Source organism: Ornithorhynchus anatinus, chromosome 16, assembly GCF_004115215.2.
Source record: "Ornithorhynchus anatinus isolate Pmale09 chromosome 16, mOrnAna1.pri.v4, whole genome shotgun sequence".
Lineage (NCBI taxonomy): Eukaryota > Metazoa > Chordata > Mammalia > Monotremata > Ornithorhynchidae > Ornithorhynchus > Ornithorhynchus anatinus.
The window spans coordinates 3,281,886-3,352,123 of NC_041743.1; the positions used below are offsets into that span (position 1 = coordinate 3,281,886).

Here is a 70,238-nt window from a genome sequence, read left to right on the forward strand (position 1 = left end):
AGCGGACGCGGGACCCCGAGGGAGCCGACTTTACTTTGGTCCCACTGAACGTGGGTGAAGCGGGAGGCGAACGGATAGAGAGGCAGCACGGCCTAGCGGAAAGAGCCCGGGCCCGGGCCTCGGAAGACCTGGATTCTAATCGCGGCGCTGCCAGTTGCTTGCCGGGTGACCGCGGGCAAGTCACTTCCCTGCCCCGTGCCTCGGTTTCCTCAACAGCAAACTGGGGATTCCACGCCTGTCTCCCTCTCCTTACTCGAACCGCTAGCCCCGAGCGGGACGGGGGTCGTGTCCAACCTGATGAACTGAGAGATACCCCAAAGCCTAGAACAGTGTTTGACACATAGTAAGTGCTTAACAAATACAAATATAACGATAATTATCAATAATAACAATAGTAACAACAGGGAGAGCCCTCGGGTGCCTTGGGATTCGGGATGACCAGTTTGAGAAATGAGGATTGTACCTCAGTTGATTAAAAATTGGGAGTTCAACCCAGATTTTTTCCAGTCCCCTAATGATTTAAAGGCAAACGAAATGAAAACTATAATTCACAGCCCCGCGGCCCTCACCCGCCATGCATAGGGAAACCAAGTTCAAGAGGCAGCTCCACGAGGAATCTCCCGGCAGAGTAGAGCCGGCAGGTTTGACAAACGGACGGAGAGGCTGTCGGGGGAGCTTCGCGGTCAGAAAATAAATGCCGTAACTACCTCTCCTTCCCATCCTCTCCCTCCTCACCTTCAAGAAATAATAAAACGAAGTCCGTAACAGTAAGTCATTGCTCCCGAGCCAGCCGAAGGGGAGGGGCGGAAGGAGAGAGATTCAGGGAAGACTGTAGATCCGAATCCCCAAGATCCTGCCGGAAAACAGTCGGCGAGAACGCGCTTCCACCGAAATGACTTTGGCCGCCAGCTTCCTCTGCCCCTCGTCTCTCCTCGGGCTGATTCCGAGTGGAGGGGAGGCGTGGCGGGTTCCTCGCTTGACGCTCACGTCGCTTTATCGTGACACAGAGCCTCGGCAAGGAAGGGCGTCCCCGAGCGCCCTTGGGCCCGACACTTGGCTGCCCGTTCCGCCTCTCGGTCGTTCTAGGGAAGTGCCACACCCTGCGTGCCACGCTCTGCCTCTCTGACTCCAGTTGGTGACGCCACTGTCTTTCCTCAGAGGTTGGGAGGCGGCCAGAAGGCTAATTTCGGAGTCAGGAATGATCTGGAAAAGCTCCTGGGTGACGACGGTAGACTGGAAAATCGCTACAGGCAGGGATCGGGTCTCCTAATTGATAATAGTGATAATGACGATAATGATAATGACTTTTGTTAAGTGCTCGACTTCTGTTAGGTGCCAGGCACTGTTCTAAGCGCTGGGGTAGGTACAAGGGAATCAGGTTGGACACAGCCCTTGTCTCACATGGGGCTCCCGGTCTCAATCCCCGTTTTCCAGATGGGGTCACTGAGGCCCAGAGAAGCGAAGGGACTTGCCCACGGTCACACGGGAGACAAACGGCGGAGCGGGGATTAGAACGATATCCTCCGACTCCCCAGCCCGCGCTCTCGCCCCTAGGCCATGATTCCGTGCTGCGCTCTCGCGAGCGCTTAGTACGGTGCTCGGTACGTAGTAAGCGCTTAATAAATACCACTGACTGATTGACTGATGGGTTGATTTGCCCCTGGCAGTGGGAGTGGGTGATCTTGGCGGAGAAGGGAGAATGGAGGCTGTATCGATGAAGCAACGTACCCTGGCGGGAGAAGAGCCCGGGCCCGGGGCTCAGAGGACGTGGGTTCTAATCCCGGCTCTGCCGCTTACCCGCCGCGTGACCTTGGGTAAGTCACTTACCTGCCCCGGGCTGAGTTTCCTCAGCAGTTACAAATAGGGATCCCCTCCCCGTTTTCTCTCCCGCTCAGACCGCGGGCCCCGTGTGGGGCAGGGACTGTGTCTGGCCAGGTGATGCCACGCCCGCTCCGGCGCTCAGTACAGCGCTCGGCACGCGGCATCTCTCAAGCCCCCCTCCCCGCTCCCCACACCCTCTACGCACTTCAACGCTGACCTTAACTTGCTCCTGGGAGGGGGACGCCCCCCTCCCCGTACTTATCGAGCGCCGACTCTGTGCAGAGCACTGTACTGAGCGCCCGGGGAGAGCCCAGTACGACGATAAACAGACACATTCCCTGTCCACAGCTTCCCGGTTTTCGCCGTAACGGGAAATTAGCCGAAGGTGAGCGAAAACGGGGGAAACGAAAGAGATCTGTCAGGGAGAGCGCAGCGTTTAAGAGCACGTCAGTACTTTCGTTACTTCGGTTAATGTCTTTCTCCTTCTCTGATGTAAGGTCTTGGCGGTCGGGACACGTGTCTCCCAGCTGGGTTGTACTGGACCCTTCCCAAGCGCTCGGCCCAGGGCCCCGCCCGCAGTCAGCGCTCGATAGATCCCGTCGATCGATCGATCGATCGAGAGCAAAGCCGCACGGCATTCGAGACCGGGCCGTTTCGCAGAGATTTCACCGCGAGGACCATTTAGGGCGCTTTTAGCTTTTTTTTCCAACCGGACCGCTCTCGCGGCGAAGGTGGAAAAATGCCCGCTTTTGAATGTATCCTATCAGTGAGTCAGGTTGATACGCTTGCGGCCAGGCCGGGTTTTTTGTATTCTTTGGTCTGGTCCGGCCTCTGCCTGGCGCAGCCCGGATTACTGAAGAGTGGGAACGAGTACCCCGAAAGCTGCCTTCTAAAGGGAGGCTCGGCCCCTCTACTTTTATTCAGCGAAAATACCGACCAGCGTTGTACTTGAGAGGTGAGGTCGGAGACCGTCGCGGAGCCGTTTGGGTTTTTCTTTTAGAAATCAGTTTTATTTAGGAACTTGGGAGAGCGTCGACTTGGCCGCCCCGAAGCATCTCTCTGAGCGGTCGGGCCCGACTCGGAACTCGCCTCCTACTTTGGTTCCGTCGCGGGACAGACGCCAAAGGGAGGCGGCTACCCTCCGTCCTTCTCGCCCCCCAGTCGGATGTCTTCGCTCAGGCGGCCCCGGATCCAGGTCGGCTGGCGGCGGCGTGACGTCGCGGCCCGGGCCCGGGCCTGGGAGTCGGAGGGTCATGGGTTCTGATCGGTCTGCCGTGTGACCTTGGGTACTTAATAATGTTGGTATTTGTTAAGCGCTTACTATGTGCCGAGCACTGTTCTAAGCGCTGGGGTAGACATAGGGGAATCAGGTTGTCCCACGTGGGGCTCACGGTCTTAATCCCCATTTTACAGATGAGGGAACTGAGGCACAGAGAAGTGAAGTGACTTGCCCACGGTCACACAGCCGACAAGTGGCAGAGCTGGGATTCGAACTCATGAGTCCTGATTCCAGGGCCCGTGCTCTTTCCACTGAGCCACGCTACTTCACTTCTCTGGGCCTCAGTCGCCTCATCTGGAAAACGGGAATCGAGGCGGCGAACCCCACGTGGGACAGGGACGTGTATCCAGCCCAGTGCCCAGTACGGTGCCTGGCACGTAGCAAGCGCTTAACAAAAACCGTATTATTAGTATTATTATGCCTCTCCCGGTTTCTTTTTCTTGCTCCGTGGCAGGCATTAAACTCGCTTGCGTTTTCGGTCATTTAAGCCGGGAGCAAGCGGAAAAATGCCTTTGTACCGACCCCGCAAGATAGGCACATTTATTGGTCGTAAACCTTTTCTGTTTAGGCCGGGAATTGTAACGGAGCAGCAGCCGAATGAGTAACGGCAGCGACTGCGAAGCTTGGCCGCCCGTTGTGGAAAAAAAGCTGATTATTTTTTCTCGAGGCCTCCCGGCTGATTTTAGCCAAATTCCAGCTATCCTAGGAGTCAGGAGGGCCTGGGTTCTAGTCCCAGCTCTGCCACACGTCCGCTGTGTGTGACCTTGGGCAAGTCACCTCCCTTCTGGGCCTCGGCTACCTCATTAACCCCACGTGGGACGGGGACAGTGTCCGGTCTCATTAACTTGCATCATCCCTGGGGCTCGGAACGGTGCTCGGCAGATATTAAGCACTTAACCAGTATTATTAGTATTAGTATCAGGGCTATTAGTCAAATCGGGAAAGACCTCACCGGGTCATTGTTGGCCGCACTTTCAAATACCAGGGGGTTCCAGAAGGATTTGGTGAGCCCCAGGTGGGACAGGGACTGTGTCCAACTAATAATAATAATAATAATGTTGGTATCTGGTAAGCGCTTACTATGCGCAGAGCACTGTTCTGAGCGCTGGGGTAGACAGAGGGGAATCAGGTTGTCCCACATGGGGCTCACAGTCTTAATCCCCATTTTACAGATGAGGTAACTGAGGCCCAGAGAAGTTAAGTGACTTGCCCGCAGTCACACAGCACTAGATTTGCTTGTGTTCATTCATTCATTCACTTGTATTTATTGAGGGCTTACTGTGTGCAGAGCACTGTACTAAACGCTTGGGAAGTACAATTCACCAACAAATTGTATTTTTATTGTTAATAATTATATTATTAATAAAAATCAGATAATCATATACCATATGAATAACATACTATCCATTCAGTCGTATATTGAGTGCTTTTTGTGTGCAGGGCACTGTACTAAGCGCTTGGAAAGTATTATTATTTGGATCGATCCATCATCGGCCCCTAGACCCTGCCCCCCTAGGCTGTCCGCTCATTATGATCAGGGAACATATCTGCTAATTGCATTGGTCCATTCATTCACCCGGTCGTATTTATTGAGCGCTTACCGTGTGCAGAGCACACTGTGTCGTCCTCTCCCCAGCGCTTAGCACGGCGCTCTGCCTACAGTCAGCGTTGAATAAATACCGTTGATTGGTAGCTCTGACGGCGGAGGGTGTTAGCAGATCCCCGCCTAACGATCAGTGTAATAATTGTGGTATTTAAGCGCTTACTACGTGCCAGGCAGCGTACTAAGCGCTGGGGTGTCCCGCGGGGCAACCTTCGACCAATCAATCAACCGTATGCGCGCGCGTGTTTGTACGCGGCGTGTTTAATGGTTTGCGGGCTAGCTAGAGGACTAGATTCTCCCGCGTCTGCAGGGTGACGGCAGGTAAGTTATTTTATTGCTCTTCGCCTTAGCTTCCCACCCCGCCCCGGCCCCTAAAATGATAAGATGTTAACGTGGCCCCCGCCGATCGAAACCACCTTTTTTGAAGCGCGCGGTCTCGGAACCCCAGAGACACGCCCGGCCACCGTTTCGCTTTTTCATTTGCCACCGATTCATCCCGACCGTAGGCGGGCCCCGAAGGGGACCGTCCGGTGGGTTTATTTGGCTGAATTTCTCATCGGGCCTCCTTAGCGGGCCCCAGACCGAGCGTGTGCGCCGGTACGTTGACTCGCTCCCAGGCCACCGCTGCCACTGGGACGATCGGCCAGGCCCCGTCCCCCTCCCTCCACCCACGCCGCGTTGCCCATCCTTTAAATATTATGACTCTCACGATGCCCCGGCCGCAGCTGCCCTTGTTTTGTTTTTTGTTTTTTAACGGTATTTGTCGAGCGCTCACTGTGCACCAGGAATCGTACTAAGCACTGGGGTAGATACCAGGCTGGCAGTTTGGACACAGTCCCTGTCCCGCATGGGGCTCCCTGAGGCCCAGAGAAGTGAAGCGCCTTGCCCGAGGTCACACAGCGGGCAACTCTGTGAGAACCCAGGTCCTTCCGACTCCCAGGCCCGGGCCCTGGGCCTCGCTACTTCTCTTGATCTAGGAGAAGAACTTGGGGAAGCTTCCGGGCTCTCCCCACTTCAGAAACTTACCGAAGGCCCATCTCCTCCAAGAGGCCTTTCCCGACTGAGTCCTCTTTTCCTCTTCTCCCACCCACTTCTACGTCGCCCCGACCGGCTCCCTTTTTTCATCCCCCTTCCCCAGCCCCACAGCACTTATGCCCATGCCTGTCATTATTTATTTCTATTCCTGTCCGCCCCCCCCCCCCCCCCATACCGTGAGCTCGTTGCGGGCAGGGAGTGCGTCTGTTTATTGTCCCGTTGGACTCTTCCAAGCGCTTAGTAGAGTGCTGCGCGCACCGGAAGCACTCTAGATACAACTGACCGACTTTTCCTTTTCCCACATTGTCCCGCCCACGGCTTCTTCCTCCCGCTTCCGGCCTTCAGAGTACGCGATGAGGGAGGGCAAGTTGGGGGAAAGAGCCCGGGCTCAGGAGTCAGAAGGACCTGGGTTCAAATCCCGCCCCCACATACACCAGTTGCCGGTTGCTGTGTGACCTTGGGAAAGGCACTTCACTTCTCTGGGCCTCAGTCTCCTCATCTCAGTCAGTCAATCGAAGGAATTTATTGAGGGCTTACTATGGGCAGAGCACTGTACTACACGCTTGGGAGCGCGCGCTACGCCAGAGTCAGCGGACACGTTCCCCGCCCAGAGCGAGCTTACAGTCTGTGCCTCAGATGCCTCATCTGTAAAATGAGGATGAAGACTGTGAGCCCCACGTGGGACAACCTGCTCACCTTGTATCTGCCCCAGCGCTTAGAACAGTGCTTGGCCCATAATCAGTGCTTAGCAAATACCATAATTATTATTACTGTTATTAGTGGGAAAAGAAAGGCATTCGTTTCTCTCCGTTCTTATGCCGCCCGGATCTGTCATCGCCACTGGCCGTCTGGCGGACAGATTATTCGTTTTCAATCCCGCTCGAATCGACTTGTCGAGTGCAGGTTTCAGAGTTCAAAGAGAAAAGATCTGGGGCGCAATAGAGTTGTAACTAATCTGATAAGCGTCTAAATGATTTAAGAGTGTCCCACCTCATCGAGTTTACGCCGCAACGAAAGGCGTGCCCAGTTGCGAGTTCCCTACCACTTCGTCATCCAGGCACGGCCGCGCGGGAAAACGAAATAACAACCGTGAGGGCTCCTGGATGCCCCCCTAACTGGATTGACAGGGTGACCGTTTGAAAGAGCGATTTGAGTAATGTAGCAGGCACTTGCTTTTTCAAGCCCGGGACCTTCTCCAAATGGAAACTCTCGAATTATAGGTGACAGTTTGGATTTCCACCCACTCTTCACAACCCAAAATACAAAGGGGCGGGGGAGGACGACAAAACCTTAGATATACCTTCATTTCCGACCTGCCAGGAAACTGGACGACAGGAAGGGAGCTACGGACAATGCACTCCAGGACCTCTGGTGGACTGTCATTACCAACAAGGCCCCATCGCGCTCAGTTAAAACCAGCTCTTGTAGGAGAGGGATTTCTTGTCGAAACCCTTCACCGATCACTGATTTTTCTTACCGGCCTTCACAGGCCGCTCAAGGGCTGCCGTCTTTCCATTCTCCTCTTCCAAAAGTAGTTTCTCCGTAGCGTGAGCCGGTGTTGGCAGGGATCGTCTCTCGGCGTTGCCGAATTGTACTTTCCGAGCGCTCGGTACAGTGCTCCGCCCACAGTAAGCGCTCAGTGACTGAATGAACGAACGGTGTGGGTAATGCTAGAGTACTTTCTACCATATTTTCATCACCCCGTGGTTAAACTCCCACTCTTTCCGCCCTTTTCATTCGTTCGTTCAGTGGAATCTCTCGAGCGCTTACTTTGTGCAGAGCACTGTCCTAAGCTCTTGGGAGAGGACGATACATCCATCCGTGAGGAGCAGCACGGTATAGTGGGTAGAGCCCGGGCCCGGGAGTCGGAAAGGTCCTGGGTTCTTATCCCGGCCCCACCACTGACTGCTGTGTGACCTCGGGCAAGTCACTCCACTTCTCTGGGCCTCACTTCCCTCATCTGGAAAATGGGGATTGAGACTGTGAGCCCCAGGTGGGACGGGGACTGTGTCCAACCCGCTTCCCTTGTTCCCACCCCAGCGCTTCGAACAGTGCCTGGCTCATAGTAAGCCCTTAACACATAGCACAGTTACTATTATTATTATGCTGTCATCTAGAAAAGGAAACTGCAGCGTCTCCCTCTTTCCCCAGTCCCTTCTTTCGGGGATCCCTTCAGAGGTGTTTATTGAGTGTCTACCCTGTGCAGAGCCCTGGGGAAGCGCCCGTTTCCTCTTCCCCTCCGTCCTCGTCGGAGAAGAACTATGGAAACCGTGGACCCCATCTTCCACCTGGTAACTCAGTGTCAATCAGTGGTATTTATTAATAATAATAATGTTGGTATTTGTTAAGCGCTTACTATGTGCCGAGCACTGTTCTAAGCGCTGGGGTAGATACAGGGTAATCAGATCGTCCCATGTGAGGCTCACAGTTAATCCTCATTTTACAGATGAGGTAACTGAGGCACAGAGAAGTTAAGTGACTTGCCCACAGTCACACAGCTGACAAGTGGCAGAGCCGGGATTCGAACTCGTGACCTCTGACTCCCAAGCCCGTGCTCTTTCCACTGAGCCACGCTGCTTCTCACGCTGCTGCTCTCACGCCGCGCTCATTTATTGAGCGCCGACTGCGTGCAGAGCACTGTAGTAAGCGCTTGGGAGAGCCCGGTACAACACTAGAGTGTTTGGCACAGAGTGAGCGTTTAACGAAGGCCACGGTTATTATTCCAGAGCCCCACTGTGGGCAGGGAATGTGTCCGCTTATTGTTTCACTGAAGCGCTTAGCACAGTGACGTGCACCCAGTAAGCGCTTAGTAAATACAGCTGACTGGCTCAGTGAAATAGTCTCAGTTCCCTCCGTCTTTTCTGATCTTCAGACTTTTAGCCCTTTCTTTTCTCGACCCACTCCCAACTTCTCAGGCGGAGATTTGAAAAATCCGGCAGGTTCAGTTCAGCCCTCTACCCACCTGAGTGAGAAAAACTGACTCCTGATGGGAGGTCGGGTTTGATGGCCTTTCAGATAAAAAAAAAAATGAAAACAGAATCCCAGTCGCACTGTACATTAAGGGCCAAGAAGCTTTTTTTTTTCCCTTTTTCTAAAAATGGAAGATCCCCGCTCAGAGTTTTGATACCGGGTCCAAGCGGCCGAGGGAAAAGAATATCCATTCAGAGGATGCGGCTATCGCCGGAGCAGTGACCTCAGAGTACTAACGTGTTTGAATCCAGTCCACGTGGGTGGGTGGATAGAAATAATTATTAGTTATGGATGGCTTTGGTCGCTTTGGGCTAGAGGCTTCTCTCTCTCCTAAACGGATTGCATTTTAAAATCCCCTTTTGTTTTCGGGATATTCATTTTATTCCGGGTTAAGCAAAACCAAATGACAAGCCATTGAATTGATGGAGTGGCAAGACTCCACTTGATTAACCTTTTAACCTTAGGATTTGCACCTGGATTTCCCTTTCCATCAAGAATCAACCACTCGCTGGAAGTTTATTGAGCTAGAAATTGAGATATGGGCACTTCCCCAAATTAAAACTGTACCTCGAGCATTTTTATGCTCTGGGTCAAGCACCTTCTTTTGTAATTTAAGGAAGGGCAGGGAAAGACCAGTGAAATAAACAGGTGGAAAAAGGCGATAGCTTTTCTTGCCCCCCCTTTTTTTTTGTACCATCTCGCTAGATTTAATGACAGTTCTAATTTTAAGACAGCTCATCAGTTGCTTCTAGGAACCGTTTACCCCCCAATAAGGAGAAACGCACCCCAGTTGACCTGGGCTTTATTAATTCGACACACCTTAAAATGTAATTACCTTGTATTTCCAGTGTGTCGATTTTGCCAACCCTCGGCCGAACAGATTTAGTCATTTATTTTTCATAACGAATTGCAGAACGCTCTCGATTTAGTTGGCTCCAATTCACCAGTTCCAACAGCCTGTGGCACATTTCACTTTCCCAGTGGTTGTATCCCATTAAATCTCTCTCTGTCTCTGGTCACTTTAATGTCACTACCTCAGCTGTTTCTTTGAAGCCCTGCCCATTAGCTTGAAATGCAGGCCGGCAGGTGATGGGGAAGAGAATTTGGGCCTTTATGGAGAAGTAAAACAAAATTAAGGCAAAGGCAGCAAATAAATTGCATTCCGTGGTGTGGGGAATTAAGGGGTTGTAGATAAGGGGTGGGGGTGGTAATGCTGCCGAGCCCCAGAGCCCTACCGTAATTTTTCTTTTTAATTCTCCCAAGTGGTGATGCGCTAGTAAAATTTATGACTCAAATTCATAACTCGTTTCCACATGCATAGTCCAATCTCTCCCATGCAAATAATTATTCTCTTTCAAATGAATCGGTGCGTTTTCTGGCTTGCTGGGATGGGAGGGAGGAAGGCAACAGTTCTTTCGAATGGTAGCGGTCTGAGGAGAGTGATGTGCTCTGTGTGGGGGGGGGGGGGCTTAATCCCCATTTTACAGATGAGGTGACCGAGGCCCAGAGGAGCGAAGCGAGCTGCCCAAGGTCACACGGCAGGTGTGTGACGGAGCTGGGATCGGGACCCGAGTCCTCTGTCCGCCAAGCCACGCTGCTTTCTTGCGTTGTCAGCCGGCACCGTCAGTGGTATTTGAGAGCTTACTGTGTGCAGAGCACTGTACTAAGCGATTGGGAGAGTTTGGAAGACGCATTCCCCGCCCACGGTGAGCTTATTACCTAGAGGGGTACACAGGCATCAAGAGGAATGAATAATTGATAATAGATGATCTGTAGCTACGTACATAATAATGATGATGGTACTCGTTAAGCGCTTACCGTGTGTCAAGCACCGTCCTAAGCGCCGGGGTAGATACGAGCTGTTATTAAAAATTATTCACCGTTTTCTTTTATCGTTAAAAAATGCAGCTCTCCCCCTGCCAGCCAGAAGCTCCGTCCAACTCTCGGGTCCGGGGTGGTCAGAGACCACCAGCCGCCACTTGGCCGTATTTTGCCCTATCTGTCAAAGCGGGGTAGGGCTTTGCGGGGAGGGCGGTGATATGTGTTTTGTTTTGTTGTTTTTTTTTAACCAAGGCACCGTAATTGGCATTTCCCTCACCGAGGGTTTAAACTTTCCTAGCCAATCCGCGGGCCGACGGAGCCTCCCTCCAGTTGCCAGCTGTGCCCGTTGCCATGGGGACGCAGTAGGGACCGTGGGCCGACGGGGGTTCTGAGGACCACACCTGGCTTATTTGCATTCAATTTAAGTTGGGGAAATTCTAAAGAAGAAAAGGAGAGGGTAGATTAGGCAGCGGGCAGCTAGAAAGGGCCCGTCATTTTGGAAACGGTCTCACGGGCCGAGGGAGACGGGGTGGGTGGGCGGGTTTCTGCGAGTGATGAGGGCTCCACCCCAGGTGTTTGGCGGTGGGGGCTGGTGACGCTCAGCCCCGAGATGCCGCGGTGGCCGCTCGGGCCGGCCACCGGCCCTCGTCGCCGCTTGGATAACCGTCGTTACCGTCTCCTGCCTTTCTAAAGGCTTAAAGAAGCCTCAGGGAGGTTTAAAGAGGCCCTTTTTTCCGAGGGCTTAAAGAAGGGGGCATCCGAATAGGATTTTTCTTCTTTGAAAAGGGATGGCAGTGAAATGTTTCCTAGGGTGTAACATTAAAATCCTTTGAAAGGGTTTTGAACTCAGCAGAGGAAGGGTGGCGCGCTCTTCTGTTTATGGTGTGGCTTCTAACTTTTTTTTTTATGGTACTTGTTAAGCGCTTACTGTGGCCCAAGCACTGTTCTAAGCGCCGGGGTACGTAGAAGACGATCAAGTTGGACACAGTCCCTGGCCCACATGGGGCTCACGCTCTTATTCCCCATTTCACTGACGAGATAACCGAGGCCCAGAGAAGCGAAGTGACATGCCCCAGGTCACACAGTAGACAGGTGGCGGAGCCGGTGTTAGAACTCAAGTCCTTCTGACTCCCGGACTCGGGCTCTAGCCACTAAGCCAGGCTGCTTCCTAACCTTGACCCACCTCCCCTTTTTCCCCCTTAGGGACCGAAGCCGTGGCTCAGCACGGCCCACCGGTAGAACCCGGGCCTGGGAGTCAGAAGGTCACGGGTTCTAGTTCCGACTCCACCCCTTGTCTGCTGGGTGACCTCAGGCAAGTCACTTCACCTCTCTGGGCCTCAGCTCTGTAAATTGGGGATTCCGACTGTGAGCCCCATGCGGGACAGGGACTGGGTCCGACCCGATCGGCTTGGATCTGCCCCGGCGCTTAGACCAGTGTCTGGCACATGGTAAGCGCCAAACAAACACCACGGTGATTATCATTATTTTTTCACGGACCCTTCTCCCTTTGGGGCAGAGAGACGTGGGATGCTGAAGTGGAGAAAAGAGAAGTCGGGGCCGGGGGAACAGTTATAGCTTAGTCTGATAGCCCCATCTGATAGCCCCCTCTCCCTTCCCCTCCCCTCAGCACTGTGCTCATTTGTATATATTTTTATTACCCTATTCATTTTGTTAATGAGGTGTCCATCCCCTTGATTCTATTTATCGTGATTATGTTGTCTTGTTTTTTTCCGTCTGTCTCCCCCGATTAGACTGGATGCCCGTCACTGGGCTGGGATCGTCTCTATCTGTTGCCGAATTGTATATTCCAAGCGCTTAGTCCAGTGCTCTGCACATAGTAAGCGCTCAATAAATACTATTGAATGAATGAATTTAGGTTGGGGACCGTGTTGTCTGATCTGATTATCTTGTATTTGGCTCCCAGTAAAAGCTTACAGATGCAACTGTTACTATGATGATGATTATGATGAAAACTATGAAGTCACTTTGCATCAGAAAGCGAACGGGGGAGGGGAACACAGATTTCTTTTAAATATCATGTACCCAAGTACCATTTCAAGTTCACTCAGCTGAGATTTTACATTTTTTCCCCCACGTGAGTCTGCATATGGATCACTTAACCTCCCAGTAACTCAGCGTTATATGTCGCCTGACTCATCTCTTCAGCAAAATGCACTCGCAGTTTAGCGCGAGTGGTTAATTTGACTTATTAGTGCTTAGAACAGTGCCTGGCACATATTAAGCGCTTAACAAATACCGTAATCATTCATTCTGAGTGTCATGCAATAAGGCGTTTGATTAGATTCTGCGTTACTGTGGTAGAGACCTAGAGCCCCACCATGTACAACTGCAATTATTTAATCAGTCGGTCATTGGTATTGAGCTTTCACTGTGTGTAGAGCACTGTGCTAAGCCCTTGGGCTTAATAGAACAGAGGTGGTAGACCAGTTAATAATGTCGGTATTTGTTAAACGCTTACTATGTGCCGAGCACTGTTCTGAGCGCTGGGGTGGACACAGGGGAATCAGGTTGTAAATTGGGGATTTCACAGTCTTAATCCCCATTTTGCAGATGAGGGAACTGAGGCACCGAGAAGTGAAGTGACTCGCCCACAGTCACACAGCTGACAAGTGGCCTAGCTGGGATTCGAACCCATGACCTCTGACTCCAAAGCCCGTGCTCTTTCCACTGAGCCACGCTGAGTTCCCTGCCCACAACGAGCTTTCAGTCTAAGACACATAAATAAGTTAGTAAAGTAGCTCCTGCTGTCTAGGTAGGGTTGCGTGTGCACAGAAATTTGCCGTTCTAAGAAAGTTTGGTAGAAATTCCAGTGAATGGGGGTGGTTTTCATTCCTCAAGCAGCGTGGTCTAGCGGGTAGAGTCCAGGCCTGGGCGTCAGAAGTACCTGGGCTCTGATCCCGGCTCCGCCACCTGTCTGCCGTGCGACCTCGGGCGACTCGCTTGACGTCTCCGGGCCTCAGATACCTCATCTGTAAAATGGGGTTTAAACCCGGAGCCCCATGTGGGCCAGGGACTGTGTCCGACCCGCTGGCGTGTATCGACCCCGGCGCTCGGTACGGTGTCCGGCATATAGGAACGTGCTTGACAGAGAAAATAAGAAAATAAACCGAACGGCTCAACCCAACTTCTCCCCCGATTCCGTGACGAATCGATATTTTTTTGCAGCACCGATTCTCAACCCCTTGAGGGCAGGGGCGGCGTCTCTTACTTGTGATTTCTCCAAGCACCTGCCTCCTACAGCGTCCAGTACGTAGGCCAGCAGTCCGTACCGTTGGCGACGACGGTGACGACGACGGCGATCCCGGGGAGCGGGGCTGGCTCGCGATACAGAACCAGGCCAAGGGCAGAGGCGACCGCTTGGTGCGGTTATTAATCACGGAGCCGGGTAGCCCCGACCGTACGCGTTGGTGAAGGTCGCGCCTGTCAAACTGAAATGCCTCGTGGTAGAACCTTCCCACCGCATGTAGGAAATGACATTTTACAGCTCTGGGAAAGCGCCATCGTGGATTTTTGAGCCTTGTACTTCGGCAAACCTCTGTCGCTTTTGAGGTGTGCTCTTTCTCCTCGGAAAAAGGAGACCCGGGGGGGCCAAGAAGTCCCCAAACGGACCGAATTCAGATGTCTTTTCCCCGAGAGGTGCGCTTTTTCACCGTAGCGTCAGGCTCGTTGCGGGCAGGGAACTCATCTGGCAGATCCGTCGTATCGGACCCTCCCGAGTACTTAGTACGGTGCTCGGCACCCAGTAGGCGCTCGATACATGCCACTGATGAGGCTGACGATGATAATGGAAAGCGAGGTCCCCAGAGCGGCCATAGTTTATTTTAGCGCCCGTCTCTCCCCGTGGACTAGAAGCTCCTGGCGGGCAGGGAATGTGTCTACCGCATCGTTTGCATCGTCCTCTGCCAAGCGCTCGGCCCGGGGCTCCGCCCGCAGGAAGTGCTCAGTACATCCCGTCGACCGATTCGATTGCTTATTCCGTGCCGAGGACTGGATTAAGGACGTGGGTAGAGAGAAGGTCATCGGGTCGCCTCCATGCCGCGCCTTCCCACGCGAGCCGCCTCGTGTCTGCCCGTTAAAAGTGGGCACCGCACCTCCCTCCCCTTGCAATCGATCGTCAGGACAGGACCTCTAGCCTGCAAGCTCGTTGTGGGCAGGGAATGTCTGTTTATCGTCCCGTGGGACTCTCCCCAAGGGCTTACTACGGCGCTCTGCACACAGAAAGCGCTCAATAAATATAGTCGCCTGACTGACTGACCTGAGTAATCCATCCCTGTGCTCCCAAAGGGCGAGGAGCTAATGAATTCCCGCTCTCTCGTAATCCATCAACGATATTCGTTGAGGGCTTATTGGGTGCAGAGCACTCTGCTAGGCGTTTGGGAGGGTACTGCCGAGAAGCAGCGGAAAGAACGCGGGGCCCGGGAGTCGGAGGACCCGGGTTCTAATTCCGGCACCGTCGGGACCGGCGGGACCTTGGGCAAGTCACTTCCCTGGACCTCGGTTTCCTCAGCTGTCAAATGGGGATTGAGGAACTGTTCTCCCTCTTAGACCGGGAGCCCCAGGCGGGACAGGGACTATGTCCGACCTAATTTAACTTGTCCCTACCCAGAGTTCCCGGACACATTCCCCGACCCCAGGGAGAGAAGCAGCGCGGTGTAGCGGAGGGAGCCCCGGCCCGGGCATCAGAGCTCCCAGCTCCGCCACCGGCCTGCTGCGTGACCTTGGGTGAGTCGCTTCACGTCTCCGGGCCTCAGTTCCCTCAGCTGTAAAGTGGGGGTTAGAACTGTGAGCCCCATGTGCGGTTGTCATCAGAGGGGCCGGCGACTCTTTCCCGATGATTTTTTTTTTTTTTCCCAAAAAGGGCCCGCCCCGTTCTCCCTTCGCCCGCGTCGCCCCCCTGGTTATAAATGGGCTCCTCTCGTGGCGCTACCGTTCGGCGCGCTCCCTTCAGACGGGCGAAGACGACCATCCCGACAGCCCCGTGCTTTCCGGTCTCCCTCGCTAATTGTTTCTGGGGGATTATTTGGATGGGGTAGAGAGCCCTTTGCAAATCCCCTTCCTCCGCCAAGTCGCCGTCGCCAGCAGGAATGAGATTAAAGGCGCTTAAGCCCGTCGAGTCGCCCCTAATCTGTCCGGGTCACTTGGGCGGCATCCGAACCGAACTCCGTCTCTCCCCCGTCCCTAGTCCGGGCGGAGGAGCCGGGCCGCCTCATTCCGTCCCCCTAATCGTTCCGCCGGCACTGGGGAGATCATTTTATTTGCCGATCAATATGCAAAGGAGCCGATAAATATTTATGCCTCGGTTTAAATTATGCAGGGAGCGCTTTCGGGGCGCCCGGCGAATGAATTGTTCCCGGGACTTCAAAGCGCTGGCTGCCCCGCTAACGAGGGGAGATTTGCATAAGGCCCTAATCAGGCGCATACTGATTAAGCTTCATTATGGAAACTGCCAGCTGCAATCTTTGTTTCTATTTTATTACCAAAAGGGGAACTTTTCACGCTTTAGTTGCCTTGACGATGTCAGCCCCAGCCAGTCGGAGAGACTAAAACTCCACCGAGCAACTGAAGTTTCTTTTATTCAGTTGAAGATTGCTATGGTGTAACCGAAGTTGAATTTCGCTTCTCTCCCCGACCCCCGCTTTCCCCCCCCCTTCCCCCTCCCCCCGACCCCTCCCACCCCCATCCCTTTCTGGCTCTGTTGTAGAGCGGTAGTGTAGATTTGTGAGAAATAGTCCCGTCCCCCCCCAACCCCCCGACTCCCCAAAGCCCCGTCGTCTTTCTTCCTTCCCTCGGATGATCCGAACCGGGAGCGGATCCCACCGCCATGCTCGCCTGCAGCGACTACATCCTAGGTGGGTACCGGCTCCGGCCTCTCTCCTCCGAGCGTTAAATATGGAAACGGGGGTGGGCGCGGACGAAGAGGGGGCTACCGGCGGACGGGAGGCGGAAGACGCCCGCGCGGCTGACGTCCCGCGTCGCCTCCCTCCCGACACCCTCCCTCCACCCCCGTGTCCCCCCCCGGTGCCCCAGATCTTCTGGTTCAGAGAACCGCCCCCCCCTTCCCTCCCCCCGCCCTCGTTCAATATGGATGATCGATCTTAAATGAGAACCGACGGGTGGGGCGGGTGGGTAATATTTTTTGCTTTGGAAATCGGCACGCCGGCCTCTTCTCTCGGCGAAGCTGAAAACTTTGACGTGGGCTTTTTGTGTTGGGGTTTTTTTGCGGGGTGCCGAGAGCCCCACATCCACCCTGAAACGGGGCGTCAGCTCAGACCGCGTTGACGTATGAGTAGGAACGTGTGCGTCCAGTTCTGTATAGGTCCGTGTAGATGTAGTATACACGTACATATTGTAAGAGCGGGCGTGTGTTAGACCCCCGCGCACCTGTGAAATGGTCCCCCGTGTCCGACCCAGAATCCAGGAGTCTTGAGGGTATGAAGCGAGGTGGAGCCCTCAGGGAGAACTGTTGCCGTCGCCGCCAACTCTGAGGCCGGAGTCGCCGGTAGCCACTTGCCGGTCGGTGCCAAGATCTGCCTCCGTGATAGGCGTCGGGTTAAATCACTCCCCACCCCCCTCTTGAAAAGGGCTCCTCGGATCCTTAGGTGTCTCTCTTCTCCGGCCCAGGTTTGGTTCCGGTGGGGCGTTTGGGTTCTAGACGCGACCGTTGGAGCGTCCGTCCTCGCTAAGGCCGTTTTCGGCTTTTGCGGGAGGCCGTTGGCTTTCAGGCTCAGGAACTCGAGGCAGCTTTGCCAATCCCCACTTGGGCACTGGCAGAGATGGAGAGGAAATCTGTCTTCGGAAGGGCCAGATCCCAGCCGGGGCATCTGTTAAGCAAGCGCTCGCTGTGCGTCAGGCACTGTACTGAGCCCTGGGGTGAATCGGATTGGACACGGGCCTGTGGGGTTCACAGTCTCATTCCCCATTTTCCGGAGGAGGTGACTGAGGCCCAGAGAAGCCAAGTGACTTACCCGAGGTCACCCAGCTGTCAAAGCTGGGATTAGAACCCCGAGACCTTCGGACTTCAGGCCCGGGGCCTGTCCACTATCCTTATGTTTTCCTTGGCTTCTATTGGCCCTAATCGAATAATTTCTGGTCCATGCTTTTAGGCGGTAGCCGTTTATCAGTCCGTCCCTAGCCAACGGCCCTTGCCAGTGAACCTGCAGTTCCCCCGAAAACGTTAGTGAGGGAAGTTTGTAACGGTATTTCCGAAGCACTTAACCGCCTGCAGAACACTGTACTAAGCACTGGGAGGGATTACACCGATGGGAATTAGAGCTGCGGCCTCGAACTGCAGCGCGGTCCGGTGGTTAGAACCCGGGCCTGGCCGTCGGGAGGACCTGGATCCTAAGCCCGGCTCCGCCGCTTGCCCGCCGTGTGAGACCTTGGGCAGTTCACGTCACTTCTCTGGGCCTCAGGTCCCTCATCTGTAAAATGGGGATTCAGACTGTGAGCCCCACGTGGGACGAGGACTGTATCCACCCTGATCAGCTTGAGCCTACCCCAGTGCTTAGCACAGTGACTGGCGCGTAGTAAAGGCTTAACAAACACCATTAAAAAAAAAATTAATAATGTTGGTATTTGTTAAGCGCCCACTATGTGCCGAGCACTGCTCTAAGCGCTGGGGTAGATACGGGGTCATCAGATTGTCCCACGTGAGGCTCACAGTTAATCCCCATTTTACAGATAAGGTAACTGAGGCACAGAGAAGTTAAGTGACTTGCCTAGGGTCACACAGCTGACAGGTGGTAGAGCTGGGATACGAACCCATGACCTCTGGCTCCCAAGCCCGGGCTCTTTCCACTGAGCCACACTGCTTCTAATTAGATAGCGGGTCCCTGTCCGGGGGAAAGGGAGCTCACAATCCGGGTCAGGGGTGTCACCTCGGGGGATTAGACCCTGTAAGGCCCTGACACCCACCCCTCTAACGTGTCTTGCGGTAAGCGAATAATAATAATAGTACCCATTAAGCGCTTGCTATGTGCCAAGCACTGTTCTGGGAGCTGGGGTAGATGAAAGTTAATCAGGTCGGACACAGTCTCTGTCCCCCACTCTTATCCCCATTTTCCAGATGAGGTGAATGAGGCCCGAAGAAGTGAAGCGACTCGCCCAAGGTCCCACAGCAGACGGGTGGCAGAGCCGGGATAAGAACCCAGGCCCTTCCGATTCCGGGGCCCCGGCTGTTATCCGCTAAGCCGCGCCGCGTACGTGTTTGCTCCCCTGGGCGTTTTACCCGCTTCCCCTTTTGGTTTTTTTTTCCCCGCCCGGGCCGTGGGCCGAGCTGGGCCCACCTCTCGTTTACCCCAAGGGTCTCTCAGCCAGGATGGTTGGGATGGGAGATGGGGGGGGGGGGGGCAGAGTCTCCCTCCCTCACCCCCACCCACCCCCCCAGGAGCCGGTTCCAGCAGCACACCTGCTGCTTTCAATCCCGAGAGCCGAGAGCGGGCTTCGGCGGCCAGGCTTACAGATGGTACCTACGGAGGGGTGTTGGCCCCGGGGCTATGAATAAGATCAGGAAATCTCTCAGGGAGGGGTAAGAGAGGCCGGCCCAGGAAAAGAAAACAAAAAGAGAAAAAACACACAGAACCGCCACCAGAACTGCTCAGAGTCGTCCCTGCATCTGTCCCAGGCCGGAGCCCCGGGACGCCCGGCTAGTAGAAAGCCCCGTCAGGCTGGAGTTGTAGAAGATGGCCGGCGCACGGGAAGTGGTCGAGCGAATCACAGGTTCTAGCGTGCGAAGGGAGAAGAGTCTGGAACCCTCTGGGAGGTGTTCCCGTCCCGGTTAATCGTGATAATCGGGGCGTTCTTTGAGTGCTCACTGTGGGCCAGGTGCTGTACAGAGCGCCAGGGTAGGTACAGACTTCAGTCCCTGTCCCACGTAGGGCTCACAGTCTTCATCCCCATTAGGCAGATGAGGGAACTGAGGCCCAGAGAAATAAAGTAAGAGACTTGCTCAGGGCCGGGCAGCAGTCGAGCGGCAGAACCGGGATGAGAACCCAGGTCCCGTGACTCGCAGACCAAATAGAGATGACGACGACAAGGATGACGATGATAAGGGTGGCATTCGTTAAGCGCTTACTATGTGCCGAGCCGTAGTGGATAGAGGCAAATTGGGTTGGACACAGCTCCCGTCCCACATGGAGCTCACTGGCTTAATGCCCATTTTTCAGACAGTCAGTGGGTGTTCTAGAGTGGTCTAGCGGAAAGGGTCCGGAAGTCAGGAATTCTGGCGCTCAGTCCTCAACTTTTGGCCCGTAACCTCTCTTTGCTCCAAACTCTTCACCTGTAAAACGAGGAGAGTACTAGCCACATTTATATTTAAATGTCGGTCCCCCAGCCCTAGACCGTAAGCTCACCGTGGGCAGGGATCGTGCCCGCCGACTCTGGTACATCGGACTCCCCCAAACGCTTTGCGCAGTGCTCCGCGTACGGTAGAAGTGTTCAGTAAATGTCACGTTTGATGAACTCCCTTCCTCACGGGTAGCGTTTTAGCGTGGGGATAAAACGAGACAAGCGATGTGGCAGAACTTTGGAGAATAAAAGCGCTCTACAGATTCAAGATGAGTACTCTTGTGGTCCCCTGGTTCGTCTAACAAGGTTATTATAATAATAGTTATTAATATGGTACTTGTTAAGCGCTTACTGTGTGCTAAGCACTGTTCTAAGCGCTGGGGTGGATACAAGTCAATCGGGTGGGAAACAGTCCCTGTCCCTCATGGGGCTCACACTCTTAATCCCCATTTTCCAGGTGAGGCAACCGAGGCCCAAAGAAATTGAGTGACTGGCCCACCCCAGCAGATGCGTGGAGGAGCCTGAGATTAGAACTCAGGTCCTTCTGACTTCCAGGCCCGCGCTGTAGCCACTAAGCCACGCTGCTTTTACTCGTACGGATCGAGGCTGGGGGGCCGGATCGCCGCGCGCCTTACTGTAGAGATCGTTTGCCACCCGAGTGAAGATGGCTGCCTTTCAGAATTTGGCCTCGGCCTAATTTGAGGCCAGCCAGAGGTGTAGGGTGAGGGGGGAAAGAAAACCAGCGGAGGCGTCAGGAGGCGGGATGGCCCGACTCACGCCTCTCGATTTTATGGAGGTGCTTCTGCTCTGACTGCAAAATGGGGTGCGCTGGGGGCGGGACCCCAAGATTTGGGGACGGCGGGCGGCGCTGAGATCCAGGCCCGATTTTGATCATTCAGGCCATTCGGGGTCCAGATGTCAGTTGCCCCCTCCAGAGTCCGGCAGCTCCTCCCGTCTCTCCTCGTGGTTAAATCACCGCCCGGGGTGGCCAAGACTCAGCTCGACGTTGGCTCTAGCGTTGCGCGTTTCTGAAGCTGGGTTTTCAGGCGAGTTTCCTTCCGCTAAAGGGAATTTTAAGAAGGGGAATAAATCACTGTGAGCTCAAAGCCCCTCTAGAGACCGCGAGCTCGTTGCGGGCAGGGATTGTCTCTCTTTGTTGCCGTGTCGTACTTTCCCAAGCGCTTAGTTCAGTCCTCTGCACACGGTAAGTGCTCAATAAATACGACCAAATGAATGAATAAATTGTGATATTAGCTAAGCGCTTACTTTTTACTTACTTTTATTAAGCGCTAGGGTAGAGACAAGGTGATTGGGTTGGACGCAGTCCCTGTCCCACACCGGGCTACCAGTCTTAATCGCCATTTTTGACGGATGAGGTAACTGAGGTACAGAGAAGTGAAGTGACTTGCCCAAGGTCACCCAGCAGACAGGTGGCAGAGGCGGGATTAGAACCCAGGCCCTTCCGACTCCCAGTGCCGTGCTCTACCCACTAGGCCACGCTGCGCCGGTCCTTTACCTCCGTTGGTACGACAGTCCCCCTCTCCTTTTCTAACGGGGCTCCTCGACAGCGTTTAAGTTTTTATAAAGCGCTTCCAAAGACCCCCAAATGCCGCAGAAGGACGGTTTCTTCTTTGAGAGACAGTGATAATAATAATAATGTTGGTATTTGTTAAGCGCTTACTATGTGCCGAGCACTGTTCTAAGCGCTGGGGTAGGCACAGGGGAATCAGGTTGTCCCACGTGGGGCTCACAGTCTTCACCCCCATTTTACAGATGAGGGAACTGAGGCCCAGAGAAGTTAAGTGACTCGCCCACAGTCCCACAGCTGACAAGTGGCCGAGCCGGGATTCGAACCCATGAGCCCTGACTCCCAAGCCCGGGCTCTTTCCACTGAGCCACGCTCAGTGGGAGAGATGACGTGCCGAGCAGTTTGGTCCTTCCCTTTGACAGCCTGATTGGGTGTATTTCTTCCAAATTCTCACCGTGCCTCGCGTGCCTGTGTGCGTGTTTCTTGGTGATTCCCTGAAGAAAAGTGGTTTTTGCACCCGTCACCTCGGGCTTCATTTTCGAAGGGACCTAGCAGGAAAGAGCCCGAGCCTGGGAATCGGAGGGACCCGGGTTCTAATCCCGGCTCTGCCCCTTGCCCGCTGTGGGACCGCGGGCGAGTCGCTTCGTTTCTCTGGGCCTCGGTTTCCTCGTCCGGAAACGGAGGTGAGTACCGGGAGCCCCTGCGGGACGGCAACCGTGTCCAACCAGACTATCTCGTAGCTACCCCAGCGCCTAGTCCGCGCCTAGCACAAAGTAAGCACTCAGCAGATTCCACAGTTAACGTTATTGTTACCGATAAAGGCCTCTTCCCAAGCTTCTGCCCTTATCCGTCTCGCTTCTGTTCTGTCGCAGACTCGAGAATGAACAATCCGTCAGAAAGCAGTAAACCGTCGATGGAGAGCGGGGACAGCGGCACAGGTAGGAAACGAGAAGGAAGGAAGGAAGGAGGTCCTCAGAGTGGGAGCCTTCCAATCCAGACCCGCTGTGGAGAGGAGAACGCGTGTTGGGTAAATTGAGGCAGCAGGGTCGGGACGTGCCGCGCCTAGATTTTCGACACCGTGAAGCGCGGCGTCAGAAGCCTAGTGGAGCAGCGTGGCTTAGTGGAAAGAGCCCGGCCTTGAGAGTCAGTGGACGTGGGTTCTGATGCCGCCTCCGCCACTTGTCCGCTGTGTGACCTTGGGCAAGTCACTTCACTTCTAGGCCTCAGTTCCCTCATCTGGAAAATGGTGATGGAGACCGCGAGCCCCACGTGGGACAACCTGGTTACCCTGTATCTACCCCAGAGCTTCGAACGGGGCTTGGCACGTAGGATACGCTTCAATAGCATCATCGTTGTTGTTATTCTAATCTCGGCTCCGTGGGTGACCTCGAGCAAATCACGTCACCTCTCTGGGCCCCGGTTTCCTCATCTGGAAAATGGGGATCCGGTAGCTGCTCTCCCTCCTGTTTAGCCTGTGGGCGCCTCATGGGGCCCGGTGATCTTGTATCTACCCCAGCGCTCAGTAAAATAAATGATAATAAAGATGGTATCTGTTAAGCACTTACTGTGTGCCAAGCACCGTTCTGAGCGCTGGGGGGAGATACAAGGTAATCAGGTTTTCCCACGTGGGACTCACGGACTTCATCCCCATTTTACAGATGAGGTAACTGAGGCACAGAGAAGGGAAGTGACAAAGTCGCAGAACTGATATCCGGCAGAGCTGAGATTAGAACCCGTGACCCCTTAGGGCATTTGAGTAGCTTTAAGCGGAGCGACTGAGTTATTGCAGGAAACTGGGGGCTTCGAGTCAGTTCCTCAATCCCGTCTGTTGAGGGCTTGCTGTGGGCAGAGCTCTGTACCGAACACCGGGGGAATCTACTGGAGTTAGACACGAACCTCTCCCTCAGGGACCTCACCTCTGGATTCTCGTTTGAGCCCTGTTACTATCTAACCAGGAGACAGACCACCGCCCCACACCTGCTTGGATCTTCCAACTCCCCCTGGGTCGTTCTTGCCCTGCGCTCCTCTTGTCAGTCAATCGATCGATCGCATTTGTGGAGCCCGGACTGTGTGCAAAGCACCGTATCGTCCTGATCGGTGGTATTTGTGGAGCTGAAAGCTCACCTCCTCCAGGAGGCCTTCCCCGACTCAGCTCCCCCTTCGCCCATCGCCCCGCCTGGCTCCCTTTGCCCTACCCCCCCCCGCCCCATAGCACTAATGTATATATGTGAATATCTATAAGTCTATTTATATTAATGCCTGTTTACTTATTTTGATTTATATATAGTTCTATCAATTTATATTGATGCTACTGATGCCTATTTTCTCGTACCGATGTCTGTCTCCCCCCGTTCTAGACTCTGAGCCTGTCGTGAGCAGGGATAATAATGTTGGTATTTGTTAAGCGCTTACTACGTGCAGAGCACTGTTCTAAGCGCTGGGGTAGATGCAGGGTCATCAGGTCGCCCCACGTGAGGCTCACGGTCCAACCCCATTTTACAGATGAGGTCACTGAGGCACGGAGAAGTTAAGTGACCTGCCCGCGGTCACACAGCTGCCAAGCGGCAGAGCCGGGAGTCGAACCCATGACCTCTGACTCCGAAGCCCGGGCTCTTCCCACTGGGCCACGCTGCTTCTCCGCGCTGCAAAGCAGGGGATTGTTTCGCTGTGGCTGAATTGTCCTTTCCAAGCGCTTAATACAGTGCTCTGCGCACAGTGAGCGCTCGATGAATACGATTGAACGAACGGAGCGCTTGCTACGTGTCGGCTAATTCTGTTGTAGTGTCGTCTCCCAAGCGCTTAGTACAGCGCCCTGCACAGAGTAAGCCCTCAATAAATACCACCGGTTGGCTGTTGGCGGAACCCCGTACTGAGCGCCTGTGGGAGAATCGGTAGACACGTTCCCTGCCGTCATCCAGCTTACAGTCTGGCGGGGACGCAGACGTTGATGTTAAATACTCTGTGATATAGAATTTAAAAATTAGGTAGGAAAGTGCTGCGGGGTCGCGGGTGGGGCGGGTATCGGGTGCCCAGAGATCCAAGTACATTCGGGTGTATATGTATAATATCTGTAATTCTATTTATTTATAATTAATGCCTGTTTACTTGTTCCGATGTGTATCTATCTATAATTCTATTTATTTATATTGATGCCACTGATGGCTGTTTACTTGTTTTGATGTCTGTCTCCCCGCCTTCTAGAGTGTGAGCCCGGTGTGGGCGGGGATTGTCTAGAAGGCAGAGGCAGCGGGGCAAAAGAGGGCTGAATCGGGGACGGCCTCTTGGAGAAGATATGACCTCAATAATGCTTTTGAGGGTGGAGAAAATCTGTGGAAAAATCTGGTGGCGTGGCGTCTCCGGAAGCGGGGGGGGGCTTCCGAACGGGAGAAAAGGGGCGGCGGCAAGATAGGACGCAGCGAGGAAACGCTTCGGAGAGGGCTGTGCAATAGTCCCCGTCTCTTGTCTTCTCTTCGGCCACGTGGCTCTTCTCTCTCTCTCTCTCTCTCAGTGGTCCTGTCAGCTCGACGTAAGTGGGGAACGTGTCTCTCACCTCTGCTGTACTGGACCCTCGCAAACGCTTAGTACAGTGTCCCGCACACAGTAAGCCCTCAACAGATACGACCGTTCGATGGACCGGCCGCCCTAAGTGGTCTGTCTCCTCGTCTGAACATTAATCGTCGCGCCCGCCAGGCGGATGAACGTTCGCAAAGGACTAGCGTAAAGCCCCTGGGGAGGAAGGAGCGCTCTACCACTAGTAATAATAACGTGGTATTTGTTAAGCGCCTACTATGAGCCAGGCTCCGTTCTAAGCGCTGGGGTAGATATAAGGTGATTGGGTGGGGCGCAGTCCCCGCCCCACATAGGGCTCACAGTCTAAATCCTCTTTTACAAGATGAGGCCCAGGGAAGTGAAGTGACTTATCCAAGGTCGCACAGCAGACAGGTGGCGGAGCCGGGATTAGAACCCATGACCTTCCGACACTACGGACGTTCCCTGCCCACGGTGAGCCGACGGTCTAGAGGGGGAGACGGGCGTTAAATAGGAGATGTGGATATGGACATGAGCGCGGAGGGAGGGGTGAATAAAGGAGGAAAATCCTAGCGAGAGGGCGATGCAAGAGGGAAGAGGAAATGAGGGCTTAGTCGGGGAAGGCCTCTCGGAGGAGATAATAATAATGATGTTGGTATTTGTTAAGCGCTTACTATGCGCAGAGCACTGTCCTAAGCGCCGGGGGAGGTCCAGGGTAATCAGGTTGTCCCACGTGAGGCTCACGGTTAATCCCCATTTTCCAGATGAGGGAACTGAGGCCCAGAGAAGCGAAGTGACTCGCCCACAGTCCCCCAGCTGACGAGTGGCAGAGCCGGGAGTCGAACCCATGACCTCTGACTCCGAAGCCCGGGCTCTTTCCACTGAGCAACGCGGAGGTGCTTCAGTAAGGGTTTGAAGAGGGGGAGAGTGGTGGTCCGTCAGATATGAGGAGGGAGGGCGTTCCGGGCCGGAGGCGGGGCGTGGGCGAGAGGTCGGCGGCGAGATAGATGTGATGGAGGGCCAGTGAGTAGGTTGGCGATAGAGGAACCCAGTCTTTTCCCGTGGTTTTCCCCTAGCTGGCAGGGATGGAACCGAAGAGCAGAAAGCGCTAACCAGGCTCTTTTACCGGCTGTTTATCACGTTTAATTATTTACTTTTAGTGCTTCCCCCGAGGCACCTTGGCTCACCTCATTGTGAGAATAATAATAATAATAATAATACCGACAATAATAAGTAAATCTGAACCTGCCTTTTAAGACTCTTGTAAGATTTAATTAGGCCTGTGAAAGAGTTTGAAATCTTTGACAAAAGACTAGGGAATTTCAGGATATTACCATTTGTTAGATGTAACGGTTCATTTATTTATACGGTACGGCCGTCCCCTCCCAGGCCCCGGCCGACCCCACGGACCGGCTCGCCGGGTTCCTTATTGGTCCTCCTTTCTCGGTCCGTAGCGCGTTCGCCGATGGCTCGCAGATCCACCGCCGGTTTCTTTTTTCCCTCCGCTTCGTTGGTTTGGTTCCCCCCAGCCCAGTCAGAGGTCTACCAGAATAGACACCGTATGGAAAGACTAAAGGAATTTAGGACTGCTTGGTAACGGCCCTTAGATAGATCACAGGTGCACGAAAGATGAGGGGGGAAAGGTTATACCCTCGTGACCGCCCGGTATCATTCATTCATTCCTATTTATTGAGCACCCACCGTGTGCTGAGCACCGTACAGAATAACCCTACACAGACACATCCCCCGCCCACAACGAGCGCAGCGTCGCAGGTGTCTAAAGTCCAACGTCCGCCAAGAGGGCGGGAAAAGAGGCCCCTTCGGATTCCTCCTGATGCCGGGGAAGTCGACGTGAATCAGTCAGTGGCATTTATTGAGCGCTTAGCGGGTGCGGAACACTGCATTAAGCCCACGGTAGATGCATGATAGACAGGAGGCCGACGAGGCCCCCTAAAAGAACGGCTCGCATCTCCCCTCTGAGCTCAGCCCTCGCGCACAAAGGTTGGGAAGCTTAGCCAACGGGCCTGGCTCCTCTTCCCCGTGGCCCGGTTCGTTCAGGCTCCGTCATCTCAATAATAATAACCGCTGTGGCGTCTGTAATAATAATGCTAATAATTGTGGTATTTATTAAGCGCCGACTACGTGCCAGGCACTGTACCTAAGCGCTGGGGTGGAGACAACCCAGTCCCTGTCCCCCATGGGACTCCCGCTCTTAATCCTCATTTTACGGATGAGGTAACCGAGGCAAGAGAGGAGTTGCGACTTGCCCAAGGCCACGCAACAGACGAGTGACGGAGTCGGGATTTGAACCCCTGACCCCCCAAGCGCTCTGCGCACAGTAAGCGCTCAGGAAATGCAGCTGATTGACTGATTTCCCTTCTCCAAAAGTGGGCTGAGGGTAGAGCCGACGGAACGACGAGCTCCAGCAGGGAAGCCCCAGGTGCCAGGCCTTGGTTGTTTCAGGGGTGACACCGCCTCCCTGCAAGCCGCCTCTCCCCTCCCCAGTTGCCTTTTCTCCTCTGATCACGGACCGGGGGGCCGCTCTACCGCGTCGCTTCCCATGGATCCACTCATGATAATAATAATGATGGTATTTGTTAAGCGCTTACTATGTGCCGAGCACTGTTCTGAGCGCCCGGGTAGATACAGGGTAATCGGGTTGTCCCACGTGGGGCTCACACTTTTAATCCCCATTTTACGGATGAGGGAACTGAGGCACAGGGAAGTTAAGGGGCTTGCCCGTGGTCACCCAGCAGACAAGTGGCGGAGCCGGGATTAGAACCCACGTCCTCTGACTCCCAAGCCCGGGCTCTTGCCACTGAGCTACGCTGCTTCTCTGCGGCCTTCCTACCGGAAAAAAAAGCATGGCTCCTCCATGTTCAAGCGAGGCGCTTGGTGATTATTCATGGGCATTAATCAGCTTCATGAATATTGATGGCTCCGGGCCACCGCCGTCCTTCATTAGTATTAAAGAGAGCTGTGAATATTAATGAGATTCACACCCCTTAGTGCCATCTCGGAAATCTTTTTTTTTTTAATGGATGTTCCCATAATAATAATAATAATGATAATATTCATTCAGACATTCGGTTCAATTATTGAGTGCTTACCGTGTGCAGAGCATTGTACTAAGCGCTTGGAAAGTACAATTCAGCAATTAAGAGAGACACGCTGGGTTCTAATCCTGCCCTGCCGCTTGTCTGCCGGGTGACCTTGGGCAAGTCACTTTACTTCTCTGGGCCTCGGGTCCCTCGTCTGTAAAGCGGGGATCAAGACCGTGAGCCCCACGTGGGACGGATCCCGTGTCCAATCCGATCAGCTTGTATCCACCCCAGCGCTTAGTACGATGCTTGGCACATAGTAAGCACTTAAGAAATGCCATTAAAACAAAAATGGCAGCCCGGCAACTAGATGCTTCTTTGGAGGAGATGGGGAAAATATAGCACTCGGTGATTTTAGCAGAAACCAATTTCATTTCAAGTGAAAATCATGTCAGAACTAAATTACATGCCCCCTCCAGAGAATTTCCACCTAAAAAGCCAACGGAACCAAAAGCGAAATTCACGTTATGCTGATTTCCTTCCCGGTTTAAAAATAAAGTTTATTATTTTTTTTTTTAAAAAAAAGAATATATGCGAGTGCATCAATTCCATGAGAAACAATTAGTGGAAATGGGGATCTGAAAAGAAATAGGGTAAGAAATCGCTCTTTAGACTGCTTACTATATAAGGTAAAAAAAAAAAAATCGCTCTGTAGACTACTTACACGCTAGTTTGATGGTTCTCAAGTTTTTACCGCGCAAAAGATTCCCTTAGGATGTGATTGTATTTGGGGACCCCCTTTGGGCATCTCACAAAATCTCAAGCCCCCCTTTCGGTTTTTATATTGGAGCGCCTTGAAGCTTGTTTCAGGGGAAGGCGGACGTTGCTTTGTTTTATTGTATATGGTAGGGGCTTACTATGCGTCCAGCACTGTGCTAAGAGCTAATCAGGTCGGCCCAGTCCCTGTCCCACATCACTTCACTGGCCCGCCTTTTCCTCGTCTGTAAAATGGGGATTCGATAGCCGTACCTCTTCCTCCTTGAATATGAGCCCCAGGTGAGAGCCGATGACCTTGTCTGCTTGTTGTTGTATCCTAGTCTCCCGAGCGCTTACTGCACTGCTCTGCACACAGTAGGCGCTCAGTAAATATGATCGAATGAATGAAGGCGTGCGTGTGTGTCTGTGTCTATCTTTGCCATGGGTATTTTCCTCTCTAATTAGTGGCTGCCCCACTGACGGCTCGGATGCCTGAATCAGCCTCTGCACCTAGGTTAACCGATGGTGGAAACAGCGTGTGGCCTTTAGAGATGGCCTCCCATAGGCACCACGGCAATTGTCGAATCTTGAACTTGGGTTTGCCAGAGAGAAAACCAAGACTCTAGTGAGGGCGATGCCCTGATCCCTAGGCCCGTTCAACTCATCGCCGTCGACAGGAAATAGAGAAGCTTAGTGATAGGGCAGCCCGAGAGTCAGGAAGATAGGAGCAACCTTTTCATCCAGTGTGTGTGGGTTGCCTTTCGGTGCCCGGAACACGTGCTTTGGATTTCCAAATGTCACCCGATCGCAGCAGGGGAGCCTCAGGACCCCCGCCATTTTGAGCGGATCTCACCGGGGGACATCCCAGTCGATCAGTCGTATTTATCGAGCGCCTACCCCGTGCAGAGCACTGTACTAAGCACTTGGGAGAGCACAGTCTGTTAACAGAGTCGGTAGACACACTCCCTGCCCACAGCGAGCTCACAGTCTGGCGGGGGGTGGGGAGACGGACATCAATATAAATAAATAAATTGCGGATACGGACAGAAGTGCCGTGGGGGCGACGGAGGATTGAAGGAAGGGAGTAATTCAGGGCAGCGAAGAAGGGAGTGGGAAAAGAGGAATGAGGACTAGGGAAGGCTTTTGGAGATGTGCCTTCCATGAGGCTTTGAAGGAGGAGAGAGTAATTGTCCGTCGGATACGAAGAGGGAAGGCGTTCCAGGCCAGAGGCAGGATCGGGGCGGGAGATCGGTGGCGAGATTGACGAGATCGAGGTACAGTGAGAAAATTGGCATGAGAGGAGCGAAGTGTGCGGGCCGGCTGGTAGTAGGAGAAGAGCGAGGCGAGGTAGGAGAGAGCAAGGAGATTGAGAGCTCTAAAGCCGACGGCCAGGAGTTTCTGTTTGATCCGGAGTTGGATGCGCAACCACGGCAGGGTCTTGAGGAGGGTGGAAACACGGACAGAAGGTTTTTGTAGAAGAGTGATCCGGCAGCAGAGTGGGGAGAGAAGGGAGGCTGCGGGGTCAGCAAGGAGGCTGATTGGACTAACGTGATAGCAGTTTGAAGGGAGGGGAAAGGGCGGATTTTAGCCGTCGTTATGGTCGAACCACAGGATTTAGGAACGGAGTGAATACGTGGGTTGAATGAGAGAGACGAGTCAAGGATGACGCCAAGGTAACGGACCCGTGAGACGGAAAGGATGGTGGTGCTGTCTACGGTGAGGGGAAAATCACGGGGAGGCCAGGGTTTGGGTGGGAAGATAGGGAGTTCTGTTCTGGACATGTGTCGGCGGGACATCCAAGTAGAGACATCTTGAAGACAGGAGGAAATGCGAGAACGCAGAGCGCGAGAGCTCAGGGACTGGATTTATAGTTTCCCCAAGAAATAGATGAAAAGCCGTCCGGCCTAGTGGATAGAGCACGGGACTCGGGGTGCACAAGGACCTGCGTTCTAATTCAGGCTCCGCCACTTGTCTGCTCTGTGACCTTCACTTCTCTAAGCCTCAGTTCCCTCAACTGTAAAATGGGGATTAAAACTGTGAATCCCACGTGGGACACGGGCCGTGTCCAACCCCATTAGCTTCTGTCCGTCCCAGTGCTGCGTTCAGGGCTTGGCACGGAGTAAGTACTTAACAAATACCATTAAAAAAAACAAACCAATTCTCGATACCGAGAGAAAGCATTCCCCAGAGTTAAGAAGCAGAAGTCTTTGACACGGGGCAAATATCAGGGTCTTCTAGGCAACAGCTGGCGGGGCCAGAGATGATTTATGGTGCCATCTCTTCTAAATTCACTGCAGGAAGTAGCAAATCTTTCCCAAGTACTACCTTCAGAAGTCCTTAGCAACCAAAGAAAGAGCAGGTCTATGGAATATGTGCGTGTCTCAAGAATTCCTCCTAGCGGGCAGACGGGTCAGGTAATGGGGAAGTCCATTATTGGGAAATCGTTCTTAAAAAAATCAATTTTCAAATTGCTTGGCCCAACACCAAGCAGTTCTTCCAGGATAAGTGAGAGGATCTTGCACCAGCCGACGTGTCTTTGAACGGGCTCACCGCTCTTTGAAGGGTTCGGTTGGTTAGTGGTATTTATTGAGCGCTCACCGGGTGCTGCACTCTGTACTAAGCGCTTGGGAGAATACAATGCAAGAATCAACAGACACGCCCCCTGCCCACAACGAGCTTACACGGGTGGATACCAGGCTTAGAGTTGGAAAACCCCCAGAAGAAAAACGGGCGGAAGCTGGAGAGAGGGGGAGAGAGAGAGTGACAGACACAGCCTCCCTCATCTTATCGAATCAGTTGTGTGGATTGAGCATCTTACCGAGTGCAGGACACTGTATTAAACGCTTGGGAAAGGACAGTGAAGCAGTGTTAGTAGACACGTTCCCTTACCATCTAGGGGAGCTTGGAGAAGGTGGGAGCAAACCCGATCGACTAGGATCCACCCCAGCGCTTAGAACAGAGCTTAACAGTTGTGTGCCAGGCGATTTACTAAGTGGTGGGGTGGATACAGACAAATTGGGTTGGACAGAGTCCGTGTCCCACATGGGCCTCACGGTCTTAATCCCCATTTTGCAGGTGAGGGAACTGAGGCCCGGAGAAGTGAAGCGACCGGCCCATGGTCACACGGCAGGCAAGTGGCGGAGCCGGGATGTGAACCCTGGCCCTTCTGGCTCCCAGGCCCACTAGGCCACGCTGCTTCTCACGCTGCTTGACCCGGAGTAAATGCCTAATAAACACAATGATGATGATAATAGGAATAGTAGCAATAATAATAATAAACTCCAGATCTCGAGAATCCCGGCTTTGCTGGATCCCGAAGATCCTAGCGGCCGGGGCTGGGCCTCTCGCCACTCTAATAATAATAAGAAGAATTGTGATATTTGTTAGGAGCTTACTATGTGCCCAGCACTGTACTAAGAACCCAGGTAGATACGAGATAATCAGGGTGGACACGTCCCCTGTCCCACACACTCTTAATTCCCATTTTCCAGATGACGTAAAAGTGAAGTGACTCGCCGAAGGTCGCACAGCAGGCAGGCGGCAGAGCCGGGACTAGAACCCAGGTCCTTCTGACTCCCAGGCCCCGGGCTCTAGCCACTAGGCCGCCCTGCTTCTCCGCGACATCCCCAGCCCTGTCGCTTAGACGGCGAGGAGCGGCCGGACCGACCGACGGTTGGCTGATCAGAAACCCCTGCCACAGATGAAGGGATGTCCGATATTCCAAGCCCCCTGGAGCGTTCCTAAGGGAAACGCCAATCTTTCCCGAATTGGTATTTCTGCCAAGAAACGGGGCGTACGGAAGAAGCGGCAGCAGCGTAGCTCAGAGCTCACCCCCGCGATTCAGGAAGCCCCACGCCTTAGGGCTCACTGCGTCCGACGCCCCTGGCGAATTGCTCGAACGTCCTCTCCCAAGTGCTTTGTACAGTGCTTTGCACAGAGTGAGCGCTCAATAAATACGAGGGGTGGCACGGGCCACCTCTTCCGACCTCCCGGCTCGCCGAGTCCGGATGGGCCCGCTTCACTTCGCCCGAGGAACACGCCTCGTTCCCCCGTCTAGCCCAACTGGATGACGTCCTAAACTCGGATCACGAATACGGCTGCCGTACCTTCCGAGAATCGTCCTACCGCTCCTTTGAGGTTAAATAACGCCGCGAGCTCGGAATCCGACACGCCGATGATCCGATCCTTCCTTTTTTTTTTTGTCAGTCCCCAGAAGCGTGAATGAAAACGAGCTTCACCCGCTCAGGTGCTAAGAAGGTCTCAGTCTCATTTAAGAGCAAAACTACTAACGCCTCACCGTAAATAGCGTCTTCCAAAACACTTACACCGTCTCGTTTTCCCCTCGCAGTGGTGCTGTGAGGTAAATAGGGGCAGAATTATTATCCCTAGACCGAATTCAGGTGGCAGTAGATCATTGGAATGGTTAAAATGGCTTCTGGCGGGGTTCACGCGATCTCTAAAAAGTACCGCCGAACCACATTTGTCGGAGATTTGTTGTCAAGGGGATGGAGGGGTCTCCAAATGAGGTTAGACGGAAAAGAGTAGAAGTGCTCGGTGTGGAAAGATGGAGGCCGCCAAAATTCTCCTGTAGGCTGCGGACAGGACGGACGCCAAGGTTTTTTCCTTTTTTTTAATGGTATTTAAGCACTTATTCTGTGCCGGGCACCGTATTGAGCGCTGGGGTAGATACGAGATTGGACTCAATCCACATCCCACATGGGGCTCACAGTCTTAATCCCCATTTTCCAAATGAGATGACCGAGGGACAGAAAAATGAAGTGACTTGTCCGTGGTCACGAGGAGACAAGCGGCGGAGCCTTCTGACTCCCAGGCTCGGACTCTATCCACTAAGCCACACTGCTTCTCTGGGTGACGCGTATCAATTTAGAAATGGAAGCCATATGGTCCATCGGATGAAGCCCAGGTCTGAGAGTCAGAGGGCCTGGGTTCTGATCCTGCCCCTTGCAGATGTGTTCTCTTAGACAAGTCGCTTCACTTCTCAGGGCCACGTTTTCCGTAACTGCAAAATGCAAAATCCTCAGTCTCCTACTTAGAATGCGAGCCCCATGCTGGACAGGGACTGTGTCTGGCCTAATGGACTCGTACCCATCCCGGCGTTTAGAACAGTGTTGCGGGTGCGGAATGTGTCCGTTTCCCGTTGTATTGTCCTCTCCCAAGCGCTTAGTACAGTGCTCTGCACACAGTAAGTGCTCAATAAATGCGATTGAATGAGTGAGCACATAGTGTTTCCAGGTACCATAAACCAACCGACCAAACAAGTGCTTAAAAATGAGCCGTAAGTGGGACAGGGACTGTATTTGGCCTGGTTAACTTGTATCTACCCCAGCGTTTAGAACAGTGCTGGACACCTAGTAAGCACTTCACAAATACCGGAAAAAAAAGGAAAAAAAGAAAGAAATGTAGATACCCTGTCTTCCGAAGGCAAGTAACCTGGAAATCACCAGGGCTCCACTCCAAGATGAGAACCTTTGAAAAAGCCTTCAAGGTAGCCCTGGGGCCCATCCAGCTATAGCTGGTAATATTAATAATAATAATAATTATAGCATTTGCCAAGCACCGTTCTGAGCGCCGGCAGATAATCAGGTCGTCCCACGTGGGGCTCGCAGTCTCATCCCCCGTTTTACAGACGCGGTGACTGAGGCGCAGAGAAGTGAAGCGACTCGCCCGAGGTCACAAAGCAGACAAGTGGCAGAGTCCGCATTAGAACCCGCGTCCTCCGACTCCCGAGCCCGGGCTCTCGCCACTAGGCCACGCTGCTTCTCGGGGGTCGGTGGAGAAAGGGGGACAGAAGGGCGAGGGAGAGCGCTTTCTCTACTTATGCAATATTTCGAAAATACCGTTAGGCCTGTGAAGATATGGCCCTGCCCCAATTTTGTTGCTTTTATATCTGCTTCGGGCAGAATTTTTGAAGGAAAAAATGCAAAAAAAAATCAGAGGCAGCTGGGAAATTGTTAATTGTCTCCCCCTCCTGGTCGAAGCTCTTAAAGCCGTGGCTCCTCTATTTCGGAGAAGTTAGAGAAGAAATCCTCTTCGGGCCAGAAAACGCCTCCCTCTTGGCGTAAATCAAATCGAAGCCTCCCGGACCGTATCTTCTCCCCTTCTCTCCGATCAAGAGGAGGAGCCGGCGTGTTCTTTATGGAAGTCTTCCCTCCGGGAGGCTCGACGGCGGGCGACAGAGACGGAGCCACGCTAGGAGCCCCGCCGCGCTGAGGCGCGCTCGTCCGCGGAGTGAAACGGAAAAGCCGTTCTTGAAAAGTCCACGACGTCACTCAGGAAGCGGACGACAGTCGAAGCGGAAAGGCTTAGATGGGCGATGACCGCGCCGTAACGGTTGGACCGCTCCCGCCGTTTTAGCCCTCCCTTTTCACGGCCCCTCACGGCTCCACGTTCTCGCCCTCGGCGATGAGCTTAGGCCGCGACTGTGTCTCTCTCACCCTTAATGCCCCCGGTGCTATCCTGACCCAAATCAATTAATCAGTCAACTCAGTGAGTGTTGACTGTGTGTGGAGCACTTAAGCGCTCACTGCACGCCAGGCGCTGGCCTAAGCACTGAGGTAGGCACAAGCGAATCAGGTGGGATGCAGTCCGTGCCCCGTTCGGAGCTCGCGGTTCTCCACCCCCGCTTTACAGATGAGGGAACTGAGGCAGAGAGAAGGGAAGCGACTTGGCCGAGTTCCCACAGCAGAGGCGGAGAATCCAGGTCCTCTGGTTCCTCGGCCTGGGCTCTTCCCACTAGGCCGCCCCGTTTCTCAGGTTAATTAGAAAAGCCAATCTAGCAGGCCTTGAGTGTTTCTCGGAAGTCGGATGAGCCAGTGCCCAGTCTCCCCACTGCCTCACTCACCAAGTGCGAAGTCAGTTTGAGGTAGGAGCAGCGTGGCTTAGGGGACGGAGCCCGGGGCTGGGAATCGGAGGGCCTGGGTTCTAAAACCGGCTCCGCCACTTGTCTGCTGTGTGATCTTGGGCAAATCACTTCACTTCTCCGGGCCTCGGTTCCTCATCTGTAAAATGGGGATTAAGACTGTGAGCCCCATGTGGGACAGGGGACTGTGTCCAACCTGATTAACTTGTATTTACCCCAGCGCTTAGAACAGTGCTAGGCACATAAGTAAGCGCTCGACAAGTACCATTATTATTACTGTCTATCCCCGGGCCTAGGACAGTGCATGGCACATAGGAAGCCCTTAATAAGTACCATTATGATGATGATGATGATGATGATGATGATTATTTAGCTGTCTTGGGCCGACATGCCACTTGCCCCCCGTAACTGGAGCCCCGCCACTACTGGGGGAGCGGCTGAGTTTCCCTCTCCGGCTGCAGGGCGTCTTCTCACAGAGCCCGCGCTCCGTACAGTGCCTGGCACATAGTAAGCGCTTAACAAATACCACGATCATTATTATTAGTCTGGCGGAGAGCCACGGTTCGTAGCCTGTGCGATCCCTGTTAAGCCCCATCCCCCGCCCCCCCCCCCCCCGGGGTGGAATGTTTTATTCGGGGACCGAGACAGGGCGAGCAGCTGGAGCCGGAGCCCTCCGTCCTCTCCTTCACCTCACCTCCCTGCCTCAGTTTCTCTAGCTAGGAAATTACCCTGGCCCGTATTTATTGCTTTTCATCTCAGGAGTTCAGACATCAGATATTAACTCATTAATCTTCCCCCGAGCCCCGCGTAGCGAGCAGGCGATAATACACGGCGATAACCCTTGATGCTCTACCTTGCCGAGATAGGGAGAAGCAATCAGTTATTTCTACGGGACTCGGAGGCCGGGGGAAGGGGGGGTGTATTGCAGGACTATTGGGGGTTTCATCTAGGCCCAGGGCGTCGCGTTGAGCTGGGACTGACCGATAGGAAAGGCAATGCAGCCCTCTGAGTTCTTGGCCTTGTAGTCGGCGGCTTTGGCTACTTGGCTGACCTCCACCTTTGTGGATTATGCAGCCTTTGAGTCTCCTTTGATTTTTTTTTTTTAAAAAATGGTAGCTGTTAAGCACTTACTACATGCCAGGCACTGTACTAAGCGCTGGGGTAGTTACAGGTTACCCGCAGTCTTAATCCCCATTTTCCTGGAGAGGTAACTGAGGCACAGAGAGGTGATGGGGCTGGCCCAAGGTCACACAGCAGAAGAGTGGCGGGGGTCAGGATTAGGACACAGGTCCTTCTGACTCCCAGGCCCGGGCTTGATCCACTAGGCCGTGCTGCTTCTCCCAAAGTGATTTTCTCACCGAGTAATACTATTGTGGCTGTGTAAATGTGGGCTCTTATTATTATTACTGCTACTACTACTAATGATGATGATGATGGTATTTGATAAGCGCTTTCCTTGTGCCAAGCACTGTTCTAAGCGCTGGGGTAGATTAAAGGGTTATCCGGTTGTCCCACGCGGAGCTCCCAATCCAAGTAGGACAGAGGACAGGGATTGACTCCCCATTTTGCAGATAAGGCAGCTGAGGCACAGAGAGGACAAGTGACTTGCCCAGGGTCACACGACGCCTAAGCGGTGGAGCCGCAATTCGAAGCCAGGGCCCCGCCGTCTCCCAGGCCCGGGCGCTTTCCATTAGGCCACACCGCTTCTCCTTTTAAGGAACCATCCATCTGCCTGGGAACGAAAAGGCCCGGTTCCTTTTGGCACACAGATTTGTCCTTAGAAGATTGGTTTCCGCAATAAAGAGGGAGGATGATGCTTCTATTAGGGCCGCCTTACCTTTAATGGAATTGAGAAGAGCGGGGGGCATAAAAAAAAAAAGAAGTTGTTACAAATATCTGCTGTGGATAAAGCTGTGAAGTGCTGCCATTTAAAAGCTATTTCATACTGTGTGATCTTTCCCAATAGCCTACTTCGTAGAAACCTATTCATTTCGAGGCGCTTTGCGAATTCATGTATTAATTTGGGATGGGGCAGGGAACACGCGGGCCAGCTCCGGTAGAGCGGACTCTCCCAAGTGCTTAGCGCAATGCTGTGCACACAGCAAATGCTCGGGAAATACGAGATTGACCGACTGTTGAGGAGCGGAAGGAGGAGAATTTGTAACTCCTGGCTTTGGAAGACTAGGGCGTTATAACCTCACTTGGATCCATCGGTGGTATCTACTGAGCGCCTACGGTGTGCAGAGAGCTATACTAAGGGCTTGAGAGCGTTCAGTACAGCACAGTTGGCGGACACGTCCCCTGGCCACGAAGAGCCGTCGGATTTGCAAGATGGCCCATCTGGTCGCTGAAAGTCGCCAGGACTTTCGGGCTCGGATGTCGATTATGTCGTCGCTTTGGGATTCTTCTCATTGGGCAGAAAATGGCGTCAAACTCCAGCGAGACTTTCACTCCGAATCCTGTTAATCCTCGGCTCACCGTCCTCATTACTGGTATTTATTGAGCGCTTACTGGGTGCAGAACGCTACACTAAGCACTTGGGGGAGGACGATTCCACAGTGGCCTGTAAGCTCCCTGCCTACAAGGAGCTTCCAGTACATTGTCTAAAACTGAGCTCCTTTATGAGCCCTAACCACTGCACATCCCCTGCCCTCAAGAGGTTTACAGTCCAATAGGGGAGACAATAATGGCAGTGAAATTTGTTAAGCGCTTACTATGTGCCAGGCACTGTACTAAGCACTGGGGGGAATGCAAGCGAATGGGGTTGGGCACAGTCCCTGTCCCACACGGGGCTCGCAATCTCATCCACATTTTCCAGATGAGGGAACCGAGGCCCAGAGAAGTGACTCGCCCAGGGTCACCCGGCAAAGTGGCGGAGCCGGGATTAGAACCCGTGACCCTCTATCTGCCAGGCCCGGACTGTAGCCGCTGCGCTTCTCAAACCAAACCAAGATGACTTGACGATGACAAACCAGAATGACTTCCAAATAGCCAGTGCCGGAGGCGGGATGAGGAGATAACAGGAAGTGGCCACAGCTATAGCGGGAGGAGACGTGACTGGATGAATAATTTTAGTGTACGAGATATAACGTGTGGTATAGTACGGTGCCTGGCACGTGGTAAGCGCTTAACAGATACCACAATTCTTAATATTAGTAGTAATAAAGCACTTAACGAGTACCATAGTAGTAATTGGAATTATCCTAGCGGCCTCAAAATGTCGCGTCCGGTCTTCCCACTCACACTGTGAGCCCCAGGTGGGACAGGGTCCAGGTCCGGCCTGCTGGTCTTATTTCTCCCCCAGCACTTAGAACAGTGTCTGACCCTAGACCGTGAGCTTGTCGTGGGCAGGGAATGTGTGTGTTCTATCGCTGTGCCGTCCTCTCCTAAGCGCTCAGTCCGGTGCTCTGCACAGTAAGCGCTCAATAAATAGGATTGCCTGACTGAGTCGGCGCCGAAGTGCCGCCACGATGCCACCAGAGGCTAACGCCCGGTCCTGTTTCAGGCGGTTGGTGCCACGCAGACAGGATAACGTCTTCTGTCTCCGGCATTGCAGGCACCCAGACAAACGGGCTGGACTTTCAGAAGCAGCCGGTGCCGGTGGGAGGGGCCATCTCGTCAGCGCACGCCCAGGCCTTCCTCGGACACCTCCATCAGGTAAGGCCCGGGCCGGGACAACGGATGGCGGTCGCGCGGGCCGAAGCCGCCAAACGGAGGGCCGCCAGCCGGCCCGCAGCCGTCGTCGTTCCGCCGTCGTCCCGGGGGTAACCGAGTCGCTCCACTTCTCTGGGCCTCAGTTTCCTCAACTGCCGCCCGCCCTCGCGTCCTCTAGACTGTCAGCTCGTTGTGGGCGGGGAGCGTGTCTACCAACTCCGTTGTATGGGTCTCTCCCAACCTCTGGACACAGGAAGCGCTCGGTAAATACCATTAATGATGGTGATGACTGGGCCAACCCCGGAGGGAGTGTTGGAGAATGGTTCATTCATTCGATCGTATTTATTCCGCGCCTACTGTGTGCGAAGCACTGTACTAAGCGCTTGGGAGATTAAAATAAACCGACAGGCAGACTCGTTCCTGCCCACAACGAGCTCACATTCTATAGGGGGAGACCGACATTAATGTAAAAAAATGTCGATAGATAAATTACGGATATATACGTATGCGCTGCGGGGATGGGAGGGAGAATGGAGATTGTAGACTGGAAGCTTGTTGTGGGCAGGGAACCCGGCAACCAACTCGGTTGTGTTGGGTTCTCCCGAGCGCTTAGTACGGTTCCCTGCCCAAGCTCAATAAATACGGTCGATCGATTGACTGTGGGAATGACAGAGAGAAAGGGGGGAGACGACCGTGAGGGGGTCAGCCACGACCTCCAGTGGAACATGGACCCAGTATTGCGGGGGACCGTTGCAGTGGGAAGGACCGGGGCGATAGCGACGAGCGAGAGAAGAGGAGGAGGAGGCAGAAAAATCGCCCGGTTGCCATGGTAAACTTTCATCCCCCGAGAGAGATGTTGGCCAACAGGCTGGCTCTCCAGTGCCGAATGTTTACAGTCCTGCACTGTAATTATCTCTCGATGACTGGCAGAATTAATCAGAGCCTTTATGGTAATTAGCCGGTTCTGCAGTCCCCAAAACAGGTGGTGGGAAATATGCAAATCGATGCAGAATTTTAATGCTCTGCATAACTAATGAGTTTTAATTACCAGAAAATGTGTCTGCATTCCTTTCCGGTGCCTATCTGCGTGCTGCCTCGCTCTCCTTCCCTCTCCCTTTTGGATGCAGTATTTTCTTCTCTTCTTCTCTTTGAAGCTTTTTTCTATTGAATCAGAAACATGCGATTTAAAAGTTCCCCAAAGTCACCGGGACGGGAGTGTGCGGGTAGGCTGAAACGTTTTTCGAAGAGGGTATTTAAAGGCGTTTGAAACCGGTGATGATGTGGCGATGCTCGGTGCAGAGGCGACTTCGTGGAGAGAATCCTCTCTGCTCTTTCTCGTTTCCATCACTCAGGACTTTAGATGGGGATTAAGTTTTAGGGATTCGTGGAGGACCAAACCCTTTTTTTCTTCTTTTTTCCTGTTGAATACGGAAAGCGCTTAGTACGGTGCTCTGCACATAGTAAGCGCTCGATAAATACTATTGAATGAATAGTTACAGCTTTGATTTTGATTTTTTTTTTTTGAGAGGGCGAGAGAGGGAATTAAAAAATAGTTCCGATATATAGAAGACGTAACAGGAAAGATCTCCAATCGCATTAGCCGTACCGGTGCCTATAACAGGACTGTGGGGCTCCAGTTTTTTTTTTAACGACCCCAGATTTTAATCTGCCGCAACGAGATGACGGTATCTGTGTAGACATTTGTTATCCATTTTAGACTAAACAGAGTTATCATTCCTTGTTTTTTTTTTCCTTTTTCTTAGTCCAAATCTAATGAAGAATCTGGGGACTCCCAGCAGCCAAGCCAGCCTTCCCAGCAGCCTTCGGTGCAGGCAGCCATCCCCCAGACCCAGCTGATGTTGGCCGGAGGACAGATCACCGGGGTAAGGCTTCCCGAGAGGATTGTCGGCAAGGCTCCTCCCCAGCATCCTGATGAAAACGGTTCATCCCACCTGGTGGGAACGCGGTTGCAAATGGCGCTCTTTAAAGGAGAGCCGCCACCCTGACGGAAGAAGAATTTGGTCCCGAGCGGTCCTCTCTCTGGGGGAGTTTTCGCCGCCTCTCTCGCGCCGATTGCAGAGGTTCGGCTTGGGGGCTAATAATAATAATCGTGGTGTTTGTTCAGCGATTACTCTGTGCCAGGCACCGTTCTAAGCGCTGGGGTAGATAGGAAATGATTGAATGGGACACGGTCTTGTCCCCCATGGGACTCACAGTCTTAATCCTCATTTTACAGATGAGGGAACTGAGGCGTGGAGAAGGAAGTGACTTGCCCAGGGTCACCGAGCAGACAAGTGGAGGAGCTGGGATTAGAACCCAGGTCCTTCTATACTCCCGGCTTTTAGCTCCCCCTCCTCCTGGCTTCCCCACTTCAACTCCCTCTTCAGCCCACGGGCAAATCGTTAATCCGATCTGAGACCAGTAGGTTCGGAAAATTGGTCCAAGTTGCTAATTCGGCATCGCCAACTTCACGGCGGGGTACAAGTCAAAGAACCGGGAACACTCCCTCTAAGCTATAACGTGTCTGCCAGCTCTTGAATTATCCTTTCCTGAGCGCTTAGCGCAGCGCTCTGCACACAGTAAGCACTCAGTAAATACCACCGATCAGAGCCCAGGTCATGCCATGTATCTCTTTGCTTAGACTTTAGAGGGACCAGTTCCTCCAGCCCATCTACCGCCCCTATCCGTACCAAGCGCTTAGCGCAGCGCTGTGCACGCAGTAAGCGCTCAGTAAATACCATCGATGACGACGCTCTTATCCTTCTGGGAAGGTTTGAGTTGGGAGAGGAAGGTGATTTATAGGGGCGCCACGGTCGCAGCAGGTTACGACAAAACGCACGGGACAGATTCGAGGGTGAATCGGGTTTCTCGGCCGGGTGATTTCTGTTGGGTTTCTTCTGTCCAGATGGTGGGGGAAAGGGAACTCGGACAGGGACGGATAATTCACTTAATTTCCCCCGCCCCCCACCGATGTCACTGCTCATTCAGTCGTCGGCTCCGGGCCTTGGTTCCGTTCACCGCGGAGGCTTCACGGAGGCCAGACTCGGCCGTGGTTTCCGTGGTCCGGGCCGGAGAGATCGGCTTCATCTCGCCGCCTTTAAAAAGCGCATTTTCAATTCACTGCCTCGAGAAAGCCGGCCCAGATCCCCTCTAAACAGATTTCCCCTTTTGGATTATTTACGTTTTGCTTGACTGGTGCCTGCCCGTAGTGGTTAGAGGCGCATGGGGCTCCGGGTCTGTGAAGATGGGGATTTTCTTAGAACTGGGCATCGGGGTTCATTCGCGTGTCAAGAGGGAGGCCAGCGCCACCTGTTTCCCAGAGATAAAGGGGATGTCGGAGAAAGGATGTGAATGGATGCCAATTCCATCCGTCGAGCCATGAGGGAAACAGACCTTGTTCCGGGAAATCTCTGGAGGGAGATTAGACCGAACTCCCATTCCTCACCACCCTCGCGGCCGCAATCCGGGTTGTTTGTGGGGGAGTGGGGGGGATCTAGCCCAGACCGGGGCCGCTTTCAAGGAGCCGGGGCTTTATCGGTTCCCTCAGCGACCACATCCCGCATTCATCTGGCCAGTGAGCGGCCATTCTGTTGGCGGGGAGACCTTCTTCTTCTATCCTGGAGGGACCGGATTGGTTTTATGGGTTTTGTCTTTTGTATTAAGTCCCCTCTCGAGGGACCCGTGAGACCGGTGGGTTCTGCTCGCGTCGTCAGCTTCCCGGGCAAGCTTGCCCGTCGGCGATGACCCGGTTAAGTCTGGGCGCGGACAGGGTGGGTCCCGCAGCCCAGGCCTAGCGCCACTCACATCTGGTCCCCGCGCGTGACGGAGCGGAAGGCCGGCCCCGGCCGGCCGCGCTGACCCGTTTGTTCTGCTTCCGTGTCCAGCTGACCCTGACGCCGGCCCAGCAGCAGCTCCTGCTCCAACAGGCCCAGGCCCAGCTGCTGGCGGCCGCCGTCCAGCACTCGGCCAGCCAACAGCACAGCGCCGCCGGGGCCACCATCTCCGCCTCCGCCGCCACGCCCATGACCCAGATCCCCCTCTCTCAGCCCATCCAGATTGCACAGTGAGCGGCGAAAGGTGTGTGGGTACGGGGGCCCCGATTGAGGGGGACCGGCCTTGGCCCCTTGCCACCGCTGGGGGTGCGAGCTGGCGCCCCCCTCGCCCTCCTGAGTCGAGGAGGTCAGCGTGGCGCCGAAATAGCCAACTTCCCTGGAAACGGCAAATTGTGAAGAAGAATTGCGGTGTTCGGTACGCGCTGACTCCGTGGCAAGCACTTTGTACCGAGCCCGGGCAGACGGAGACGAGATGGTCGGGTCGGACCCGGTTCCCCGTCCTACGTGGGAGGGAGAACAGGAGTCGAATCTCCGTTTTACAGATGAGGCACGGCGAAGTTCACAGGGTCCCCAGCAGGCAAGTGGCAGAGCCGGAAATAGAGCCCAGGTCTTCCGAACCCCCAGGCCTCGCTTCACGAATCACCGTTCGATCTCTTATCTGACGCATACTCCCGAGTAGTTTTCTCCTATCAAATGGTATTTGTTGAGCGCTCACTACGTGTTACGCACTGTTCTAAGCACTGGGATAGACTCGGGATAGTGAGGTTGGGCACAGTCCCCGTTCCACGTGGGACTCACAGTTTAAATAGGAGGGAGAACAGATATTAAATCCCCATTTACCAGATGAGGGAACTGAGGCCCGGAGAAGTGAAATGACTTGCTCAAGGTCACCCAGAAGACAAGTGGAGGAGTTGGGATTAGAGCCCAAGGTCTTCTGACGCCCAGTGAGGCTTGAGGCTGTGGGCTGGTGGTTTGTGCCCACAGAGTCAAAGAGTCTTAGACTCTCTCCATTCCTCTGACATGTACCGGACTTGATTTCCCTCTCTCTAGCCCAAAGCCTACATCTCTCCACTGTTCATCAGATGATATGGGTGGCACAGGAAGAAAACGATAAAGCATGAGCTTAGATTTGCCACTTATCCAGTTACGAAGATAGCCTATTTTTCAAATATCTGACCCATTCACTTTTTTAATCATGGAGCAGCATGGTACATTTTCATCAGCATTTTCAGGAAAATTAGTGGCAGGAGCAAAGGCTTGAAAGTCAGAAAACCTGGGTTCTAATTGTGGCTCCTCCCCTTGTCTGCTCTCTGGCCTTGGGCAAGCCCCTTAACTTCTCTGTGCCTCAGTTTCCGCATCTGAAAAATGGGGATTAAATCCTATTCCCTCCTTTTTCGACTGTAAGCACCCCCACGTGGGACAGGGACCGTGTCCAACCTGATGATCTCATATCCACCCCAGAGCTTAGTTTAGTCCTTGGCACATAGTAAACACTTAACCAATTCCATTTAAAAAAAAATTAAAATCATTAAATTCCAATCATCCGCCCGCACCTCGTTCTTCTAAATGCTAAATAACCTGGCGGCCCAGACCTCTCCTGGGTGTGTTTTCATTTTATATGGGATTGGAAGTTTACTCCATATCTTTTTCATTTCTTCCACGATACTAGTCAACGCATCGATGAAGATGCGGGCAGGTGACAGATTTCGATAGGTGCGTGGATCAGTCGTTGATGCAAGATAAGCTAGAGAGCACTGGAATTTCTGGAAGGACAGGAGAAATCTCTAATGAGCGTAACCTTCTGGTTTTGGGCTCCAAGTGAATTTTAATCCCTCCCCCAGGCCTTTTGGGTTCAAGGTGGGCTCTCAGTGAATTTTACCAGCTTGCAGGGAAAGCCCTGACATCTAGACTGGAAACTCGTTATGGACAGGGAATGTTTTTGCTAATTCTGTTGTATTGTGCTCTCCCAAGGGTGCAGCACATAGTAAGCGCTCCATAAATACCACTGGTTGATCAATTGATTCAGCCTCACGCTCCCCACACGGTCAAAGCCTTATTAAAAGCACATCTCCCCTGTGACCCCCTTCCCTGACTAAGCCCTCCTTTCCTCTTCTCCCACTCCCTCCTATGTCGCCCTGACTCGCTCCCTTTATTCATTCCACCCCCACCCCCCAGCCCCACAGCATTAATGTCTACATCTGTCATTTCTTTTTTCATTTCTATTCATGTCTGTCTCCCCCTCTAGACTGTAAGCTCATCGTGGACAGGGAATGTGTCTGCCTATTTTTCTCTTGTATTCTCCCAAGGGCTTCGTCCGGCGTTCTGCACGCAGTGAGCGCTCAGTAAATCCGATTGAACGAACGAATGACTGAACCTCGCATCTGTTTCGTCTTTCAGGACCTGCAGCAGCTGCAGCAGCTGCAACAACAGAATCTCAACCTGCAGCAGTTCGTCCTGGTGCATCCGACCACCAACTTACAACCAGCCCAGTTCATCATCTCGCAGACCCCACAGGGGCAGCAGGGTGAGCGCGGCCCGGAGGACCGGACCGGTCCCGGCCCGGAGAGCCACGGCCTCCTCTCTCCCCCCTTCCCTCTGAGCGGCCGAAGGGCCCGTCCGGATGCCAGGCGGTTTAGATTTGGATCGAAATACCACTTAGCACCTGGGGAAGGGGCTACAGGTGTTTGTGGCCAGAGGGGAAGCATCCACTTTCAGAAGTGAAGAAGCATCCCCCCAAGCCATCTCTCTGGAGCAGCTAAGAGCCTCATCACTGACTAAGCCCGAGCACGCGGCCTTTGTGCGGTTAAATTCGCCGTCCGGGCCCGGGACTCCATCAAACGATAGGGAGTGGATGGAGTTGGCAGTGTGGGTGGGTGGAAACCCGCGGCAGGAAGAATGGCTGAAGAGAGTTGGCCCCGGTGAGGACATGGGGGGTGTGCAGGGGAGCCGGAGAGAGACCCCAAGCTTCCCTAGGCCAGCTCTCTTTTTGCCCCGATTGTCCTCAAAGGGAGCGTTCCATGGGCCTCCGGTGCCCCGTGAAGCTCGTTGGTTTCGGTCGTTGACTTGGCACAGACTTTTACCGTCCGACTCGGCCGCTCCAAAAATGACTACCAACTAGGGGGGACCGATTTTTCAGGTCTCTCCGAATCTGACTCGAAGGGCAATTTGGGCTGATTGGTACCACTCTGAAACTGATTTAATCACACCTTCCCCAAGATCCAGCTTTTACCTCACGTTGCCCATGGCAGCAAGAACCCTCTATTTACGAGGAACAGCTCCAATCCACTTTGAAGAACCTTTTAGCAGTGAGAGCTCCCAGGGTGCGTGTGTTTGCCGATGAGTCTCATCGGAGAAATCAGGGCTCAATCAGTGGTATTTACTACTGATGCTGATGATGGTGTTTGTGAAGCGCTTACTAGGTACCAGCCACTGTATTAAGCGCTGGGGTAGATACAAGGTAATCAGGTTGGGCACCGTCCCTGCCCCTCGTGGGGCTCCCGGTCTCGATCCCCATTTTACAGATTAGGTAACTGAGGTCCAGAGAAGTGAAATGACTTGCCCAAGGTCACGCAGCAGACAAGTGACGGAGCCACCGAACATTTATGTGGGCAGAGTACTAAGTGTTTATGTGGGCAGAGCACTGAACTAAACGGTAGGGAGAGAATAATGCAACAGAGCTCGAGGAAATAGTCCCTGACCACACGTAGCTTGCAGTCTAGAAGGGGAGAAATATCTTTATCGGGATAATATCATTTGGGGCAGTGGGGGAGAAACGTTTTATTCGAAACAGTGTAATTGGGGGCAGACGGGGAGAGATGTTTTAATCAAGGTAATATCCTCTGGGGCGGGGGGGAATGTTTTAATCAGAATAGTCACGTTTGGGGGAGAGATGTTTTAATCGGAATAATTATCATCTGGGGCAGTCCGCCTCACTCTTTTGTCACTTGAATCGGAGAAGAGAAGATACCCATCAAAGGGCTTGGCCTTAAAAATTGTAAATTTTAATAATCCCTTCCACAGCTATTTATACCCAAGAATGAAAGTTGACTCAGACAGAGGAAAGCACCACTCCCCAGGCCGTTTGTATGCCTACTTCGGCTTGTCTCTTTGTCGTTTTTTTGTTTCTTTTGGATTCTCCAATTTCATAGTACGGATCGATCTACACTGGGCAGCCGCTGTTTTAGGCTGCTTGGGATGGTTCACTTAGAATAAATGGTGCCGCCTCCCCTCTTCCGGCGTTTACAGTCGAATGGAGGAGCTAGGCAGGTAGAATCTCATCCATTCATTCAATTATATTTATTGAGCTCTTACTATGGGCAGAACACTGTACTTGGCGGCTGGGGTAGGACAGTGCAACAATAAACAGTCATATTCCCTGCCCGCAACAGGTTTACAGTCTAGAGTGGGGGAGACAGACATCAATACAAATAAAATAACAGATCTGTAGGTAGGTACTTTGGTGCTGGAAGAGGGAAAGAGCAAAGGGATAAATAAAATGACAGATTTGTACACTAGTGCTTTGGGGCTGGGAGGCGGGTAGAGAAAGGGGAGCAAGTCAGGGCGATGCAGAAGGGACTGGGAGATGAGGAAAAGTGAGGTTTAGACCGGGAAGGCCTCTTGGAGGAGATGGGCCTCCAGTAAGGCTTTGAAGAGGGGGAGGGTGGTTGTCTGTCGGATTAGACGAGGGAGGGCGTTCCAGGCCAGAGGCGGGACGTGGGCGAGGGGTCGGCAGCGAGACGGGAAAGATGGAGGCACAGTGAGAAGGTTAGCAAGAGAGGAGCAAAGTCTGCGGGCTGGGTTGTAGAAGGACAATAGGTGAGGTAGGAGGGGGCAAGGGGATGGAGAGCTTTAAATCCATTGGAGAGGAGTTTGTGTTTGATACGGAGGTGGGTGGGCAACCCCTGGGGGGTTTTGAGGAGCGGGGGGACGTGCCCGGAACGTTTTTGTAGAAAAATGATCCGGGCAGCGGGGTGGAGTATGGACTGGAGTGGGGAGAGACAGGAGGCTGGGAGGTCAACCAGGAGGCTGATGCAGTAATCCGGGCAGGATAGGATGAGTGACTGAATCAACGTGGTAGCAGTTTGGATGGAGAGGAAAGAGTGGATTTTAGCGCCAGAAATGTGGGGCTTACAGTGGGAAAAGGAAGAAACACGTAACTATACCCTAGCGGGAATTTCATATTTTTTCTCCACAGCCCTCTGCATTTGCCACGATGACACGTAAAATACCTCTTAGTCCCTCCTGACTTTTCACTCCTCAGCGGGTATTTGTTAGCCCCATTAAAGCCTTCCACGATCACAGTCAGGGCGTGGGATGGGGTAGGGGGGCAGTGGGATATTAGTTTCTCCCCTAAAGCCTGGCTTTTTGTGCAGGGCAGATTTTCAAGTCGAAAGATGGTATCCATTGAGCGTTTCCCGAGCGCTGTATTAAGCCTTTGGGCGAGGACGGTATCTTAGAGTCGGGAGATACGTTCCCCACCCGCAACGAGCTAATATCCGTGGAAAATGTATCTGTCCTCTGCAGGCCTCTTGCAAGCGCAGAATCTTTTAACGCAACTACCTCAGCAAAGCCAAGCCAACCTCCTGCAGTCTCAGCCAAGCATCACCCTCACCTCGCAGGTCAGCCTTCCCGCCCCGAGCTCGATCGTTACGGCGTTTGTTAAGCGCTTGCTACGCGCCAGGCACTACACTAAGCGCTGGGGTGGATAGAAGCAAATCGGGTTGGACACGGTCCCCGTCCCACGTGGGGCTCACAGTCTCGGTCCCCGTTTTCCCGATGAGGTCACCGAGGCCCGGTGAAGTGACTTGCCCAAGGTCACCCAGCAGATAAGTGACCGAGCCGGGCCCGACCCGGGCGGCCCCGCTGCCGGAGACGGGGAGGAGCTCAGCCGGCACTTCCACGGCCAAACTGCCGTCGGACCAAAGGGACTTGGGAGCGGGTCGGGCCTAGGAGAGGGGAAACGGAGGGCGGAGGCGCCCCCCTCCCTCCCCGAATCAGCGATAGGCTGCAGATTAAATGTCCTTGTTTCTAATGGCGCACCTGTTTCTCCTTTTTGTTTGTCTGCCTCTGTCTTTTTTTTATTATTATTATTATTTTTTGGTCCTCTGGTCCCCTTCTCCAACAGCCAGCAACCCCAACCCGCACAATAGCAGCAACCCCAATTCAGACCCTTCCCCAGAGCCAGGCTGCACCAAAGCGAATCGACCCTCCCAACTTAGAGGAGCCCAGTGACCTTGAAGAACTCGAACAGTTCGCCAAGACTTTCAAACAAAGACGGATCAAACTTGGATTCACTCAGGTAGGACCGAGCAGCCTTTTCTCAACCCCTCCTCTCATCCCCGTAGAGACAACAGCGGCGAAGTAAAACACTCCCCCCGGCCCGGCCCCACGGCCTCGTCGGTCGGAAATGGTTCCCCTTTCTACCCAGCAGGCCTCTCTGTGGGCTCGCTCGGGCTAACGTGGCTTCCCTTACAGGGCCGAAAAGCGCCGTTTGAAGTCAGCGGCTCCAAACGGTCCTTTTTTTATTTATGGTATTTAAGCCTTTACTAGGTCCCAAGCACTGTACCGAGCGCTGGGGTGGATACGCGCTCATCAGATTGGACACAGCCCCCGTCCCGCGTTTGATGTCCGGTCTTAATGCCCGTTTTACAGGTGAGGGAACTGAGGCCCAGAGAAGGGAAGTGACTCATCCAGGGTCCCACTGCAGACGAGTGGCAGAGCCGGGATGAGAACCCAGGCCCTTCTGTCTCCCAGACACGGGCTGGCCACCGTGCTTCCCGTTAAGGCCGCCCTCCGAGACTGAGGAGCTAGAGTGGTGTCACACACCACTAGCTGCGTGAGCATTTAAAAGGTTGTGTTGAAGGGCGATGGGGTGAAGATCTTGAGGGCTTTGCCATTTGACCTCTCTGCTCTAAAGGGGGAGATTAAGAATTTTTTTTTTAACAGTACTTGTTAAGCACTTACTCTGTGCCTGCTCTAAAACTCGGCATAGATACGAGGTAATCAGGTTTGGACACAGTCCCTGTCCCACGTGAGGCTCACCGTCTAAGTCAGAGGGAGGAGGATTGAATTCCCCATTATCCAGATGAAGGAACCGAGGCCCAGAGAAGTTACCTGACTTGCCCGGGGTCACACAGCAGACGAGGCCTCTGCTTCTAGTGCTTCATTTCTTCCAGCTTGAATGATCGATTAGCCTCCTTTCTTAGCAGCAGGGAAGCACTGTGGCCTAGTGGAAAGAGTCTGGGCTTGGGAGACAGAGGACCTGGCTTCAAATCTCAGCTCTGCCATTTGCTGTGTGTCCGTAGGCGAGTCACTTCATGTCTCTGTGCCTCAGTTCCCGCATCTGCTAAACGAGGATTCAGTACGTGCTCTTCCTCCTACTTAAACTGTGAGCCTCGCGTAAGACCCGATTGTCTTGTAACCACCCCAGCTCTTAGTGGTGCTTGATACATAGTAAGCACTTCACAAATACCACAGTTAATATCGTTATTACATTCATATTAATGATATTGATTGTTCGTAATATTAGTCATAACCACAACAATAATAAAATTCCCCTTTCCTTTTCTCTTTTTGGCGAGCTAACCGAGTCCAGCCAACTCCCCCCGGGATTTAATTTGTGGCAAGTGGACCGGCCCCTTCTCCTGTTGTGAATCACGGGTGTAGTAAGATAAGGACACCCTAAGCCGATTGTACAATAGCGTTTTAACCCGGTGAACTAATTTCATGTAAAAAAGTCTCCATTCCTTGGAAAAATTTGCTCTCGTTTTCCACATAGCCCAAGGGGTGCATATGGCTTCTGAGTTTTCAAAAGTCCTTAAAAAGAAAAATCCAAAAGAAACCCATTCTTCCTGCATCTTCCCGCTGCACCTGCGTGTTTGGGTTGCTAATACTGACCCACTTGACTGCTTAGGAGGTCTAGTGTAAGAATTTTTGGACTAATGCTTTGAGATCCTGGCGCGGGAAGGGAACCAGCAGTTGAGCAGGAGTAGTGATGCTTACCACGAAGATTAGCTTGTCTGCCGGACTAATACTTCGAAGCAGCTAATGAGGCGGGAGGCAGTGAGTACTCGAGGAACTCTCGGTTAATTGGGAGGGGGAGAGGCGGGCGATCTACAGCCAACCACACTCTGATTTCCCCTCCTAAATGGGGCCGAGGAAAAGCGTGAGCAACTGAAATGGTCACATAACCACCCCCAGCCTTTCTCTTGGAGCCGGCCACGCCGACCTCCTCTTCCCCTTAACGTTTTTGAGGAGAGAAGCAGCCGATGGCATCATCCCTAGTAGATTTTCATCCCATCGCCTCACGCATGTGCCAGCCTGCGGATGATAAAGTGGCCGAAGGGAGGAAGAGGAGGCAAAGGTCTGGATAATCCCCCACCTGACTGACTTCTCAGGAGGCTGCCTAGGCTGGTGAGCCCACGCTACTGAATCTGCCTCTGGCGCCGACCGTGACCCCGGCTCGTACAAGCTGTCCATTCTCCAACCTTCCCCCACCCCCTGGCAGATTTTGCGGTTACCTGAGATGATTAGTGGTATTCACATTGAGTTCCTTCGAGAAGCACGATCCCGAGAGTCAGAAGGAGCTGGGTTTTAATTCCGGCAGAGCCGTGTGACCGGGGACAAGTGGCTTCACTTCTCTGGACTTCATTTTCCCCATCTGGAAAATGGGGAATAAAGTCCCTTCATCTGAAAAATGGGGATTAAGACTGTGAGCCCCACTGTGAGACATGGACGGTGTCCAACCTGATTTGCTTGTATCTACCGCAGCAGTTAGTACGGTGCTTGGCACATAGTAAGTACTTAACAAATACCATTTTTCAAAAAAACGCTCCTCAGAAGAAACACCACTTAAAAAAATTGCAAGGTCTAGTTTGAAAATATAGATGCCATACTGGCTGAGCCGATGAAACTGGCAATCCAGAGACCTGCTGTTTGGCCAGATGAGACCCGATTTCTAGCTTTTTGAAAGCATTTCTGAAACAGGTCCAACCCCTCCATTGTGAGTTCTCAAATATCTTTTTCGAGATTAGCAAAGCGATCTTTTTAGCTGTCCATCTGTACAGACCGTGGAATGCGGAGTTTGAGTATGAAAACCAGGCTCAGTCCTTGTTACCCGCAATATTGATGGCCATCGGGCTTCATGTTTTAGGACTTCCAGAGGGAAGACTATAAATGTTAGTGACATTTCTCTCTTATTCCCTCCCTCTCACTCTCTGTCTCTCTCCCCCTTCCTCTCACCCCTTTTCTCTCTCTCTCTCTCTCTCTCTCTCTCCCTGCCACTCTCTTTTTCCCTCTCCCTCTCTCTCCCCTCTTTGCTCTGTCTTGTGCAGGGTGATGTTGGACTCGCTATGGGCAAACTCTATGGAAATGACTTCAGCCAAACAACCATCTCTCGCTTTGAAGCCTTGAACCTCAGCTTTAAGAACATGTGCAAGTTAAAGCCACTTCTAGAAAAGTGGCTCAATGATGCAGGTGGGTGAAGGAGGGAATCAACAATCCCTTCCCACTCTATTGTTTTTTTCAGAGGGAGAGCATTTTAGGATTCTCTGCAGTTGGGCTAGCATAACAGCTAACCAGGGCAGTTCTCCCGTGGCTTTGGGGGAGTTTTAGTTCATAGATTTCTGAGCCCACATGAAGAGTTTGCACTGCACTGGATGGTGAGGGTTATCACGGGCTTCGGGTCTTAAGAAAACGGAGCATCATGATTTACCTCTGTAGTCCCAATGGGTTTCATTCGGATGTCCTTATCATCAATCAGTCGGTCATATTTATTGAGTGCTGAAGGTATGCAGAACACTCTGCTAAGCACTTGGGAGAGGACAGCATCTCTGTCTTTCCCAAAGCTGGGAAACGGGAATGAGGTCAGGGCTGCATCACCGTCTCTCCGATGGCGAGATAGGTTGTCTTTTAGGAGGTAATTTCCCTTAGCTTTATTTCCCCGATCCACCTTGAGTCTCCAGATTCAAGCCATCCACAGGTGGGATCGGGATGGAATCTGGTGGCTTTATCCTCGGGTTTTCTGGGTGGTAAGCCACACCAGCTAGTTCCAAGAAGGGGTGCAGACCTGACATAAAGTTGCACGCCCCTCATGGATTGTACTTTCCAAGTGCTTAGTGCTCTGCAGATAGTAAGTGCTCAGTAAAGACAATTGAAGACGATCGAATTAATGGCTTCACCCTACGTTGTGTTTTGGCTTCGAGCTGTTTGTTTCAGAAGGCTCCTCTAGAACAGAGAGGGTAGAGGGCGTTCCTAACTCTCCACAAAGCCCACCGTGGGTATCCACCCGAAAGGAGCCCCAGCCGATCAGGAAAGTGGGAAAGGAGCGAATTTCGCCCCCGCTCCTTTGACCCCTTGGCCTCCAGATCAATACCCGAGAGCGTTAACGGCCGAGCTCTGTCGGTTTGCTCCTCATTTTGGCTTTCCCTCCCAGAGAACCTCTCAACAGATTCAGCCCTCTCCAGCCCAAGTGCCGTGAATTCTCCGGGGATGGGAATCGAGGGCTTGAATCGGAGGAGGAAGAAACGCACAAGCATAGAGACCAACATCCGTGTGGCCTTAGAGAAGAGTTTCCTGGAGGTAAGGAGTTCCTTGGCTTGGTGTTGGCAGGGGGCGGGGTGGCTAGGGCAAGACAGAATGCCAAAAAGTCTGGACTTGTCACATTTGGATGACTTCCCTCAAAGTCCCTCCATTGGGCTCCCCCCGGCCACTTCCCGACCCGCACTGTCTTGGTTAAGAACCGGCCAGGAAAATTGGAGAGGTGAGAGCTGAGAGTCAAAGATAGCAAATTCATCGGTTCAGAGGCGATCTTCATACGTCGAGTAGAACGTCTAAGCACCGCCTTTTGTCGGGGCCGAGAGTTTCACTCGGAATCTCCGTCTTTCCCAAAGCTGGGAAACGGGAATGAGGTCAGACCCCTGACGGCCCAAGTGAGACGGCCTCGCCCTCTCTCCGATGGCGAGATAGGTTATCTTTTAAGAGGTAGTTTCCCGTGGCTTTATTTCTCTGATCCTTCTCTTGAGGCACCTGGGGGATTGAAGCAGTCAGATCCGGTCACTCGCAACCTGGTCTTAATCGCCCTCCCCACTCTCCCCTGCCCCCTCCGTCCCTTAAGATGGCGACAGCCTTACGGGGTCTCTCCAGCCGTGAAGGTGCCGCGTCCTTTTGAAAACCCACATCTCCCTCCCTCCCCCCCCCCCACAGAATCAAAAGCCTACCTCGGACGAGATCACCATGATCGCCGATCAGCTGAACATGGAGAAGGAGGTGATCCGCGTCTGGTTCTGCAACCGGCGCCAGAAGGAGAAAAGGATCAACCCACCCAGTAGCGGTGGAACCAGCAGCTCGCCTATCAAAGCAATTTTCCCCAGCCCGACCTCCCTGGTAAGCCACGCGGGCGAGAGGTCCACGGGGTCCCCCCGGACCACTCCCCCCATAAACGCACCCCTTCTTTGTTAACAGCGGGGCAGGGGAAATTCTTCCCACCTAAAATTGCTGCGACCAGTGCAGTTCGGGCATGTCAATTCACCTCCGCTTTGTCTGCTCTTAGCGACGCCCCGCATCCGCTGGTAAATCCTTGGGATTGGTTTTTTTTTGCTAAGAACAGAAATGTTTCCGTAAGCCTGGAAAACATCTCTTTCCATTTGAAAGCCGTTTCAGTCTTGTCAGTGTCTCACCACAGTTAGTGACTCCCTGAAGAAAATATCTACTCTTTCCCTGTCTTTTGTAGGAGTGAGTAGGGGCCTGGATATGTTTGAGTAGATGATAATAATAATGATGATATTTGTGGTACTTGTTAAGCATTTACTATATGCCAAGCACTGTTCTAAGCACCTGGGGTAAACACGAGTTATCCAGGTTGGACATAGTCCCTGTCCCATATTGGTCCCGCACTCTTAATCTCCATTGTTCATAGATGAGGAAACTGAGGCACAGAGAAGTGAAGAGACTTGCCCAAGGTCACACAGCAGACAAGTGGGGGAACCGGGATTAGAACCCATCATGGCCTTCTGACTCCCAGGTCCCGCTCTATCCACTTATACTATGCTGCTTCTCGATCGGTGCTGTCGATCGATGGTATTTATTGAGCACTTACTCTATACAGAGCATGTACTGAGCACTTGTGAGAGTACGGGTTTCGTTCCGCCATCCCTGAAGAGATCGTGGCAACTCCTTTGCCCCCGCAGGCTGTAATTTTCCCCGGCCTAATCTAGTGTCGGCACCGTTTCTGTCCGACTCGAATTCTGCTTGTTTTCTCGATTCATTCTGTTGCGGGCTGCGTTTCGATGGGAGAGTCCTTTAAAACAGAGGCAACTCAAAGCTCACATGCGTTGCTCTGGTCAAGCGAACTGAAGTGTTTGGTTCAGATCAAAGTAGCGCGGCCTAGGGGGTGAGGGGGTCGGGGGCGTCGCTACCGGTGGCCGGAGGAGGAGGGGGCCGGCGCACCGAGATGAAACGGGTTGGATGAGGCTGGTGTTCGTGAGAGTTGAATTGAAGCAAAGGCTTTCGCTCTGCCCTCGACCGGGCTTCTGTCATTAAAATCCTGAGCAGGGACGTTTCATTTCCTTCTTCTCCCTTCTCCCGCACCCCAGCCCCACCCCTAATCTCCCAGATTGTTTGGAATAATAAGAATACCTGCCTGTAGCAGCTTTTTTCAGAAAGGTCCAGAGTATAGGGCTACCCGCCGCCGTCGGACGGGCGAGGAGTTGGTACTTCCATCCTCGTCGTATGAGGCTGTTGGAATGTTTTTCTTTTCTTTTTAAATGCCCAGGGTGCAAAGACCAGCTGGTCCAGGATTGTTTTCCCTCCCGTCAACTCCCGGGAACCTCACATCTGTTCTCACCCCCTAGGTGGCAACCACTCCAAGCCTGGTGACAAGCAGCGCGGCAACCACCCTCACAGTCAACCCGGTCCTCCCCCTCACCAGCGCCGCCGCCGTGACCAACCTCTCTGTCACAGGTAAGAGGGCGGCCCCTTTCTCCGGCCGCCGTGGTCCCACAGAGCCGAGGCCCCCCGGGTGAATGGAGCCAAACGTCTCAGCCTGTGGGCGATGCCGGGGGCTGCAATTGACCGAGGAACGGGCCGGAGCGGTTTTTCCACTGGCTTTGTTGTCCCGTTGGGGTTCTCGGCTCTGGGGTGGATTTTTGGCGGGGATTGGGCTGGCGGGAACTGGGGTTCCGGTTGGCCCAGAGCCGTCGGTTCGTGACCTGGGCCACGAAGCCTCTCGGTCCCGGGACCTTAGGTGCCCCTGGAAGCGGGCGGGACCCCTCTGCCCTGCTGACTTCATGCAGTCTCCCCCACCCCCCTCCAATTTTAATTCCTGACTTGTAGGATTCTAATTTTGGAGTTTTTTCATTTGGACACAACCGAGTGAGCGAGCCCTCCCTGGTTCGATTGCTTGTGCACTCGACCGCAAAATGATTTCTAAAATGGCCGATTGGACCTGTCCATCATTTTGGCAATAATCAGCGTCGCGAATTAGCCTATCCTGCCAGAGGAGCTTAAAGCAGGAGCAAGGCCGTTTAGAAACAGAAACAAACAGAAAAAAAGCCCGATTTCAACCTCCCATTTTAGACCACAGAGAGATCCAGAGCTCTGCAGGTTCCAGAGAGATTTTCTGTGATTGCGAGGGGCAGAGTGGGGGGAATCCAGTGCTGAACCACAATTAATCATAAAGAGACAGACAGCTGAGAGGAGAGTCTATACAACAAAACCTCGCTTAGCCCAACTTCAGGGTCCGGGGACCTGCTGTATGATCTTGGGCAAGTTACTTCATTTCTGTGTGCCTCAGTTTCCTCATCTGTAAAATGGGGAATAAGACTAGGAGCCCCACAGACATGGACTGTGTTAAACCCCTCAGAACGAAGACCTCCTCAGGGTTTCCCAGCTGGGGTTCTCTTCTCTACGCCCCCGCCGACCCCGGCCAGTTGTCTGAGAGAATGCCTACCCCGTTTTCTTCCACCTCGGCTATCTGCTAAATCTGTTTGTTCTTTTTCTCCTGTAATTGCTTGTTTACTTAGTTTTGGGGAAGAGAAGTGGAAGCCTTGTCGTCAGGCCTGCTTAAGCATGTTAGTTTAAGGAGATGTTAAAGTAGTTGGCACCCGTGGGCGACGCTTGGGTGGAGTTTTGGGGTGGATTCTACATTTTGGTTGTCCTCAAGTGGTTTACACTGTGCAAAGCGTGATGCAGGGGGACTCACAGAATGGGGGAGGGTGGGGCTGGGGGAAGGGAGGCCGTGGGGAGAGACGGATGCCCAGAGAAAATCAAATGGAAAACAGTTTGCAAATCCTGGATGGAAACAGGACTAATATTAAACAGCCATGGGCCCCTAGCCTTAGGCGGAGTGTGGGTGTGGGATTGGGAGGGAGGCACGTGTGAGGGACGGGGCCTGTGGTCAAACAGGTGGACAGGGTCTAGGAAAGCTTTTATTTAATTTTTTTTAAGTTCTCCAACTCCTTTCCGTCATTCCTCATGGGAAGATTCAAAGCCAGGGTCCCGATGTGGGTTGATTTTAAGGCTCTCTTACTGAATTCTTTTTGGTGACTTTCTTAAGGTCTTAAAGGGGGTACACATGAACCCGCCCCCCACCCCCACCCCGAGGAAGAGTGAGAATGTATTAGGGGTCCTGCTGTGCTGATTGAACTCGATTCCTTCTCCCCGTCACCCCGCCCGCGACAGGGCTTCACAGACCCCCAGCTCCCCCGTTCTAACCCAACTCCTCCTTTCAGGCCCCACGGAAACGGCCTCCAACCCCCCGGCCACGGTGATTTCCACGGCCCCCCCCGGCCCCCTCGGCGGCGACGCCACCCACCCGGAGCCCCTCCCCCTCGGCCTCGGCCTCCGAGGCATCCGGCGCCAGCGAGACCAGCACAACGCAGACCACCTCCGCCCCCTTGTCCTCCCCTCTCGGGACCAGCCAGGTGATGGTGACGGCATCAGGGTTGCAAACGGCAGCGGCGGCCGCCCTGCAAGGCGCAGCACAGTTGCCCGCCAACGCGAGTCTCGCCGCCATGGCTGCTGCGGCGGGACTCAGCCCAGGCCTGATGGCGCCCTCGCAGTTTGCCGCTGGGTAAGGAGTCGTCCCTCCCTCCCCTCCTCTCCTTTTCCCCCTCCCCCAGCCCCCGTGAGATGAAAGGGGCCACCAGCCAGATGGCCCCGCCGGCCCTCTCGTCCCGAAACCTCCTCGGGCACGTCTAGCCGAGGGTGGCGGTCCCGGGTCCCGGTGGATGGGCCGTGGCCGGAGGTTCACGCCGGGAATTTCTTCCCGATTTGAAGCTGGAGGTGGCGGGAAGGGAGATAGGGGTCGAGGGGCACCAATCGGTCAGTGGTATTTATCGAGCGCTTAACTGTGTGCAGAGTACTGTACTGAGCGCCTCAAAACCTAGACCTAAAGGATCCCTCGATGAAGTCGGGTACCCTCCAGCGGCCCCAGCTCTTTGAACCGGCCATAACTGGACCCGGGCGGTCAGTCCGTCTGCGAGGTCCCCGGGAGGCCGCGGGGGAACGTGGCACCGAAGAGGAGGGCTCCGTCGCGCTCTCTTGAAATTCGGTCTTTCTAGCCGCCCCCGGCCCCTCAGCTCCCGCTCTTCCGCGGTGGTGACGGACCCTTCCCCTGACTCTGTGTCCCCTCTTGGAATTGCAGAGGTGCCTTACTCAGTCTCAATCCAGGGACGCTAGGCGGCGCTCTCAGCCCAGCCCTGATGAGCAATAGTACACTGGCAACCATTCAAGGTCAGTTGAATCCTTTCCTCCGTCCCCTGCCCACCCCGACCTCTCCCGTGAAGGCGGGCACGCGCCGGGAGGCGGGAAGGAGGAGCCGGGGATCGGGGAGGGGAGAGGTCGGCGGCCCCGGGGCGGAGGAGGGTGGCCGGCGCAGCGTCCCTCCCGAGCACCGCGTCCCGGGGGGGGGGGGGGGGGGGCGGTGCAGCTTCTGGCCGCCACGGCCGTTTGGTTTCCCGGGGAGAAAAATGAAGCTCGGCTTTGGGTTCTCGGTTAGAGAGGCGGTCGGTCGGTCGTATCTGTTGAGCCCCGTGCGGACCACCGTACTAAGCCCCGGGGAGGGCTCACTACAAGAAACGGACTCGTTCCCGGTCCACAACGAGCTAACGGTCTAGAGGGGGAGACAGACGTGAAGAGAAATAAATAAGCGACAGATACGGACGAGAGCCCTGTGGGGCTCGGAGTAGGGAGGAATAAAGAGAGCGAGTCAGGGCGACGCAGAAGGGAGAGGGAGAAGAGGATAGAGGGGAGAGCAGGCTTACCCAAGGCCTGAAGCCACACAGCTTCAGAACTGTCACTGCTTCCCTCCTCCCCGCCCCCCCCCCCCGGTAGAAGGCCCACTCTTAGGTCAACATGCCCACTTAGCCAGGTCCGGGGATACGAAAGTCAAGACGGACGGAGGGACCCCTCCGTAAGAACGGCTTTCCTGGCCGGGGTCGAGTTCTGTGGCCACCTGAGGGCCGCTGACCCTGGCTCGGTATTATCAGTAAATGGAGTCTAATGCATAACTCATAGATATGTCCAAAAGTGGCGTGGGGTAGAAGGTTGTGGCGAAAGGTCATATCCAAGTGCAGAGACGGCGCGGAAGGGAGAGAGGGAAGGTGATGGGAAACACTCGTCTTGAGGGGGAAGAGGGAAAGAGAGGGGGTTCGCCGGGGCGTCTGCTCGGCTCCCCCTCATCCGGGGTCCCCGATTCCGCCGGAAGCCAGCCGTCGGGTCGGCGACCTAACGTTCCGGGTGGAAGGTGGCGTCGAGGCTGGGAAGGAGGCCGGATGCCCGTGGCTCCCCCACCGGGGTCGCCCCCACCGAGTACTAACCCTGTCCCTCTCCCGCCCCCCTCCCCCCACCCCGCACCCCTCGGGGCCCGTCCCCCCAGCTCTCGCATCCGGCGGATCTCTTCCGATAACATCACTGGACGCCACCGGGAACCTGGTGTTCGCCAACGCCGGAGGGACCCCCAACATCGTGACGGCGCCGCTCTTCCTGAACCCCCAGAACCTCTCTCTGCTCACCAGCAACCCGGTCAGCCTGGTCTCGGCCGCGGCCGCCTCGGCGGCCACCCCCGGCCCGGTCGCCAGCCTCCACGCCCCCTCCACCTCCGCCGAGTCCATCCAGAACTCGCTCTTCACGGTGGCCTCGGCCAGCGGGGCCGCCGCGCCCACCGCGGCCACCACCACCACTGCCTCCAAAGCACAGTGAGCCGGGGGGGGGCCCGGGCCGGGCCGGACCGACCGCCGCTCCCGCCGCTCGCCGGCCCCTCCGCGGTCAGTGGGGGCCCCCCCCCGCCAGCTGGGTTTGTAAACTGAAAATGTGATTGGCTTCCTCTCGCCGAGTTGCTGGGGACAAGGGAGAGAAAGAAAACACACACACACACACACACACACACGCACGCGCGCGCTCGTGTGCACACACTCATCCAAAAAACAACAACAACAAAAAACCCCACCAACCAACCAGGAAGAATGGAAAGATGGGACAGACGTTTGCCTAATTTTGTAATAAACACTGTCTTTTCAGGATCGCTTCACGGATCGGAGAACTTTCTAACCAAAAATGTAAAAAAAAAAAAAACAAAAAAAACCAACCAAACCCAAGTGAAAGGACTACTTATCATTTCCAGCAGTCACGATGACAAGTTAAGGTGGGTTATCGATTCCAATATAGGAAGGGGATTTTCTCGTTTTGTCTAAATAGCTTTTTTCTTTCTTTTTTTTTTTTAAAAAAAATCATTTTTATGGGTCTGTTGTACAGGCCGTTATGTCATAACAAGGTGTTTATAATCGTATCAATCGCGTTGGGGGTTCCTTTCTTAACTGGTACAATTTAGGCAGGCCTGTATTACTGGTGTAGCTCTTTATAATTATAATTATTATTATTATTGTTGTTTTTGGTTTTATATATATATATATGTGTGTGTATATATATATATATATATATATATATCTATATCTATCTAGTTTGACATGTTTGCCTCTTGCTCCTGGATCCTTTTCAGTGAGCTCCCACCCTGTGGGAAGGGCTTCTGGGAGCGTTGTCGTTGCTGGGCAGAGAAGGTCTCCCTGGTCTTCCCGGTCCCCCTTGACCGTCCGCCTCCTGGGCTCGGTGCCGAAGCCGAGAGTCACGCGTGCAAACCCCCACGTCCGGGAGGGAGGAGGGTGGTCTTCGAGGACCGAGGTCTGGCCTCTCCCCACCCCCCAAATCGTCGAGGTGCCCCTCTCCCCGATTCCCTTCCCCCTCCCTCCCCAACTCAATCCCGCGGGCGCGCCGATGCTTCCAGGTGGGCATCCGTGTACTCCGGGTCGGGGGCCCGTGGGCAATGCCTTCAACAGATGCCAACTGAAAACGGCTCTTTGCCCCTTTGGCGATCGACCCCAGTGGAGCAGAAGGCGCCCACTTCCGCGTCACCACGAGGTCCCCCTCGGCCCAGGTGACCGGTGGGGCCCCTCACCTCCTCGATTGGGATGGGGAGAGCGAGACCCTCGGTCCCAGGATGCTCTGGGGGAGCCGTGCCGCTCTCGCCGCCCCGGGCGGAGAGAGCCGGGCCTTGCCAAAGGACGCTGGGGTTTTGCACGCACGTGGGGGCTCTCGCGCGATCGGGCGGTCGCGGCCGGGGGTCGGTCAGGTGCCTCGGCCAGCCTCCGAGATGGAGCTCCTGAGCCGGGAGCAGCGGATCGGCTAGCGATCGCCCGAGTTTGACTCTGGTTAGGGTTTTTCCTTGGAACGACCGAGAGTGTCTGAACCAAAAAGAAAAAACTCCACAGACTGGACGGCTGCAGCGCGGTTCCCGCCAGCCCCCCGCCCGCCTCCGCCCGCCTGCCGTGACGGCAGAGGTTTCCGCCGGGGTCCGCGGTGTGTGCTCACTTTTGTCTTGGGCGTCCCAGAGTGCACTTTGTTTCGTGCTGGCGGTTGAGAGAGCCCTGCAACGCGGCGGCGGCCTCGGTCAGCGCCGGCCGGGTCTGCGTCCGACGAGAGGGAGCGTGATTCTGTGCTCTCTGACTGTCTCTTCACCCGCGACCCTTCCGAGACGGTGGAAATGCACACCTAGGACCCACTCTGGTTCGGGACTGAAAATGGGTGGGATTCGTGTGGGCGTGGAAGTGGTAGAAACCTTTCTCCCTCTTCTCTCTCTCTCTCCCCGCCCCCCCCCCCATCCCTTTCTTTGACTTTTCACCTTTCTCTGTCAGGACTACTTTAATTATCTCCCCGTCTCTCTACCCCACAGTCCCCCACCCCAACCCCTTCGGGGAGAAAAAAAAAACCCCTTCAGAACTAGTGAACTGCAAGCAGGGAAACTAACAAATGTCCGTCCGTCTTTTTTATGTGTGTTTGGGTTTTTTTATGTTTTATTTTTTTAAAACTAAGCTTGAACCAAAGTCAATTTCTAGCAAGCTGCTGTACTAATGGACTAGTTTGTATAAGCGCAGTTCAGACGCAGTGAGGAGATAGATGCTACTGACAATTTCTTTTTTCATTTGTCTTTTATTAATTTTATATAAAAGTTGCTGCTTGTTTTGAATCCCTTTTTTTGTTGGTAATTTTATTCTTGGCGCAGACTTATAACTTGATTTTTTTCGTTTTACTAGTCGACTTAGGTTGGGTGTGTAAATAGAACGGCAGTGTCCGACGCTTACTAATATCCCTTCTCTCCCTCCCGTCATTCTTCTGATTTGGGTGAAAGTCGTCTTCTCCTGACTTTTTGTCTCCGATATCATCGGTCTGGGCCGGTGATTCTAGGGACGCAGATTAACACTGAATTTGCCCACAGCGAGAGTCTCTTTCTACCCCCCGCCCCCCGGCCCCACCCTCAAGTTAGTGTCAAGAATTGGTAGGGAAAGATTCAGGGAGAGTGGGGCTCATACCCACCGTGGTCGGTTTAGAGTTATAGCAATTGGTTACTCAGAAACTGCTACCAAAGGAGACGTGTGTCTCAAGGAACCGGTGTCCAGGGAAAATGAGAAAAGGGGCCTAAACGAGATGCACCGACCGGCTTGGAGAGAAGGAGTTGGATGCCGAGCTTTAGATGCTCCATCCGGTGATCTTGTTCCGGTGTTCTCCCTAATCTTGGCGGGCTTAGGCTAGGGACCCCTCTGGTTCTTTCCATAAAGGGTCAGAAGTTCCCAGGAAAAGCTCATCCCGGCGTAGAGGGGAACCTGGAAAGGTTAGGAGGCTTCGACCTCATCCTTCTCCCCTCTCCGAGGGCGGGTTTGGCGAGGGAAGGGCCTGATAAATGCTCTACGTATCTGGAACACTAAATGCAGCTTGGGGCATTTCTTCTAAGAATCTGCTGCTACCCCCGCTTGACTCTGCTCTTTCCTACTGATCAGATGCTTCCAGGGAGAGCGCCGGCATCCCTTCCCTCACTGTCTGCCCTCCTTCCGTTGCTCCTTCACCTCGGACCCCCTCCTCCCTCCCCCCGCCGGGGACCCGGGCTTGAAAGTTGCCCAGCCCCGGATCCGGGGGACCCGAGGGGTCACGCGTCCGGGAGTCGCCGGCTGCGTTTTCCTGAAACGGGGCGAGAATCGGACCGGTGACCGGGTAGCGTAGTGCGGGTATTTATCGGCGCGCCGGGAGAATCCGCAGGTGGGAATTAGACAGGGCCCCCCGCCTCTCGGCGGCGCCCCCGCTCCAGGCCCCAAGTATGGTCTTCTGTGGGGCGTTCTCCTCACGCCGTGTTTCCCCGGGGGTGCTCGCTGTCGGTCCAAGGCGGGGTAGGATCCCTCGGCAGGCGGCAGGAACAGCGGCAGCAAGCTTTGCACTCGTGCGCCCCGGCGGCGAAGGTGTTTGGAGGGGCGCGCTTCTTAGTGTGGGAAGGAGGGGCCGGGGCCGGGCGGTGTCGAACGGGGCCTGGAGCCTAGGCCCACGGGAAAAGCTGAGGCCTCCCAAGTGGCGGCGAGGTGGTGGAGGCGACCGGCACCTCTTCTTCCGGCGAGAGTCCTCTTTGGGATGAGGGAGAACAAATTCCCCCGCCAAACCCAAATTGGAACTTCTCTCCCCTTCGCTTTGTCATTCCTCCAGAGCCGGCCCGGGGGCTTCCCTGAGTTGCCCGTCGGGCCACGGAAGTGATCCGGCCAATGGCCAGTGTCACGTCAAGCGGGGAAGGAAGAGGAGAATCCGCTCGGCCCCCAGGGCGACGGCCAGGTGGCCCGCCCGACTTCTCTGCGCGGAGGCGGTCGCAGCCCGAGCCGTCCAGGAGGATGCGGGGCAGGATGGCGTTGGGCTCCAGAGATGGAGGCCGGGCCGAGCGGGGTCTCGGCGGGATTAGGGGAGATCATCCGGGGGTTTAACGCTCAGGTAGAAAGGAGGCCTCCCTCCGGAGCAGGCCAGATTCCTGCTGGTCGTTCTCCGGGGCCTAGGTAGACCAAAACGAAGCCTCCTCAACTCTGAAACTCCGACCCGTCCTCGAGGGCCGTGGCGACCCTAGCGTTCACGTCTCGTCACCGTGACCCCGGCCCTCCTCGCGACGGAACGGTGACCCAGACCCTCGCTGTCCACCGAGGTCACCAGACCGAACGGCCAACTGAAGATTTTTTGCCTTAATCCGTGGAGAACGAATCAGTCTCTACTTAGGGTTCATCCTCCCCCTGTGAGCGTTCTTCGATTTCCACAGTTCCACCCGAGCACGTGTCGGAAGACGAATTCTAATGAGCCGTGGCTATCGGCTGCCGGTCGAGGGGTCGCCGTTGCCGTAGAGGAGGGGGGCGAGGCTCGAGAGCCGGAGGGCCCTTTCCTGCCCGAAGTCCCCCCGCAGCCGGAAAACCAAGACTGGGACACCTGAGCCTCCGACGCTCGGGCACCCCGATAGAGGAGAGGCCTGCAAGCGCTGCCCGGCAGGGAGGAGCCTTGTGCCACCCAGAGACCGTGCCGTGCGGAGAGGAGGCCGTCTCCAACCCGCCCACGGCCCTGTGCCCGGAGACCAGAACTCCCAGCCGTCTCCCGACCTTACTTCCCGGCGCCTCCAGATTGGACACCGCCGCCCGACCCCAGTCGCCTGTAGCCACGAGGCCCGGGGGCTGAGCCGAACCTCGCCCCTTTCACAGACGGAGGTTCCGTCCGACATCCGGAGTCATCCCAGAAGAGGGCCAGTCGTAAAACTCCGAACGTCTGCCGCTCGGCCAGCCAGCGCGACGCCGAGTTCGAAGGCTGTCCGTTGACCGGGGTCTCACAAGCCGATCATTTGGCTGCCTGCCGGCGGGGGCGGCGAACCAGGTGTGGCACCGTTGGCACAGAGTTCTGGAGGCTTGGGATGAGACAGCCATAGCCCCACTGCCGGCCCGAGGGATTCTCCCCGGATCCGGAGAGGGTCCACCTTTCCCGCGTGTGCGTTCACGGCTCCCCGGGGTCCGGTGGGGCCGGCCCGCATGGAGAAACCGGAAATCTCAGGAGGAAAGGAATCCGGGGGCCACTGCGTAAAACCGCCACGCTTAGCCCTTGGTGGCCAATCTTGACCGAAATGGAGAGATTCCGCCGCACCCCCCCGCCCAAAGCCTCGGCAGAATTTGAAAAGCGTCAGTTCGGAACATGCCACCCTTTCGAGGAGTCCGGAATACCAACAGACCTGGATCCGACGAAGGAGGGGACTCTAGGAGGCAGACCCACAGAGGGGCCTTGGGTGGGCCCAGAAACAGACCATCCGCAGAAGGTGGCGATCGGGCCCCGCTGGGACAACGGGCTCGGTTTCTATTCCAGTTGCCCTTCGATCTGTATGCCCATTTAAATCTCCCATGATCTCGCGGCCCATAATCTTCCTGAGTGAAAGCTGGCACTTACTGAAAGCTGGAAACCCAAAGGATCTCTGGTTCCCGACCTCAAGAGTTCAGAGCAGTGGTCTTCTTCAACTTGCCCCCATACCTCCCCGGGGCTTCCCCTCATCCCGCTGGCCCCCGTCATTCCTCGCCGGCGGGCGGCGACTTGGAATGTCCGTCCCGTTGGGAAGAGTTTCTCGGCGAGAGAGGAACGGGGGGTCGGGGGAGAGTAGACTCAGTGGCTAGGAAAGTTAGGGGTCAGCAGGGAGAGTGTGTACGAGGCAGAGATCGGGCCAAGAGAAGATCATCGGCCCGCGGTTCGGGGGGCCGGGCCTCTCCCGCCCGGGGTGGCCCTCCCTCCGAGGATTCAGAAGCCCGGTCACGCCAACCCTGGTTTAGGGGAGCGTCCGCACGGTCCAGAGGCCGGCAAAGAGGAGAGGAGCAGAAACGGGCCCGGACGCCCCGGTCATTGGGAGGCGCCCGCCGGGTCCCACCGGAGCGTCTCAAACGGCGTCCGCTCGGAACGCCGGCCACTCGGCTCCCAACCGCCCCGGGTCAATTTCGGCCGGTGGGGCCGTGCGACGGAGGAAGGAGTCGGCGTCTCTTCCTTCCCGTTCCTGGCTCCGAGGCCTTTCCCGCGCCTCCCCCTCCCTCAGAGTCATCGACGCCGGCCACCAACGCGCCCACGATTCCCATATCCGGTGGGAATCTGCGGTCCGTCCCCATCTCGTCCCCACGGGCCTCCCGGAGGCCGGGGACAGCTTGTCTGGCCGTGAGATAGGAGGGTGCGAGGGCTCTGTCAGGACAGTCGGGGACGTCCGGGTCTCCGGCTAGAGAGGCGAGGGACTCTTCTTCTCCTCTCCCCGTCCCTCCCTCGTCCCAAAGGCTTCCTTGCGTCTCGACTCTCCGGGCCATGGGGGTCACCGCTACAATCGGTCGGCCGCGGCCGGTAGCGGTTTTGGAGGGTCCTCGGTTTGAACGGCCCGTCTCCTTCCCCTTGACCCCCACCCCCGAAATCCTTGGCCCACCGCCCGCACTCCCTCCGTCTTTGGCTCGGCTCGTCGAACGGTGGTTACCCCTGGCCGGGGCGAGGAGGAGGAGGAGGAGGAGGAAGAGGAGACCGTTGGGTAGCGAGCTCGCTTCTGGCGCCTTCACGGAATACCTCAGCGTCGCGTAGCATTATCGCAGAACTGATTTTCGATGGAAAACTCGGAAGAGGAGACAAAACTTTATACATAGTGGAGATGATTTTAGCTGTAGCGTTTAGTTGATTACAATGGATGAGCCTGATTGTCCTGTCTGTGTTTTGGGACCCTGTTTATAGGTGGCGACTTTATAGATTGGGAGGGAAAGGTTGGTGGGGGTGGCGGGGGAGGGCGGGGGTGGGGCGGGGGATTCGATCACGTCGAAAGGAAAATGTCGTTCATGAATTTTTTCCTTATCTGTCTCGCCAAAGGAAAGTTTCCCGTCAGCTCTGGGTTAGGGAATCTTGCTGGTTTATCTGTGGTCGGGGGCTCGGCCCGGCTCCCGGTGGCAGGGACAGGGGGCATTTCGGGGTCCCCGGGGGTGTCTGCCCGCCGTCCCCCCCTCGCCACCATCCCGCCCGCCCTTCCCTCCTCCAGGTTCTCCGGAGGCAGCCCGTGCCTCGGGGAAAGGGGCGCTGCGGGAATGAGCGGAGCCCGGGGGTGGGACGACCATTTTGCCCCGGCGGTCGGGGGCAGTTGGGGGACGTCTTGACCTTAGCGGGAGAGCGAAGCCTGTTCCCCCCGGCCCCTCTGTCTCGTCGCTGAATGTAGTAGAGCCGGCGGCTCCGACCGGAGACCCGACTTCCTCCCGGAATGGCAATGCTAATCCTAGTCTAGACCAAAAACGCAAACAAGCGAAACCAAACGGACCGGACGGGGCCTGGGTTGGGGTCGCCGCGCCGGAGGGCGAGCGGGGATTTCCCGGACGCTGGGCCACCGGCGGTTGGCGAAACCTGGGCGGCTCTTCCCCCCGCCGGCTTCCGGTCCCGCCCTCCCGGGGGCACCGGGGGCAAAGGGGGGCTTCGCTGTGGGCAGGCTCCCTCGGCCCCGCGCTCGGCGAGCCTCGGGGTTGGAAGGCCAGCGCCTCTCCTCGTGCGTCGCGTTTAGTTCCGCCGGTTCGAGGGTCGGGGCGGGGAGGAGGAATGGGCGGGCTCCCCTCCGGGCCGGCGGCAGACTCGTGGGCTCTCCGGCCTCGGAGGGAGAGCTTTCGCCTCGGCTCATCCTTCCGGCGTCGGGAAGGCCGACTCGATTTGCTCCGCGCGGCGAGGGTAGTCTCGGGTCGGCTCGGGACCGTGGGGTGGCGACTGAGAGCGAGGGAGAGGGCGGGTGAAGCGAAAGAAGGTTTTCCCACCGCCCCCCGCCCCCAGTACGTAATAAAGGGGGGCTCCAGCCCAGCCCCCCCAACCCCAGACGGAATCCGATATCCCGCCGTCCTCTCCGCTCCTCCGAGGAGCCGCGGAGGGGGGCGTTCGGGCCCTGTGAGGTGGGAGGAGGAGGAGGAGGCGGGGGATGGCGGATCCTCCCGGAGCGGAGGTCTGGCCTGAACGATCGGGATGGTCGGCGTGGTCTCACCTTGGGGCGGAAGGGGCGACCGGGGCGGGGGGGGGGGGAGAAGACCAGTTTATGACCCGGCCGTCGGTCCTCCGGGAAGCGACGAGGGCGGCCGGATTTCACCGAAAAGCTTTACTGATCGAATTGTTGTTCTGACATGATGTAGAAGTGGTATTAATATTGTGTGACTTTTTTCAAAGAGCTAGGTAGATTGTTAGGTAGGTAGGTGATAGGGCTGTACCGACGAAATGACTTCTCAAAGATAAGAGCACCTGGAACAAAACGATGTGGGAAAACAAGGTGTGCTTTAAGGAAAACCCATCTGAGGAAGGAGATGAAACTCCCCGGTGGCGGGAGAGGGAAGGGTTCAGTTTAGTCTTTAGTGCCCGGGTCTGCCCCACCGCTTCAGGACTGCCCCCGGCCCACCTTCTTTTTCTAACCAAACCGGGTCACTGATCCAGAGGGGAGACCCGCCCGCGCCCCCCTCCGCGCCCCTCCCCGGAGCGGACCGTCCTCGGTTAACCGGCCCCGCGTCCGTGGCTCGGGTGCCGCCGTCTCCCCTCCCTTGCGGTGGCGGCTCCCCCGTCCCGCCGCCCCGAGTCCCGGGGTCCCATTTCCTTCCTCCGTGGCCGTAGCCCCCGCCGGCCGGGTCGGTTAGGGGTGAGCTCCCCGTCCGCCCCGGCCGCGGGACCTGTCGTATACCTCATTTCCAACTCGTGACGCGGTCGCTCGCTTTAACTCTGTCCAAACCCTGCGGAGTCGCCCCTCCGTCCGCCCTCCGTCCGTCCGCCCCCCTCCCTTTCCCTGGGTGACATTGAACTCTGGCCTATAGCATCAGGTGACCGGGGTCCTGGGCCTGGGGAGCCCCTCTTCCCCTTCCTCTCCCCCCCCCCCCCAAAGCCTCTGAATGTCGCTGCTTAAAAGCTACTGCAAACCGAGGGCAAATTGCAATTTTCTACCACTTCTGTGGGTCACCGGTGGTCTTCTCCAGGCCTCCCCCCTCCCCCCTCCCCGCCCCACAAACACACACACACACACACACACGTGCACGACCACCCACCCCCACCGCCCGGCCCCTTCCCCGGTCCTCCGGGCCGCCGGCTGGTCACGCGGCTGCGTCTCCGCTGCCTTTTCCCGTCGGGGACCAAGGTGGGCGCCCCTCCCCCCAGGTGGGAGACCCTCAGCTGAGGGTGAGAACAGGCGGGAAGGGCACGCGGCCGCTTCTCTTCCGATTCCCGGGCTCGAGGCTCCTTCCGGCTCGCTGCCGCACGAACGCTTCCCTGGGTTTTTTTTCGTTTTGGGTTTTTTCTTTCGCTCTGATGTGACCGAAAACCTCCCGACTATTTAATTGTTATTATTTTTATTATTATTATTACTAATATTATTTGACAATCTCGTATCCGACGGGCTGTTTAGACGCTGCCTCCCCGGTCCTGTCACCTTTTCTTTGAATGTAGTTTCCCCTTCCCCTCGCCCGCACCCCCCCCCCCCCCGCCCCGACTCTTGCCCCCAAGGTGGAGAGAGAGAGAGAGAGAGTGAGAGACACAGAGAGTGAGAGACAGTGAGAGCGTGAGAGAGACAGAGAGAGAGGGAAGCTCGCCCAGGTCCTGACACTGCTGCTATAAGCCAGGGGAGGGTGGTTTCTTTGTCTTGTTTTGTTCTCTTAAAGTTTCCAGCCCAAACCAAAGATTTCTTAATGATTGTATAAACTCAAAACAAACAAAGAAACCAAAGAAAAGGGAGTGTTGAGCGCAAGTCCCATCCGTGGCGGTGTCGGGGGGGCGGCGGGGCCCGGGCCCGGCCGAGGGGGTCCAGGTGCCTGGGTGGGGGGGCGGGGGGGCTCGGCCCGGGCCCCCGGAGCCCGCGAC

The 70,238-nt window shown here is 54.7% G+C and overlaps 1 protein-coding gene across 1 annotated transcript; it reads left to right on the forward strand.

The window, feature by feature from the left end:
• The first annotated feature begins 1,669 nt into the window (after positions 1 to 1,669).
• On the forward strand, positions 1,670 to 60,623 carry POU2F1 (POU class 2 homeobox 1). Its single transcript, XM_039914380.1, is given in 16 exon segments — positions 1,670 to 1,814; positions 22,236 to 22,301; positions 39,125 to 39,225; positions 40,986 to 41,105; positions 43,107 to 43,301; positions 45,453 to 45,579; positions 48,579 to 48,673; positions 49,180 to 49,353; positions 52,388 to 52,529; positions 53,488 to 53,633; positions 54,258 to 54,437; positions 55,904 to 56,012; positions 57,782 to 57,831; positions 57,833 to 58,122; positions 58,696 to 58,784; positions 59,929 to 60,623. Coding segments are annotated over 16 exon segments (2,322 nt in total). The 5' UTR covers positions 1,670 to 1,699; the 3' UTR covers positions 60,252 to 60,623.
• The last annotated feature ends 9,615 nt before the right edge of the window (positions 60,624 to 70,238 follow it).